The sequence below is a fragment of the Trichoplusia ni genome, chromosome 13, assembly GCF_003590095.1.
Source record: "Trichoplusia ni isolate ovarian cell line Hi5 chromosome 13, tn1, whole genome shotgun sequence".
Taxonomy (NCBI): domain Eukaryota; kingdom Metazoa; phylum Arthropoda; class Insecta; order Lepidoptera; family Noctuidae; genus Trichoplusia; species Trichoplusia ni.
Genome location: NC_039490.1, coordinates 6,208,347 through 6,280,435, shown reverse-complemented (window position 1 = coordinate 6,280,435; position 72,089 = coordinate 6,208,347). Strand labels below are relative to the sequence as shown.

Here is a 72,089-nt window from a genome sequence, read left to right as displayed (position 1 = left end):
ATTTAGTATCTCTTTGGGGACCTGAAACGTTCAGGCAATACTTATGTATAATACGATTAATTTCATACATTGCCTAGGTATTTTATAAAATGACCGAAGCGCATCGCCTGGACGACCCCGGCATTCTACATATACAATATCTAGGAAATGTGTAGAACGCCTGCGTTATACAATATGTTATAGGCAATGTGAGTTCGACTCGCGATCCCGCCGCGTCAGCTCATGATTAAGGATTCCGGTTGGTTCCGAAACTAGTCGGGCACCCCCGATAAGTACGCGTGAGTAAACCGTTACATCATTTAATAATGTGTATAATGCAAACTTATACAAAATATAATTATATCTAATACTAGCTGACCCGTGCCCACTTCGTTGGGCATAATAATAATCCTTTTTTAGTATAGGCTGTTATGTTTTAATTTCTAACTGCCAAAAAGAGAGTTACACGTAGGTATAGTTTTTATTTGCATGTCAATACAAAATTCGAAAGTAACTCTGTCCGAAAGGAAAATAATTTTCTGCGAGATTTGCGATAATCGAATTCCATGAGGACCAAGTCGCTGGAAAAGTTAGTTTGGTTATGGTAATTTTAATTGTTCAAAACTTCTCTGTAAACTATATTGGATGCAAGTGATGCAATGTTATCATTTGGTTGCAAAATATATTGTCTATCAGAGACTAATAAATATGACCTAACGATTTAATTAATATTATATTATTATTATACTCGGATGATGAAGTATATGTACGAAGACATATCCAAAGCCTTGCATAACTCCACTAAGGCTCACTTCAACGTTGTTATGGGGGACTTCAACGGCAAGGTGGGAACCCAGACTGGCAACGAATCTCGAATAGGCCTGCATGGTTATGAAGTAAGGAATCACAGGGAGCAAAAGCTCGTAAATTTTCTCGAAAATGAAGGGCTGTTCTTAATGAATTTCTTCTTTAAGAAGCAGCCCCAAAGGAAGTGGACGTGGCAAAGCCCCGACACTGACTAAAAACGAGATCGACTTCATCATGACGGATAGTAAGCACATATTCAGAGATGGCTCAGTGATCAACAGTTTTAATACCGGATCAGATCACCGATTGCTTCAAGGCTCTCTGAATATCGACCTTAAGCTTGAAAGAAACCGTCTGATGAAGTCCACACTCCGACCTAACTCAGTCAAAACCATGACGGGCACTGAGAAGTTCCAGCAGTTTCTCGGGGATAGATTTGCTGCCGTGGAGCCCACCGAAGACGCTGACGAGGCCCTACACAATCTGGTTGAAACATTAGGGGAGGAGGGCATCAAGCTTCGTCAAAAGCAGTGTACTGGTCTGAAGACTAAACTCTCGGATGAGACATTCAGGCTGATGACAAAAAGACGGGAAACCACTCGAATGACTTCGTCAGAAAGTTCAGACCTGAACGAGCAAATTGCGAAGATGATACGGCGCGACCTTCGGAGTTCCAACACACGCCTCATTGAAGAGGCGATAGAGCGAAACCGAGGGTCCAAAGTGTTCACTCAGCAGCTTGGCAGGAGCCACCTGACGAAGCTTAAAACGCACGACGGGAGGACCGTAACGTGGAAGCCGGAGATCTTATCCATGATAGAGGATTTCTATAGCCCTCTGTACGCTGCTTATGCCCCTCCTCTCCGATGACCACGATTCCAGAGCCACCCTGACACGCCACTACACCGACGAACTGCCTGACATCAGTCAAGACGAGATCGAGCTAGCTCTGAGACAGCTTAAAAATAGAAAAGCCCCCGGTGAGGACGAAATCACATCTGAGGTCCTGAAAGCAGGAGGCGCTCCTATTATAAGAGAGTTACAGAATATATTTAACACTGTCCTCCATAGTGGGAGAACCCCAAAAGCTTGGAGTTAGTGCAATAGTGCAACTAAAATGTAATTTTCCACTAAGTGTACCACCTATGTTTAACAAATAAATAAATTTTAATTTGAATTTGAGTGGGAGTTTGGTGGTGCTCTTTTTTAAGAAGAGAGATAAAACCCTTCTTAAAAACTACAGACCCATCTCACTTCTGAGCCACGTCTATAAGCTGTTCTCACGGGTGATCACGAATCGTCTCGCAAGGAGACTCGACGAGTTTCAGCCACCGGAACAGGCCGGGTTTCGCGGAGGCTACGGCGCCATAGACCACATTCACGCAGTGAGGCAGATTATTCAGAAGTCCGAAGAGTATAATCAGCCCCTGTGTCTCGCTTTTGTGGACTCTGAGAAGGCATTTGACTCCGTCGAGACCTGGACTGTTCTGAAATCCTTACAGCGATGCCAAGTAGACTATCGTTATATGCAGGTGCTGAGATGTCTTTACGAGGTGGCCACCATGAGTGTCCAAGTACAGGGCCACTAGTCTAAACCTATCCAATTGTGCAGAGGAGTGAGACAGGGGGATCCTATATCCCCGAAACTGTTCACTAACGCATTGGAAGATATGATATGGATAGTCATACTGGCGAAATCGCTGGAGGAGCTGAACCGAATGCTGGACGACCTAGCTTCAGCCTCGCGTTGTATCGGTCTTGGCATGAATTTGGATAAAACCAAAGTCATGATCAATTGATCCAGGACCGGTCGTCGCACATGGTCACCTCCTCGAAATTGTTTCCAAGTACACTTACCTTGGGCAGATTCTGCAGTTGGGTAGGAGCAATTTCGAGACGTAGGCCAAGAGAAGGATCCAGCTGGGCTGGGCAGCATTTGGAAAACTGCGTCGAGTCTTCTCGTCATCCATACCGCAATGCTTGAAACCGAAAGGATTCAACGAGAGCGTCCTACCCGTCTTGACCTAAGGAGCTGAAACGTGGACACTCACCGTAAGGCTGGTCCACCAGTTTAAAGTCGCTCAGCGAGCTATGGAAAGAGTTATGCTCGGAGTTTCTCTGAAGGATAGGATTCGCAACGAATACATCCGACAGAGAACTAAAGTTATCGACGTAGCTCTTAATAATAAACAAAGCAAACAAAACCGGTTATCTTATAGATATTGCAGTGCCAAATACTCACAATCTGCAGTCCACCATAGCAGATAAATTGTCCAAATATACCGAACTGAGAGAAGAGGTTTCGAAAATTTGGCACCTGCAGAAAGTTACAATAGTACCAATAGTATTGTCCGCAACAGGAGTTATACCTTGTCAACTACATCAGTCCTTTTTATACTTTAAATTTAACTCCGAATACATATCGCCTACTGCAAAAAGCAGTTATACTAATTACTTGTAGAATAGTTCGAAAATTCCTGCAGTGAGTCCGACACTTACACAACAGCTGTGGTTTAACTATTTTTTTTCTTCTTCAGCTTAATTTAGACTGATGGTTACTTGGCCTAGGCCCGTGCCAGCAATCCGCCGAGAAATGTAAACATTTTTTCAAAATAATAATAATAAATTCACGCAATAGTATAAAAGCGATAAACACATACGCGATACCGGTACTCACCTACTCTTTTGGCTTTATTAAGTGGTCAAAAAGCGACTTAATCAAACTACAACGCATTATCAACACGCGTATGACCACCCATAGAAAACACCACCCTAGGTCGCGTACAACGTCTGACACTACCACGGCAAGAGGGAGGAAGAGGCTAAACCGACATAAAAAATTTGCATAGTAACATTATTGAAAAATTGCGCAAGTATTTCTACGCCAAAAACGAACAATCGCAGCTCCATAGTTACGTAACGAAAATAGATACTAATTTGACACCCTTACACCTAAATAATACCAACCTTCAGGCCAATGTAGTGAGTAAGCAGCAAAAAATAGATACGTGAACACAAAAGTCTCTGCTCGCTGCGGGTAATAATAATATAATAATAAAATCTTTTATTGGTTCTAAAAACATATAACAAAATAATTAAACCCACCAAACTGTGTGACAGTTTGTCGGCGGGAATAGCGCTCGATAGATATTACACGTATTAAAGTTTCAAAATACAAAATAAACATACAAAATAAACATACAAATACAAAATACAAAATACAAAGGAACATGGAACTACTTATAGAATTATTTTTTAAGTAACATATTGCGTAACTTATTCTTTAAGGTTAGCTTACTTATTTTAGGATTTAGTTTTCTAAGCCAGTCGTAATTATTATATATCGAGGGGATCAAATACGGTAGTTCTGAAACGATCCAGCATAGAACTGGAGCGCGTAAGTCCATAGTACAAACAGACTATAAGCACAGACACGACAAAGTCGCAGCAATTATACATCAAAAAAACACTCTGTGTTTGTCTGCTAAATTTTGATGCTTACTTGCAATAGTTCTGCATCTACTTTGGATACTTCATGTCTGTTCTCCCATAGAGCAGAGGTGAATGATCCCTAGTAGAAGCCCCATCACTTTGTAGATTAAAGTTCTCAAGAAGGCTGCACGTTGGACCTGTGTCCCCGTTCACGCCTTTAAAAAGGACCGGGTCTCTTTTCATGAAGTTAACCCGTGAATGAAAAGAGATACATTATAATAATAATAAACATTTATTTGCAAGAACATGAGTTATTACAATGTGGTAAGTTGGTATACACAATAAGTTAGAAATTATATAAAAAATGAAAATAAAAACAGTGGATATTTGGCCTTATTGCCTGGTAACATATTATGACAGTTTATCTAATAAAAAATCTGATATACTATAATAACATTTTTGAATTAAAAGCTTCTTCAAGGCTTTTTTAAATTGAAAAGTATTGACTTCTTTGCATTTATTAGGTATGTGATTATAAATAATAGGCGCCATGCAGAAAACACTTGTGCATCAGAGTGGTTTTGGACTTTCTTACACACAATCTATGATTATCTCGCCTGCTGTGCTCGCACGTCTGTGATTCGTTTCCGACATATTAACGAATAAATGAGGGTTACACTTAACAAAAACTGCAGTTTCGTATATGTATAATGATGGTAATGTAAGAATATTATATTTTATAAAATGAGGCTGACATGAATCGCTAACTTTTAACCCAAACATTGATCGGATGCATCGCTTTTGTTGTTTAAAGATAATATTTTGGTTTGTTGAGTTTCCCCAGAAGATGACCCCATACCTCAGTATAGAGCCTGCAATGCCATGATAAGCAGTGATAATTGCGTCCGTGTCCACGACTGGCGCTAGTTAATATAGGGCATAGGCTGATAGTAAATCAGCCTATGCCCGTTTATTTAGTTCTTTTACATGCGGTTTCCAGTCTAATTTTTATCTATGATGAATCCTAGGAATTTGGACGTGTTAACTTAAGATATATTTTTAGCGTTTGCTGGGTCAGCTAGTTATGTATAAAATGCCAGCTTCACTTCTATTAATTTTTGTTTATTTATATTATATGAAATTGATCTGAATACTCGGGCGTGTCTTCTTCGCCTTGTACTTCCTAAAAAATAATAATTTATTATTATTATATTATGTATAGTGCTGACGGAAAAACTTAGTCTTGCCAGGTAAATCCTACTAACATTATAAACGCGAAAGATTGTATCTATGGATGTTTGTTCCCCTACTCACCTGCTTATGACTACAACCCAAAACTACTCAACGGATTCAGATGAAACTTAGTATATAGACAGTATATAACCAGGTTTAACACATAGAGTAGTTTATATCCCGATTGAATGTTCCCCTGGGATCATTTTCGATTTGTCGTTGGCAGGCCCGCGGGCTTGTTTTTCGTGTTCCCGTTCAACATAATATATATAATCATATTCTCATTAATAAGCAAAGTTCTCGACTATAATCGTGTCGATAATCGTTCGGTCACAAGATTTCAACACTTACGATGATATTTATTGTCACTTCATTCATGAACATTCAAAGCCTCGGAGCAAGCGTTTCAACAAATGAATGTTGTATGCTGGGATCGAACCCGCGCCACGTCGCGCTTACTTGTTTTAGCTTGGCGACAGCGCATTAATTAATAAAATATAGGAATAATAGAAAATATTTACCGTATTTTAATAAGGCCTTTGGTTTCCAACTCTGCGTCAAATTCTCTAGCTTTTTTATACTTTGGTTTTTGTACCCACTGATCTGCTTTCTCATCCAACAGATAGACAATAGTGGTTATTCCCGACTGTGTGATTATCTTGGAGCACTCAACACACGGGTACATGTTCAAATACAGTGTGCAACCTTTTAAATCAGCACCCTTTGCGTTCAGAACAGCATTCATTTCGGCATGACATACTGAAAAAAAAAATGTATTCGTGTTAAATGTATACATGAATAATTGCGATTAGACTAAGTCCGAAGAAGATTTAATAGTTTCGGCAGAATCTTTTGAAGCTAGAGGTGCGAACCCAAGACGCCCACCGACTTTTCGAATGTTATGTGCGTTTAAGAAATATATATCACAGCTTCCGTATTTCAGAAGGCTGGTAGTGTGTTCTGCGTCTGATCTCACTCCGGTCGTGTCAGATTGCCGTCCCATCAGGCTGTGATGGTACTCACTTTTGCACTTGTATATTATGTTCCGCGCAGCTGGCTGGTGTCTTGCGACATTAGCCGCCGTGCCCGATATCGGCCAGGACATAACATTCCATTTATCAATATCGTCAATAATGCAAATTCTTTTAAATTTTTACATTTATTTATGACTAAGAAATGCATCATCCATCAATAGAGCAATTTTGCTGCCATGGTAAGCAACCAAGTTTGGTATGTTGTATGAACAACTTCATTAAACCTTACAGATAATAGATGCATGACATAAAAATGCAATTAGTCTTATCTAATCAACATTGTAACCTTAGTAGTTAATTACTGAATTTGATAAAAAAATTAATAACTCGTAATTTTTTAACAACCGAAAACCATGACTTTTTTCGGTTGTTAAATTTGCAAATAGCTTTTAAAATATCAATAACTTTAAGTACTTCATATTTTATAAAGACGCCGACAAAGTAGCGGCAGAGCAATAACCAAAAGATAAATCGAAAAATAATAAGTAACCTAATATAATTATGAATGATAAAAAAAAATCTCAATTAACATACTATATGATTTCGTGTTGTCGTTCCAAGAGAATAAATCATGACGGTCATGAGGCATTCCATTATACCTGAAAAGTAAAATAAATACGTGGATATTTGTATTCAGACATGATTACCGGTAATTTGGGATGTATTGAAACAGGTTCATAGTTAATTATATTCAAATTTATAATTTGATAACATTGCCAAAACGATTTTAATATTTTACATAATCTATTTGGAAAACTAATAATTAATCTATATATTAGTAGTAAGTTAATTAGTAACAAAGTAGGATTGACACCTAAATTGTATTGTGTTGCCGCTTCTATTAATGTTAAATTCGTAATCCTTAAAGTACAAATTTTGACCTACCCAAGACTAACAATTTTGTCTTCATCATTGACAATGCAAGCGCCAACTTGTAGTCTTCCATCCTTGCTGCGTTGGGCTGTCAGCAGAGCCAGTCCCATAAAATACTCTTCCCGGCTAATTTCATCTTTGCGTCGATAATCATCTCTAAAAATACAAGATAAGAACTATTGTAAAATTAAATATGGCCAATACAACGTAGAGAATATCTATATTATTATCTACCACACACTGCTAAATATTTAGATTTATACCATTTACTGTGCTCCAAGTTTAAAAAGAAAATTATTTAAGTCTGATATCAAAGTTGTATCTTTAGTCATTTTAATTAACTAATTCACTCACAAGTTAGGTACAATGTCACTTGATGTATCGATTGAGGCGATATGTCCATAGAAGTTGTCTTTTTTTATTCCTGCACATTTTTATACCGTTTGATAGCCAGGTACCTATGCTTTTTATCAAATTTGATCGTAAGCACTCGAAATGGAAAACAGAGGTTATAGAATAATTTAAATTGCTCTATAAATAAGTTATAAGCTACGTTAGCATCTGTTGTCTCGTATATCTCAGCAAAAGTAAGGCTTTTTATACAATCTCTGAATTGTATAATGTTTTCATGGGAATAATCGCGCTTTTTTTTAAACCAATGTGGTATAATACCCTTTAGGTTAATTGGATATTCTATTAATTGCGCAGTATGATCCGAGAGGGCCAATTCTATAACATTAATATTACATTTTTTAGAGAAGTTATGCGCTATATTATCGATACAGGTTTGACTTCTGATTGGAGTGGGCTGTCGATAGCTAATTTTAAATTAAATTGCAATAGGATGCATTTAAAATCTAAAGTTACATGACTAGGCTGCAATATATTAACTTTGAAGTCACCGGCCAATATTACGTGTTTATATTTTTTGCGATTGTTCATTTTTAACAAAAATTGTTCAGATTGTCAGTTTTTGGCGTTCGGTATACACATATGACAGCTATCTTATAATCAACGAGCTCAATTCCACAGCACTCGAAGATACCGTTTGAGAAAGTTGGGCAATCTCTGGTAGTTCCTTAAACGAAAGACCTATCCTCACCAGTATACACGCTCCGCCTCTCTTAATATTTGCTCTACTGTAACAGGCAGCTAATTGATAGTTATAGAGATTAAGTTGAGATTCGTAACCCGACATCATAAAATGCTCAGTACCATATAATATCTACCCATTTCCCTTTTTCTGCAAGTTCATTAAGAGAGACAGTGAGTGCGTCAGATTTGGAGGGGAGGCCTGCAATATTCTGATGTAGTAGGTACATATAAATGTTTATACACGAAAAAAGTTGTTATTCTTATCAATTGGAGAACAATCACTATTTTCGATGTTTTTAGGATTAATACAGGTATCATCAGTTGCAACATTTGTGTAAAAGAAATCATCATTGTATAATTTTAAATTTTCAAATATGTTACGCATGCCATAGTTATTAAGTATTCCTTTAGACTTCGTAAACATAGAGTAATCGTATTTCAAGTTTAAATTTGAGTCAAATAAATAAGCATAATTGTGTGTACAAACATCTAAACACAAAATATTGCAGAAACTTTCTATTCGCCAGTTAAACATTATGTTATTATCGGCTATTTTATTCGAGGGAGCAGACAATAATTTTCGTACGTTGTATCGGCAATAACTTCTCACGTAGATTGATAATCGCTTCAACATAATTATAAGTTTTACGGAAGTCCTCTGGGCCAATCATGATGATTCAAAAATCTTCCAAGGAATAATCTACTAGTTTAGTATGCAGGTTATTAGTCAGTTGTTGTATCCCGCCGTTTCTGCAATATAAAATGACATAGTTAAAAATTTGGAATTTTTTCTCCAGCGAATGACAATATTATCTTATTGGTTTTATTGCTGCTTATAACGCAGATTTTCGGTTGTTTATTGTGTTGTATAGGAAAATTCTTAGCGGTTGGAACTTCTATCACATCGTCAAGCACACCACCACGCGGAGATGTCATTGGGTTGTCGGCGATCAACGGGTCAACAGTACTAGTTTCATCTTTTGAATATTCTCTTTCGTTTCTTTCTTTTAGGTTTTTTGATAGAACGGATCGTTTATTTTGTTTTTTCTGTCAATGGCGCAGGTTATTCTTTGATGTAGAGGATTTATTATGCTGCGATATATCCGGGTTCTTAATCTGTTCATCAACATTTTCATGTAAGTCATGATCGGCGCTCTGTTTTTCTAAAGATTTTTTCAGTTACTTTCAATTTGTTATTGTTTTTTTCAAATTGGCTCACTATTTTTGATGATCATTGTAAAAGATATTTTTTCACACATAAGTATCATTGTTCACTCTCACTGTAACACTTGTTTTTACAGCCAGATAGTAACTTTAATCAATTAATATGATTTTTTAAATACGGAGCCGATGTTTACTCTGGCACCAGCGCCATCTATCATTATATTATTATTTAATTTGCACAGCATGGGAAAGGAAGATTTTTTATTTTTATAACCCATTGGTGGTGTTATTTAACTTATATTTTTTTATTATTCAAAAAGTACAGTTAAAACTTTTATTTTATTATTATTATTAAATTTTGCCCTCTGTGCCATCTAATCCTGATTTTGCAAGGAGGGCTCCCCGGTTCAAAGTTTTATCAACTGCTGCCGAAATAGTGTAGATCAAGTCATAAGATCAAGCAATCTTCAGATCCATACTAGTGAATTTCTACTTCTTCCCTTTTTCTGTAATCTCCATTTATACTAATTTTCAATACAACAAGATAAATTTGTAATTATTGTATTTAGTTTATGTTTGTAAATAATCTTTCTCTGAGTAAAGCTTGTGGCTCAGCTGCAACTGCACAAGTTGATTGATCAGAGGTAAGCATGATGCGGTTGGCATCTATGTCATCCTCGAACTTAGGTGGTAGATGCATAAGGATATACATTAATTTGGAGCATTGTGAGCCTTGTGCGGCATAGCAAAAAAAAAAAATCGGAAGGCATGAATTAAGGGATTTTGTTTTTTTTCCATTAGTTTAGTTTTATAGGTTTTCAGCAGTTAAGTCTGCTGATTACCCATATGAAGGTAATATGCGACACTGGCTGGATGTAAAGAAATGCAAATTGCCATCATGTTACAAAAAAGTCAATTCACAGCACACCATAGTTCGAAACCAGTTATTTGATGCTTCTCTACTTTACTTGACTATTTTGCTAAACACCCTTGCTCTAATTTCTAATATTTTCGTAATTGATTTGATTAAAAGAATAAAAAAAGACCCACGTAGATACTCTTGAAACATCTTTTCAGGGTACAAATTGCATTATTATATACCGTCATCTGTCATCAACGTTTTTATCATAATCTGTTAACTTTTAATAGTAATTAATCAAAGTTAATTTATTTGTTATTAGGTATATTTGTTAAAAACAAAGAAAACACTTACCCAGCATTGCTTTGAGACATGTTGGCGGTCTTTTGTGTTATGTCCATTTCAATGAATGCAACGATATATATAGATTAAATTCAGTTTTAGATAAGGTTATATTCATGATAAGGATGCAATGTGCACTCAATATTGTATTAGTCACAAGAGTAATGTTGAGTACACATGGTAAACCCCACCCCACACCTGGTAGAAAATAAATATTCAATTATTTCAGATCTTAAATCAGATCGATGTAAGATATTATTGATATTGAAATTTGACCTTTGACTTTGAGTGTGAACTTGCCTAAATTAAAATGAAGTGGGATGGGATATTAAATTAAGCAGTGAAAATGTGTGAACTTTTAAGATTCCAAGGCTTATCTTTACCTTGACCTTGCATAATAGATAATAAGTATTGAAATGAACTACTTTTACGGATTTTATCGCGGTTTAATTTTAGATTTTAGTTCCCGACGTTTCGAAACCTTTGCAGGTATCATGGTCACGGGCAGACAGTTTGTAATGAAAGCGTAAAAAAATAGTAAATACATTTGAAATCTCTAAAATTGTCTGTGTTCCTGTACGAAATTATGCATAGATTATACTTAAAAACCTTACTGAATTATCTATTAAAGAAACCGCATCAAAATCCGTCGAGTAGTTTCAAAGATTTAAGTAGCCTTGACTACTGGGAATGGAAATGGGACAGAAAAAGTGCTTCTGTTTTATAATATGTAGTGACAAGAAATATGGCGAGCCTTCTTTAACTCCGCAACTGCAACAGTATTAAAGAGGTGGTCAGTGGTCCAAAAATCAAACCATCATACTTTATGCGACCACTATTTACCGAATTTATTTTTAACTAACATGTATTTATTGCGATTATTACACATTTTTTACTACGGACATTGATATACACCGTGATTTTTTAGTCGTCTTACAAAAGCAGCCCAGTTCATGTATCCGACGTAAAATACCCCTAGGCGTGAATATTATTTTTTTATCATGAACTAAAATAATAATTACGAAGAAAAATTAAACAAGAGAAATCTGAAATATACTCTTAAAAATAATAAAATCGCCGCCGCCCGCACCCCTCACCATTGTTACAAGGCTCGGACCGCGCTCGCAACAGAGCTGTGTTTCTAAAAAACTACGAATTGCATCATAATATTGATTAAATATTGCATTTTAAATTTATTCAAATCTCATAAATACCTATTTTTTGTATCATGAACGTGTTCTAGTCATTGGATACATGAATTGGGCTGCTTTTGTAAGACGACTAAAAAATCACGGTGTATTTAATATTTTAGAATTATTCTACATTATTTAATATTGACCATGGATTGTATTGTTTTAGTGAATTCTCTTATTTGTTTTTGATGGTGTGTTGTTGCTCAATTCATTGTATTTTCTGTGATGTCATGCATTGTAATGAATATTTTATAACTATGTATCCAAACACAATGTAAAAATTGTTCATGAATAAAGATTTGAATTTGAATTTGAACCATCCAGGTGTGAGAATCCTGATAAAAAATAAAATGACTCACGACAATTAAAAACTTAGCAGGCGAAATCCCAATAGCGGTTACGCTCTTGTTTTTTATTCGGTCCTGAAATGGTGGGAACTATATAGACCCAAACTTAGACTCTTAGATTGAGTAGTGATCGAATGCTATCAGCCTCTTTAGCTGTCGATCGAGCATAGTTCGCATCATTGACGGATTGGTTATCATGTCTTATCATGTGCATCCCAATGATCTCTGGCCATAAAAAGTAAAAATGTATGTATATTTTATGTGGCTTATTGTCGGGAGGTGTTATTTTTTTAATAATGTCCTGTGTGACAAGTTGTATTTTACATATGGGCTTCACCTAAATACATTGTAAACACTCCCTTTCTCTATTTACTCGTAACTATGTTCCCAACGGGTCGATTACCTAAGAAGGCACAGTTAACAAGCAGAATATTAAACACAATTATTGCACTGCAAAATTATTTTAGCGGGCTCAATAGATTTATAAGAATAAAAGACTTTTGGAACTAAAATAGTTCGTTAAGTTTGGAGAATAGGTTTTGAATTCATCATGTCCTGTCTCTGTGTAAGGTTGTCAAAGTTAATAGCTTACGGATGATAAACATCATGATACTTATCACTAAAATAGATTATTGTGAAGTTAATGTTTTTCGTATAGCAGACATTGTATCAAGAATTCACATGGTATGATGATAAGTTTGCTGCGATGTGGCTCAGCACCTTGAACTGGAATCGATTGTAGAAGTACCACACGAATAGGTTTACGCGGATAATTTTAAATTGTAGTTTTAGTATACAGTATAGTTTTATTAACATATAAGTAAACGTTTTTAAAGTTTCGTACCCACACTGTAAGCACAGGGCCCTTTTGCCAAGGGTTCGCTGTCTATCCGTCTCTTCATCCGTACGTCATCGGTCATCAGCTTGTATTTTACGAGCCTTGATAGGCAACAGTTGAAATTTTCACTGGTGATGAATTTCTATTGCACTTTAACAAAAATAACTCTGCTCTGTTTCTAAATTCAGACAATCGCGTTCTAGTGTTGGACAATGGCCTCTTCTAAGTAGGATTTTTTAGAATTTGTCCTAGGCACCAAGACGATTAAAAATATCCGTCGTTCTAAATGAACTATGGTCACCGCATGGTATAAATTAGTAATAAAGCCTATTTACTGTGCATAAAATGTGGCAGTCGGCCGTATTATCTATTTAAGTAAGTCATGTGTTCGCTAATAGTTCATTAACTATGTAAGTGTGCCAAAAACTATTGTGCCACGCTTTGCAATTATGTAGATACATATTCTCTTGTAGTGCAATTTTTTATGTAGTGTTTTATTTTGGCCAAACATAATTAAAAGGCAGCTATCAACAAGTGACTTGTGTTGAAGTTTAAAAAAACACCGTGCGCAGATAAGGGAATTGATTAACTTTTTGAAGTAACGGTTTTCAAAATGTCGCCGCTGAATGTAGTGGTGAACGATTTATTTAAAATCCTCCAACACTGGTCGTCTTGTTCGCTAGTGCAGTGGTTTCTAAGAGCTTTGACCCTCTCGCAGACAATTCTGTCGACTGGATGGCCGGAAAACTACCAGCTCAAAGGTAAACACTAAATTATTTATGGTACCTAACATTCCCAAAAATTAGCATAATCTTAGTCTGTATTATGAATTGATTATTATGACTTTAATGAGACTTTAGACTTTATCCAATCCCGATAAATGAGCGTGAGTAAATCTTAATCATATTTCTTTATTAGGTGTTCGTGCATTCCACCAATGCTTATTCCGAGTCTTGGTGTTTTGTGCAGGTGTATTGAATGTTCTTAAAACTCCTGTAAAACAAAATAATATTAATTGTAGAAGAAAAATAAATTGTTTATGTGGGTTATTGGCAAGGAATGGAGGATGTCTTTGATAAAGTTGAGCAACCATGACCAAGTGCGATCACAAGAACGAAAACTATACGGATCGGCACCCCAAGGCAAGAATCATTCGGATCGGTTTAGCCGTTCCAGCATTTGTACCTTTATCAATCTTCTTTCGGTTTCAGATGGGCAAAGTTTCGACTTCATCGTGGTGGGCAGTGGGTCAGCGGGCGCCGTGGTGGCTGCGCGACTCTCCGAGGTGCCGAGCTTCAACGTGCTGCTCATTGAGGCTGGGGGCGACCCACCTCCCACCAGCGTGGTCAGTTACATCACATTCCATTAAACAAAATGAAAATTCTCTCGAATCGTCTGTTTGTTTTTTGAACATTTACATCAATAACTTTTAGTCAAATAAACTAAATAATTTACATTCTTCAGATTCCAGGTCTGTTTGTGACACTACCGGGAACAGAATATGACTGGAATGTGGAAGCTCAGTTTGATAAAGGCGTTGGCCTCGCGCATCCTGGCGGCATCTTGAATTATCCTCGAGGTAAAATGCTTGGAGGTTGTTCTTCCACCAACTTCCTCATATATTCACGAGGAGTGCCTGAAGATTATGAGGAATGGAACCGAATAGCACCTGGTTGGGATTGGGAGTCTGTACTTCCATACTTCAAAAAGCTAGAAGGTATGACAGACATGTCAGTTTTCAAAACTCCCCAAAATGCTTACCTGCATTCCACAGACGGTCCAGTTAAGGTATCAAGGCTTGTTACCTTAAAGTCAACTGCTATAATAGATAACATAAGGTTGGATTCGTACGAAGAGATGGGTATTCAGAAAGTTTTGGAAAATAACGGTCCTGAAATCGAGGGTGCTTCCAGACCGCACTTCACCTTCTACAATGGCAGAAGATCGAGTACAGCAGAGGCTTATCTTAGGCCAGCTAAGGATAGACCTAATCTAAAAGTAGCCAAGTTTGCTACCGTCACTAAGATATTAGTGGATCCACTTACATTACGAGCTTACGGCGTGGAAATCTTCACATCTAACAAATTGATTAAAATTTACTCTAAAAAGGAGGTCATTCTTTCAGCTGGTACAATTAATAGTCCGAAAATTCTAATGCATTCAGGAATAGGACCAAGAGAAGAATTATCAAAGTTTGGAATCAAGACGCTGATAAATCTTCCTGTTGGTCAAAATTTTCATGATCACCAAACTATACCGCTAGTATTTAAAGGTAAACTTGGAATATTAACGGCTGTTCAAAATATGGCAGCTGCTCCGCAGCTTGACACATTACCAGTGCCAGTACAGGCTGGATTCTTTAGATTAAACACCAGTTCCAGTAGCTATCCTAACAAATACCAGCCACATTTCCAATTTTTTAATACTTATGTTGGGGCAGCAGCGTCTGTCTTATTAGCAATAGGATGTAAAACTCTTGGCAATTTTGATCAGGCCTTTTGCTGGTCACTAGGAAAAACGAATGCTGTCAATGAAATAGACAATGTGCTGCTTGTCCTAATGCATCCATTGTCAAGAGGAGAGATTAGATTGAAAAGTAAAAATCCTATGGAAGATCCCACCATCAATCTGGGTTATTATAGAAATGAATATGATCTATTAGTAGCCGCAGAAGGTGTGAAGTTCATGAACACGTTCATAAATACAACATATTTTAGGAAGGTTGGAGGAAGTCTGGCAAGATTGAGTGTGAGAGGATGTGAGCATATCCCTTGGGGTACAGATGAATATTGGCGGTGTTACGCAAAAAATACGGTTTCATCGTTACTACACGGAGTAGGAACTTGCAGTATGGGGCGTCAGGGTGTTGTAGACGAGAGGTTACGAGTGCATAACGTGGATGGGCTAAGAGTGGTCGACGCATCAGTTATACCAATGATACCGAGTGGTAACACTAACGCTCCCGTGATGATGGTTGGTGAGAAAGCCGCTGATATGATAAAAGCTGATCACAATGACCACAGTGGGAACCTTAAACAAGTTCTTTATGATGACGAGGACTCTTTACGGACTTGGTACTACATCTGATAGAGTAATATTTGAAGATATTTTTTTTTGTACAAACTATTTGGAAAATATGAGAATTGTTTCGCCTGCACTCATGCGCTTAATCAATAATTATTGTTGCTAGATGATCAATCATTGAATTATTTAATGTATTTCTGGCGTTTTTAAATGAGGTATTGTAAGATTCTGATCTAAGTCATTAGATAATAAGGTCATGATAAATTTCTTTATTTGAAATTGAAAATTATAAGAAAGCAATATAAAACTAAACGTTATTGTCTATTAGATACACCTTAAAAATTTTGCGCCTACAGTTTGATAGTCTAAAATATCATAAATATGTCCACCTCCGGGCAAAGGCTCATCAAACTATATTCAACACCATATTGAAAAAACTTTCAGGCTGCATTAACAAAAGTGAGAACGGGTGAGGTGACCTTGAGGTTCTTTGCATGGATATACATATATGCACGAGGTGCAGGTTCAATCCCAACGCAATCAAAATAGATATAAATTTGAATTTTTCAAAGTGAAATTGGTTAGTATCTTATTATCCTAAGACACCACTGACAAACGGTGACGGAATACTTAATGAGGAATCCTGGATTCCGAACGTGGAATCAGAAATAGCTAACACGCAGTAAGCTAGCATGGTGATCAATGCTCAATATTGCTCAAACCTTTCATGTATGGTAAGTAAACGTGTTTGTGTCCAGCAGTGGGCAAGTGGAGATACTAGTGTTATGTACATATAACGAAATGTTTACGGTATAGTGGATCCATATTGACTTGTAAATCAACGATTGATTTCACAGTAATTAATGTGTTGTATTTATGTTTGATTGACCTAAAAATTAAGTACGATTTAATTTCGCAACAAGGATTGCGTGCTCAAATAGCGTTTCAATACTTAAGTCAAGAATTTAATTTACAATGTTCAATCAAAAAGGGTTAATAAAGAAGTTGGCGACTGATCGTTATCGGTATCTTCTTCTAATATATAAAATTCCCGTGTCACGATGTTAGTTACCGTACTCCTTCGAAACGGTTCAACCGATTTTTATGAAATTTTCTATACATATTGGGTAGGTCTGAGAATAGAACAACATCTACTTTTCATACCCCTAAGTGATAATGGTTGCTCACACTAAAAAAAATATTTTATTTTTTGAGCGAAATTGTTTGTTTTTATTTTCAGCTAGTAATTAATAAAACAATGTTTAATTCTATGTATATACTTTCGTTTTTGTAGAATATACAAATCGAAATATACCCAAAGCATTAAAAAACAGTCAAATGCAGTTCACAAATAACTTATATATGTATGTATGTAAAGTAGCGACCGGCCCTGACTTCGCACGGATGCAATTCTAAAATATATTTTGATGAGAATTAAATACTCTCGAACAAAATAAGCGATGTATTAGGCCATTTTTTTACCAGAAAAAATGCTAAGTAATTGTGAGTCAATCTTAAAATATAGACGTATTCTGTCAATGGCTTTTTTTTAGCTTTTTATGGTGAGCAATACTGCAGAACACTATTTTGATCTATCTCGTAGATTTAAGCAGGGGTTTGCAATAACACGTAAAAATAGTCACTTTTAAAATTGTTTTTCTCTAATAAATTAAGCATGTGTTATACTTTAAAACGATTCTTTTGAATCACTGAAAAAAACCGCATCAGAATTTGTTGCTTAGTTTTATAGATATAAGCAGAACGACCATCCCATGTCTGTTCTCCGATGGAGTGGGGGAGGATGGCCCCTTACAGATCACACTTTAGACTAAAATTATTAACAAGGCCTCTATACGTTTAGCCTTCCTTTACTATCCTTGTTTCTTCCCTAGAAGTTAAGCAGATCTCTGACGTGGTTCAAAACCCATGAAAAATCTTGTTGTTCATGCGAATCCTTCACAGTTTTTAACAAGGACCTTACCGTACAGTCATTGTACTACTAGCTAAGGCATTATCCTCATTCGTCCATTTTCGTTGGTTCTTCTAGCCGACTTCGTTAAGAAATTCTGTCGTTCTACTTTGATACTACGAGTATAATAATAAACCTTGAGTTAATTAAAAAACAGTGATAATAGTGTGGCCTCAAGGCACTCGCAACTTACCCATACTTATAATAGACCAGTTCTGTTGCGAATGAGGCCTTGATTATATATTATGGAACCTGACAAATATGTAATCTTTACATCATTCTGATCAAGAACTTAGATTTCGATTTTTGTCATTCATTATTACTTGTTACTCGCCATTTGTATGGAATACACATATAATAAAATGGGCACTTAAGTTATTTATAGATCTCTAAGTTACCGAGAATCACAGTTGGGTTTTGTCTTGTATTAAATATAACATACATTTACTTGTCAATTTAAAAATATTTCGAGTACGCATATTTTTGTAAGTGCCTCTATAAGCTAACCACTCTGAAAGGTTTCTCTGATCCGAGTTCGAACTTGGGAATTCGTAAAAATACTCGTTTGCATGACAAAGTCACTGAGTGCTGTGACCGCGATTATCATGGCCCCGCTGCCTTACTACAGTTTTTAAACGATCTCTTTTCGCTTTTTCTTAAATGCATTCCTTTACTAAAAATAAATAAATGAAAAATAATATTTAAAAAACTATACAGAAATAGAATAATTAAATTACAATATCTTTATTTCTTGTCGCGGAGGCTTTCAGAAACATCCGAGACATGAGCACAAAGACACCCTTAACCATACCATCATCATGATCCATTCATAGGATTATGGTGATGATGGTGAAACACACATTCCTACATGTTATTAAACATTCTGGTACTTTAACCGTATTAATAGAAATCAGTTTCTGATTGTAACTGTCACACTAACTTCAAGGTTTTCGAATCGACACTCCACACATTCTAGTATATTGGTGACGTCGATCTTCAACTCAAAAACCTTTCACGTTAAGAGCCCTTCTTATGTCTAATGGCTTTTATGTCAAAAACGTAACTTACATGAATAATACTTAATATGAACCTGTATATCAGGCTTACATCATATTTATTTAAACTCTATACATTCGTCTACTATGCAGTATAAGATTTGTTTACGGTCACTACTCGTTCCAGATCGACTTTTCGATGCGGCGGAAAGGCGTGTCGGACTTTTACTGAACCCACCCATGTTCCTTCATTTCCACTTCGTGTACGGGGGCCATGGTAATCCTCTCCAACGATCACGCTGCCCCGGCAGGTAGTTCCGTAGTTTATGGACATCGACACAAAAACGTGGATGACGTAGCACGACGGTTCAGGTTTAGTCAGTAAGAGTCTGACACTACCCACTTCCTCCCCGAGGGAGTGGGTGTTCATGAGGATTCCCTCGCCTTAGCAAAAAAAGACAGTTCCGTAGGCCGTAACTTTTTTTTTAAATTTAACATGGGCGCGCCTGCTTTGTTGTCTTCTATCCTAGCCGTGTATAAATTAAATGCGCGACTTTTCAAGTCAGTAAAAATAAATCAGTCGAGAATGAGATGAGAAATCGTAGTAACATTTAAACCAGGGGTAATGACGCGACTTGAGTTTGTGTTGAACTGGGTTTAATGTGGTGTAACACAGTTAGCGTTTGATGCCCGCCGCCGTTGTTTACAACTGTTTTTCTTACGGGACGGTAAAATAACATCAACAACTCTGATTTCTGTCTGACATTCAGGGTTGCCATCTCATAAATTTGGAATGCATTAAACCTTAAAAACCAAAGATTTAATAATTCAGAACTTGGAGATATTGAATCAACAAGTTTTTATAAATGTAGTCAGTTCGTCGATTTATCATGGTGTGTCACCACTTTATACTTTTCAACCTTTTTAACCCTAATTAGGAATATTATATACCTCCCGGAGGCTCAAGACAAACAGTATTATTAGCTCCACACCAAATTAAAAAAAAACTTGGAATTTAAGCATAAAGAATTATCACACACCAACAATCGCCTTTAAAATATCAGTTTTAATGAAGTAAAACTTATCGCTAATCCCTGCAGTTTAGAATGATTTACAACCCATAATGAAAATCAAAATGTTATCTGCTGTTTCTCGTAAGCCCGATACAGGTGCAGTGCGCGGTACCGAATACAATTCCTATCAAGAAGAACCTAATACTAAATTAAATAGCCTGGTAGATACCCCATCACATTTTAGATTAAAGTTCTCAACAATGCCTCTGCATGTTAACATTTGTCCCCGTGCACGCCTTTAATAAGGACCGGCTCTCTTCACAAGTTATTCGTTTGAATTAGAAATTTAAACCAAAAAGAGACAGGCAAAAAAAAAATCATGATTAAATACTGTAGGAATCTCAGCTGTTGAAGCATCAAACAGAAAACTAAACTAACCTCAGTAAACTATAATCTCAGTCCGTAATAACCTATATGAAATAATCCTTGATTAGATGAACCTTTTAGATAATTAGGCGTTTATGTATTCAATGGATTGAATGTAGGTAATCAGGCGGCGGCAATGGCTGCGGTGACCCACCGACACTTACTGTGCGCACATTTGGTTTACCCTAATTGATTAGATGTTTACAATTATTTACGTATAACAATGTCAATTGTTTAGTACGATATCAATATAGCTCCTTTTTAGAATTGTTTACCGTAAGGGTAAAAATGTAACCTTGCGGTCTGTCCGACCGTCCATCCGTCCGTCTGTCATAAACCGTGATAGATAGGAAGTTTAAGTTTTGACAGAAGATGTATTGTCTGTTGCCGCTGTAATAACAAATGTTAAAATAATATTAGACTTTAAGAAGAAAAGTTATTTAATCTAGCAAATAAATTTCGGAATTGGCGATTGAACTTGGCACTTATTTAGTCGTTGAAGTCGACAACCAAAGCGTTACTACAGTGTTGATCTTGGCTCTTATTTAACGTTTTCTGACGGGATCAATCTCACTCGTTGGTATGCATCTTCGTGGTTTAATCAGTAACTTCTCGTAGTGTGTGAACGGTCCAATTATAATCCATTAATTTCTCCTTGATTCCGGTGCTGCGGATTCCACATCCAGTGCCAAGTTGGTTGAGCTATCTATTAGTACATCAGGCTAGGAGCGTCCTACACTGCGTTTGCCGATTCGTGGTCTCCTCTCAAGTTCTCGTCTGCTCAAATGGCCATCGGTCCTTCAACAGACGTAGCATGCCCAAAACCATTTCAGCTTACTACCTCTACAAATTTAACATTAATACAAACAACAACAAAAACATGCTTCGTTTAAAACATCTTTATGAATCACCGAAATCCACGACTATAAGCTTTAGAATCCATTATTATTAAAAAGGTATAATAATGTTTCACCGCGTCTCTTAATTCTGGTAATAATGAGCGAAAAATGTAGGATTTAAGCATTAAATTGAATAATTTTCGTCTGACGGGCTCAAGTAAATGAGATCAGGGTAAGCTCTATCCCATTTAGGAAAAATAACGGGATTTGTCTGCACGTAGTAATGTGGAGAATTAAATTAATGTACATTGTTTATCATTGGCACCTTGGCTTAGTTATGAAGAGTACTTGTGTAGAATAGGAAGGATATTCCCGCATGTTAAGTGTCTTGTAATTTTGTGACCTTACTGGAGTTAATATGCTCACTTCTAAATAGGTTTCAGCCTGACGATCTGACACATCACTAACCACCAGTGCTACTATAAGAAATGCCATTTACTCAAATCGCCAAATTGATTCGACACATAGACTAAACTGTATCTACAAATGTAGATATAATAACGAAGAGCAAGATATTTAATATGTTTGTGGTGACGGCAGTGCCGATTTAACCACTTACTGCTCAGCAAGGGTAGCCAACACTAACGGCCCGGGAATACTAGGGAGCCGGTGTATAAGGTCTGCCAAACCGCACATTTTAAAATTGAGTACTAAGGGTGCAAGTTATTAGTCTACCTAACTAATAACTTGTACCATTAGTGCTCAATTTTGTGCACTGGGAAACTAACAGGAATTTGAGAATCCAAAACGACACTTAGGTCCACGTTTGCCGAATTTGCTACAAGCCCCGCGCGGGCTTAATCCGGGACTGGTAATGACTAACAAGTGTATAGGTATATATATACAATAAGTGCGAATGTGTCGCGAAGTTCCTTTAGGTGTGGAGCGGTCACCGGTGCCTTTTATAGTGAGCACCATCGATAAACTGGACCCCGCTTATTGGAAACACGTGTTACAGTCATAGCACACCATGTTTTATTGGAGACGGTAAACGTTTCGTTTTGTTCTGAGTATTGTGGAGTTATACATATAAGGCTGTATGCGAACCAAACGTGTGTATGCGACAAAATTCATTTTGAGCCAAAAAGTCATAGGTCACGAACGCATTGAGCGATTTTAATTAAGTTTGTTTTGTATTAAAAGTGAATTATAAGTGAGTAGTATGACTGAGACTGTTGATAAAGATTCTTTGTGAAAGCCTTCACTGTTTGTTTTTCATATTTTGTATAAAATATTCGTTAAAGGATATTGGTATGACTTTAACTGCCAAGTCAAAGTCGCAAGTTTAAATTTCTGCAAAGTCATTAAAGTAATTATCACCGTGTATTAAAGTTAAGTTGCCAGAACATCAGAAAAATTTTCAAGGGTGTTTTAAAAACGACGTCCGAGGCTTTCGGGTGGTTTTCAAACTTTGAGACCACTTTCGACGTGTGAGATATATTTCATAGTCCATCGAGACTCAGAGTGAATTTTAATTTCATTCGTATCTATTTTTATTCCCGGGTTAACTTCATACGAAGAGAGCCGGTCCTTTTTAAAGACGTGCACGAGGACACAGGTCCAACATGTAAAGGCGTTGTTGAGAACTTTAATCTAAAATGTGTTGGGGTATCTACCAGGGACCATCTACCCTTGCTCTATCAATGCACAAACATGGACGGCGCAAGGTAGCTACAAAATTATTGCAAATTTAATTTTATTATTATTTTACTTCTTTTATTTTTCAGAATATATCAGTCATCGTGGATTGGATGCATCTTTTAGTAAAATTTTAATAAATAAATAAATGCGGACAACAGCACATACATTGTTCTGAACCCAAAGTAAGTTGCTAAAGCACTTGTGTTATGGAATCTAGATACAACGAAGGTATCACAAACACGCAGACCCGAGATAATTTAGAAATGTGAATTTTTACATTGAACCAACCGGGGATCGAACCCGGGACCTCAGAGCTAGCGACATCGACACCTTGAAACCGGTGCGTACGCCACTCGACCACGGAGAACTTGTATAAAATTAAAATTCATCATGGGAGATAAGCAATGATCGCTACAGATATAAGATTGATAGGTGCATCAAAATGAATAAAAATGTTTGCCTAGCTTTCAGTTAAAGGTGATTTTATATTACATACTATCTAATACAAAATAAATCATTAAAAAATCCTATACGTAAACGACTGCTTTTGAAACGTAATTTAATTCATGCATGCTTCGTACTAAAATCAATATATGGTCGTTATTCTAATGTTAATCGGTTGGGATTAACCGTCGATTGCTGTTCGGTAGTTAATCCTTGGTACAAGCAGCTCCTCACGATCCTGACTTTACAGCTTATCAGGCTTATTGCTTGAGCTTTATATTAACAAACATAAGGCTAACATAATGTAGATCATTTTAATACTCCATACTTAAAAAAGTATAGTTTACAATAAACTATCTAAACCTTGGTGTTTTTTCAATAATAATATATTTATTTGTCCATAGTTATCTATACTTCTATACTAATATATACAGCTGAAGAGTTTGTTTGTTTGTTTGAACGCGCTAATCTCAGAAACTACTGGTCCAAATTGAAAAATCTTTTTGTGTTTAATATACCATTCATCAAGGAAGGCTTTAGGCTATAAACCATCACGCTGCGACCAATAGGAGCGAAGATACAATGGAAAATGTGGAAAAAACGGAGAAAATTCTAACCACGTGGACGAAGTCGCGGGCAACAGCTAGTGTATTTATAAAATCTAAAAAGAAAGCTACTTTAAAATTATTATAATATTATTTAATATTCCTAAATGCTGGTCGATGTTTGGTCATGCAGCGCCACATTATGAGGCTATCTACATGACCAGCTGCAACAGCAACCCGACTGTTAGAACTGTCGCGAACTCTCTGCATCAGTGATGCTAAACGTTGTCTCACAAGTGAACCGAAGTCAGGAACTCCTGCAACATCGAACATTCCAGATACGCTACAAAATCGCGGCAGTCCCAAAAGTACTCTGAAGGCATTATTATATTGGACCCGCAGAGCATTGAAAGACCGTTTAGTGTAATTGACCCATAGGGCACACGTGTACAAAGATTGGCAATGTGCGCTAAACAGAGTAACTTTAACATCCTTTGTACATCGTGCAAACCTACGAGCTAGCATGTTACACCTTACAGCCAACCCTCTGCGCTCGCTATTCAAATCTGTATCATCAGTAAGATCATCGATGACCCAGTGCCCTAGAGATGAGAGGGAGATTAGCGCGTTCAAACAAACAAACTCTTCAGCTTTATATATTAGTTTAGATTAAATCCCCCTACACTAAAAGCTTTCATTGTACAACTTTTCAGGAGCTATGATGCCACAGGCAGATAGACAGACACGTAAAACTTATAATCCTCTCTTTTAGCGTTATAGGTGTAAGTTAGAATTTGATTCTGGTCTGTTTTCAATAGCCTCTTCTCTAAACAATAAAATCCTAATTAACAACCTTCGAAAACTCGGTACGTGCTTTGGAATCTTGCAATAGCTTTTTTTTTCAGAATTCTTTAAAAAATCCAACGAATAAGTACAGAGAACGGGTATTTCTTCTTTGATATCGTCTAGCGCATTTTTATTCAGTGTTGCCACGCACTAGGAAGATTGGCAGCGGCCAGACTGATGTTTATTCAAACACTTGCCGATTTATTGAAATAAAATCATTTATTCGGGAAGTGGGATATATCATCACTTTTACATGTCTTTTTTTGAGAAATCGTCTCCTTTTAAAGTATTGTTTTGTTGTAATTAGGAAAACCATCTACGCCATCCAACTTTCACAACTGCAATTTCTTGATATTTTCGAACGTTTTGATACGCTTACTTTCTTGTTTGTAACTAACTATTTCTCAGGCTCGTCTGTCTAAAATTTTTACACATTTTTTATATATTTTTACGTGATATATTTTTAGAGTTATGATACGTCAGTCTTAATTTGATGGTCAACACTGTTTGTATAGCCTATTTCTATGGAATCTACGGATATTTCTATAATATACTGCCGCAGTTAGTTTGCCCAGTGCGTGCAGGTTCGTATCCGTACTACGCGCGATCGATCACAGCCCGAGTGTTTTGTTTCATGCCATCATTTGTCTAGCCTAACATCCAATTGTGGCTGTAATGTGACCTGATCTCTTTGATTTACCTGATCCTTTTTATCTTCTGTAGTAAAACGTACTTACAATGCATCTTACCCAAAGGGAAAAACGGAATTCTATTCTCTATTCTATTCTAGGGCCGACTATCGATAAGTTTCTTAATAGACTGTATGCAGTTGATTTTTTACACATGTTCGTGTTGCTAGTGTACCTGCTCCAAATATTAATAAGAAAGATTCAGGTTAAACAAAGATATTTTTTTATTGTTTCTCCAAATATTTTATTTTTTAGCCTTTTTGTACTGAATGTGGGTACAAATAGGCTAGTGACGCGAGTTTGACTCCCAATTGACGGGTTATTTATCATTATTATCAGTTTTTTTTTAAATATTTAATCCACGTTAAGAATGTTGTAATATTGTCACTTATATCTACTTTAAAATCGGATTCGCAATGTATCTTTAGCATCGATAAAAAAATAAAACAACGGATATTAAGCATTAGATATTTAAAAAAAATACATTCTGACGAATTGAGGTATCAGAAGCCTGCGCTTTGTGTTATTAGCCATTAGCGTTAATAAAGCTTACTACCTCAGATATCCTTTCGTATCTATGGAAACTACATTTTCATTATTTTTCACTCAATTCGAAGTCACTTAGTACGCATCGAACAGTAAGCCGGCCGGGAGGGGAGACATAAACAATTCCCTGCTTCCATCATGATCCCGTATTATCAATCAATCCAGCCATCGCAATCTCGTTAAAGCACCCTTCTCGGAGTTGCCAGCCTGAAGATTCCATAAGTCCCAACGTTTTTGGGAAAATCTTGAATTAAAAAAATATAAATAGTTTTAAATAACTTGTGAACTTCTGTGTCATATTTAATTTCTTAACAATGGCAAACTACCCTCTTATATGTAGACAACTGTAATGTTACGTTGGGGTCGTGGATTTGTAGATGGTTCGTAGATTTTACGAAAAGAAAATATCACAGAGCTAAAATTAATAAATAATAATGAACACTAAAAAAACACGCCTCAAAAAGTTTTTTGTATTGGCAACCCAGTTTAGGCCAAGTCTATACTAGCAACGTGGGCAATAACTCGTAGAGTAGAATAAGGGCGGACGCGAGTCGCGGTCGTGTTATTTATGCACGCGCCCTTACTCCAGAAGATCACCTAGCCAGTGGTACTGATTGAATTTACCGGGAGAGCACACGGTGACCGGAGGCAGAGGTTTCAAATTCAGGGTAAAATTTATTAATTAGTCTGTGGCAGGATGAACGTTACGCCTTTTCTATCTTTTATTTACGGGGTTTTTTCTCTACAGAAAATATCACCCGGATGATTTAAACGAATATTTTTAAAATTAACACTTACATACAATTACTGGCCTACCCGCAATCTTATGGCCAATATCATAATACTATAAAGCATTCTAGCCTCGCTAAAGGTAAGGTAAGAATGCTATTATAGAAGCCCACATTGGCACTGTTGGCAAAAGTGTTACGCCCTAATTTGGTTAACTTTCTAGTTAACCAATATAATCCGGTGTCGTTTATTATAAGGAACTTGTTGCCACCAGAATAAATTACGAATACAATACTAATATGAAGCATGAACTTTTTTTTTTATATAAAACTGTGTATTTTAAGAAAATAGTTCATTATTAAATGTTTTTTCGGAAGTGCTCGAATAGTCTCGGAGCCAACCGGAGCCCTTAATCATTAGTTCATTACTTAGATTAAAAGTTACTCCGTTAAACAGGAGAAAACTATGCACGGTAATCTTGTATTTCTTTTCAATAGGCTTTAAAAAGAGGGAGTTTCTCAATTTAGTGTTTTTATGCAAGGCACAGAATGAACTCGCCCTAAGACGCCAAATAATTAACGAAATAACACACATGGTGATAAATCCATCGTTAAATATTGGCTTGGTGACGACTTCAGCCTGCTAATACATATTATCAGAAGCTGGTGGTCTAGTGGTAAAAACGCAGGGCTGCCAAGTCTTGAGTTCGATCCCAAACTGCGCACCGACTTTTTGTTTGTTGTGTGCGTTGAGAACCTGATTTCTCTCCCGTCATGTTATATTGCCGACCCACTGGGATAAGAAAGTAAGATATCCTTGCAATCAATCATTATTAGTGCATACTTATTGTTTTATCAAAAGTCACCGCAAACCACTTGAGTGTCACTTATCCTTCGCTCCGCTCTTACGCTCCGCTTATCACTGAGTGCTTCTTAACAATAGTGATATCACTTCCTTGCATTATTCACTTCGGTCCTACCCTTACTTCAAGTTGTCCCTGTACTTACTGCCTCACCTCAGAAAAATCGGGGCGACTGCCTATCTGAACTCAACCCAGTTACCTAGGCAACACGATACTACTTATTATAGTTGGTCTGGTTGTCAGACTTTCTTGCTTCTGACTGCCTGTAACGACTGTCAAAGATGTATGAATGAATAACAGCCGGGACCCACATTTTTTTTTTAAAGCTGGTCTCTCATCTTTGTAACAAGCGCGACAAGCGTCGCCTAACCTGTGATCGATGCGCTTATGCAGTTATAGCTTAGCCACGAGCTCCTCCTTACGATAATAATTTGTATGATATTATATAACAGTAGTGTTCAACTCACACTGCTCACGAGTTACACACAGACCCATTTGTAGTGACAATTTATCAAAGCTTTGCTCTCAGCCTTTATGCGGGCGATCTGAAATAGGTCTGTATTTGTGTGGTTTCGGCTTAAGCGTCACTAGAAGCCTCGGGAACGTTAGAATGGTCGGAAAAGTGGGAATTTGCCGAAGTCTGTTAGTACAGAAACGAATATAGCCAGCCTAGTAGCTGGCTACTCGTTTTGTAGAGTTGTATCCTGATATAGACTTATAGAGATATAATAAGTATGTGAGAGATTTATTGCTATAACTTTTTATGCAGGCGTTTAAGCATAATAATGCTTTTAGGACCAAATTACATTTTAAATATAGTCTATATACTGCTACATGTTATACATTAGTTGTTCATTTAATCAGTAAAATGAATCTGTCATAATACCTAATTACTCGGTGCCTGGATTATCAATACTGAACGCGCACGATACCCCACACATTGCTGTTTTTATAGGTACACTAGCTGTTGTCTGCGACTTCGTCCGCGTGGTTAGAAGATATAAGTTATGATTTATAGCCGTCCTGTTTTTTCCACATTTTCCATCGTATCTTCGCTCCTATTAGTCGCAGCGTGATGGTATATAGCCTAAAACCTTCCTCGATCAATGGTCAATATAATTTGAACCAGTAGTTCAAACAAACAAACAAACTTTTCAGCTTTATATATTAGTATAGATAAGTACAACTATTTAGGGTAAATGTATAGTTTTTTATTAAATAAAATGTCTACTAATTGTACAATACGGGTCGAAATCCCGTAAGCTATGTAGCTTCAGTTAGAGTCAAAATTCATAACGTATTTGAACACACTTCGTCGTAAAAGACACGGCGAACATTTTCGATATGTAGGGTCTAGCCTGTCGTATGTTATGTTATAAATTATTGAAAAGTCTTGCAATAAAAGGGGATGGCGTGGTGTCTGCGACATGTTGCGAAAATGTACGAAGTTGTGAATATACTGCCTGTAACAGTTTGTTGCCCAAGGTGCTATTTCGAGAGATTTGTTATTTTAACGAATAAAACTGTTTTTCGTACGTAACCGGTTTTTAACGTTATTTCGGATGTTTTTTTATCCTTGTGTGTGTGTGTGTGAGGGGTTTTCATAATCATTCAAGTCTTTGAGGACAGCTACAACGCTCGGACAGACGTAGGAGGCTCGTTTTTGGGGTACCTACCTGCGCGCGTGCATGTTATTATGTTGTATTACCTCCTATCTCGTGAACCGCTGAACGGAATAATATAATTGAGAAATAATTAATTAAGAGTCGTTTTTTTTTCAAGAAAAAAAAAAACATGGCGGCCATGACGACTTTAATAGTACTTTTGTGTATTTTGAAATATATTTTTACAGCAATTGTAACAGAACCCGTCGTACATGAGAATAGATACTAAAACTGCGTTTTACTTTTGCTATTGAGAGTGAATCGACATCACAAAGTGTTATGAATATACAGACAGCTAGAAACCACTTCAAACGGCTACTGGTTTAACATAAACAGTTGAAAGCCGCAACACGTGGGCCTAACATTGTTTTAAACAACATTTTATAAAACAACCATCGACACCAGACCGCTGTTATTACTTATATTTTTCATAGGGATGGCGGCGTGTCGATAAAACGAGATTATATTTATCGATAATTCTAAATAAAGCAAAAGGTTATAGGAAAACAAAAGAAAATGTTCAGTGTTGAGTTTATAATAAACATTTTGACAAATCAAAGGCGCTTTGCATACCGTGTCTTGCGCTTTCACTCAATGACACTCATGACAAAGCTATTATAGTTGCTAAAGAGAGACGCCACTCTACGCCTTGTAATCCACTGTCTTGCTTCTATGACAATTCGTAACAAGATTATCGAAATTAATGCTATTATTAAATCGATAAAAGATCTTGCATGTCACATCCTTATGCTACGGAAGTTCAGTCGAATTTCCCAGCATCTGTCTGTGTACACGCCATTGTGACGGACAATAAAATAAAAGAAATAATAATAAAAAATAATGCCTCCTTTGTGTACGGCAGGACAGGGGCGGAAAGTAGAAAATTTAAATACGATTGTGAATCACAATGGGCTCACGAAAATTGTCTTTTACAAACCATACCGCTTTGTGTATTTTTTCTTTTTAGGTATTTTAATAGAAAATTATAAGTGTAGGTACTTCTGTTTGCAGATAGCTAGCTTTACTATTGGCGTATCTTTTTTATTAAGAACGCTCAGAATCGGAAATTAAATTAGTCTGAAGTTATGGAAATATATAACCAGTATAAAAGATTTGCAATGACGAATATAAAAGGTTAACGTCAATCAATAGGCAGAGTTAATATCGGGAGGCGGATGTGACGAATGGCGACAGTTATGGCCGGCGGATGTGGCCGCCGCTGCGTGTCCACTTCCGGCGTGGCCTGTCACTACACCGGAACTAACGAAATGCATATATCGACGGCATTTTGGAAATCCTGAAAAAGTTATTTATCTTCTCTATGGTATTTTGTTATTATGACGATATGATATTGCTTCTCTGTTTATGGATACAGGGTAGCGAATATGTCATTACATTAAAATGAATATTACCTATTAAGAGTTTTTATAGGTGTCTTAAAATATTTTATTCTAATGACTTTTCTTCAAACAATATAAATAGCGCTAAGAAAGCTAAACAAATAATAATAATCGTTTAACAGGGTAAGGTTAGGCCATTAGTTGCAGCAAAAAAAAAAAAAAAGAATTATTTACAGAGTTCTCTTCTTCAGTAGTTTTATGTCGGAAAATGTCAAAATCTTTTAAACAGCCCCACGCATCTTAATTTTATAATGTTTTTATGGCCTATGATAAAATACCTAATACATTGTGATTGAACTCGCAAAGCTAGGTCGCCAACATAAAATGACGGCCTGTTGGTCTAGTGGTCAGTGACCCTGACTGCTATACCGGAGGTCGTGGGTTCGATTCTCACCCAGGACAAATGTTTATGTGATGAGCACGATCATTTGTTCTGTGTCTGGGTGTAATTTATCTATATTATGTATGTGTGTATTTAGAAATATATAAGTATGTTTATCAGTTGTCTGGTACTCATAATACAAGCTCTGCTTAATTTGAGATTAGATGGCGTTGTGTGAAAGTTGTGGAATATTAAAAAAAATACAAACTAGTCTAAAAAAATTGTTTACGCAGACACACAACACTTCACCGCTTTTTAAATAATCTTGCTGCAAGAGAAAAAACGGCGCTACACACTGGTGACCAGCGCTGTCTTCCTTTAACAATACAAACAAAAACCATTTAGAAAAAGCAAAAAAAGGTATTCCAATCACTAAACAACTCTTCCACAGCTCTTCGATTCTTCAAAATCGATTTTACGAGATTTTTAAAGAGGAAAATAGAGGTTGGAACTCCTCAAACATAGTGAAATATAGTCACAAAGGTAGGCTTACTATAAGTAGTCAAAGAACCGCAGTGGACATCATATCGAATACTCGCACGGAGTTCCAAGTCAGCCCGATTGAGGATTATCCCTATAAAGATTTATTGTGTTGCCCGTACGTAGAGTCAGCATTTCTGACCACTTTTATGAAGATTATGGCGTTGTAGTTATAGTTTGTAATCTCTTGGATTATGATCGACTGGCTGTTGCCCGCGACTCCGTCAGCGTGGTTAGAAGATATAAGTTATGATTTATACCTGCCCTGTTTTTGCCATATTTTCCATTGTATCCTCGCTCGTATTAGTTGCAGCGTGATGTTATTATAGCCTAAAACCTTCCTCGATCAATAGTCTATGTAATACTAAAAGAATTCAATTTAAACTAGTAGTTCCTGAGATTAGCGCGTTCAAACAAACAAACCAACAAACAAACTCTTCAGCTTTATATATTAGTATAGGAGTATAGATATAGATAAGTTTTCGTTGTGGCTTTTGTCTACGCGTAGGTACCTCTGCATTTTTAGTAAAAAGAATTTTGTTGATAACTATAATTTTAATTCAAGAAAGGGAAGGGTAAAGGACACTATGAATCGATCAAGTCCAAGATTTGCGAAACTGAGGGTTATGTAGAGAGATAAAAAGAAACAAATGATCGCTTATCAAATGTTGAACGTACCAAACTTTGAAGTAAGTTAAATTTGATTATTCGTTGTGCGGTGACAAAAAATACACAATATGTGGATATTCAACTGTCTCCATTAAAGTTTCGTGATATACTACCTGCTCACAGACGTACGGACATTTCCGAATAATTTGTAATAAGTCATCTTCCGTTTTATTCATTAGTTACACCCCCTAAAATAATATTAAAACAAAATACAGTCGTTTTTGTATTGTATACTAGCTGACCCAGCAAACGTTTTGCCTAATAAATTATTTCTAGTTGTATGACTTTTTTAATGCCACATTATGTAAAAATAAAAAATTTCGTCCAAAATCGTGACACGGGAATTATTAGAGAGATACATAAGTTTATGGAAGAATGCGTAACTTACGAATAATGAAAATTTATTTCGAAGCCTTTAATATAGATTCTTATTCCGTGTTATAGAGCGGTGGTTCGCCCTGTGAATAATATTAAGGTCGCAGGTGAAGGTCTGTTATCATATTAACAGCTGTCCACAACTCATCAAGGAAACCTTTTAAAAAAAATCGTAATTCATTAACAGATAACAATCGTTAGTGGAATGTAAACTGATTACGTATTGATTGACAATTAGTTTAAGTGTTTACCATTACATAAAGTTAACATTACGATCTGATTAAGAAAATACTAGTTAGAAAACTGACTGCTGCACTACGTAACTTAATCTTTGTGTCGCGGAGGGTGTCATAAACATAAAGTTACGGTCACCATTTTTGTGAATACAGAAATATTTGTCAAGCGGGCATCGAACCTGCGACGGGTCGCGCGCAGTGGGTAGCGTGGTGACCACTCGTGGTGTAGGTACTTGGCGTACAAGTGGTGCCCCCATAAGATTTTCAGGGGTAAGTACCCATAACAAAATAAAATGCTTTAATAAGATGTTGAGGTATAACAGCTTACACAGCCTTTTCTTTCGTTTATAATCAATACAGATATAATTAAAAATGGGTAAAATGCGAGTCCGACTTACGGTCCTAAAGTTTACCTCAGTTTACAGATACTGAATCTTAACAAACGGGCAGACAAACAGCGGCTTGGTTAAAGGTATCCGTTTTTACCCTTTGATTGCGGAATCCTAAAAAGAATGCTAGTATCTTAAAGTTTTCTAATTACAAACTTGTCTGCTACTCGCAAATCTAGAATCGTCAGAACTCCATATGAACATCTACCGATAAAGCACAAACCACATTCATAGCATTAAACATAACAACCTTTTGGAAAAACAAGTTAAACCACATTACTATTAAGCGTCTCATAAACGATTTAACGATAGTTAAAGACAAACATTTAGTCTTTAAGAGACAAACCATTTGCAATATTTATATATACTTAGGTAATAAGGAGCTCGTGGCTAAGCTACAACTACATAAGTGAATCGACCCACTATAGGAGAATTGCCTCTCCTCCCTCTTTCCATTTATCCCGGTCTATGGCCGCGCCTTATCATTCTGGGTTTAGTGATTAAGGTGAAAAACAAAAAAACCCCAGTCGCTAGAATATGTCGTTAGAAAAATATTGGAACACATACCTACGTACATCCGACTTCAAATAAAACGATGAAGCAAAAGTGAACAACTTTTTAAGGACTATATTACATCTCTTCCACAAAAGAAAACAAACAAATAGGTTTATCCAGTCCGAAGTTCTGAGCCAAAAAGATCAAAAAAATAATTACTAGATTTCAAAAATCGAAATACCTTCATTTTTGAATGATCCATTTAAATGTTATCAAAATCGGTTAAGCCGTTTTTATAGTTGCAAATTGCATTGTCATCGGGTTTGACCTACCCTGAAAATTACAGCCTGCTAAAAAATCGTCAAGTGCCTCAAAATTGAGTTACAAAAATCTAACCGGAACGATAAACAAACAAACAAGAAAGTGAGTGTATAAGACCGTGGGAAAATACAACCTCCTCCCCCCTACCTGAAGCCGGTGGAAAAGTCGCAAATATGAAAAACGTTCGAGAATTGCACGAAAGTTTTGTAACACACGTGAGAAATCGGAAAATGGTAGTCAGTAGAACTAGTAGAACCACCATTACAGGCTTTCTCTTTATGCTTGTAAATCGCGTGACCAAATCAACTGTTTCATGTGAACTGTTCGTATACAGGCTGTTTCTTGTACCTTACATTTTTATTAGGTGACCACTTATAGGAAGCAATAAAAAAACTTATTTTTTATTCTCTTTTTTTTTAAATCATCATTTTTTATTTGTTACTTCAGCATCATGATTGTGATTTATTTTTAGTCAAAAGGTTGTTCATTAAACGGACAGACTATTCATTACGCTTTATTTCATGAAACACAATCTAAAGCTTTAGAAAAAACAAAAGATGTCAAAGGTTAAGGCTACAACAAAAATACATTTTTAGTCAAATAAGTACATGTTTATCCCAAATTAAATTAGGTTTACCAAAGAAAGTTGATTATACACCCTAAATTTTATCTCTTGCATATCTTACTCTATATACTAATATATAAAGCTGAAGAGTTTGTTTGTTTGAACGCGCTAATCTCAAGAACTACTGGTCTAAATTGAAAAAATATTTTGTATGTTGTGTTGAATAGACCATTCATCGATGAAGGCTTTATTCTATAAACCATCGCGCTGCGACTAATAGGAGCGAAGATACAATGGAAAATGTGAACAAGACCGGGCAGGTATACCTAAATCATAACTTATATCTTCTACCCACGGGGACGAAGTCGCGGGCAACAGCTAGTGTCTAATATAGGAAATAAATTAATCTTCAAGAGAAGAAGTAGGTATGCGTACGTTTTTATTTTCTTTCCTCAGCATCCAAACTTAAAATAGTAAAACGAAAGGTTTTTTTGCTGGTGAAGTTGGTGTCCAAGGGCGGTAGGTATTGACAAGAAAAAGAAAGGCAAAAAAAAGATTTTAATGTCACCCTGTAGAAGACATTGGTTCACAATTCAAGGCTAGACCTAAGTTAAAGCTATTTACGTAATTATACGGTCAATGCAGATTGTAGTTAGGTTAAAGTGTATGTTTACTGTTTTATTGGCATTGTGGACTTAGTAATATAATATATCTTCTTTTTAATTCGATGTAAATTAGAAAGAAGGTATAAAGAAAAAAAAATGTAGGGTAAGTGCTACTTTTGCATGTCTTAGTTCTTGTTATTTACTTAGCTTCATGCTAACGACTATTTTTCGCACGTTTTTATACACTCACTTCCTTGTTAAACGGTTTTATTTAGCTCACTCCGTTTGTTTTTTTTGTTACTTTATATCTTTGTTTGTTTGTCGTTCCGGTTGGATTTTTGTAACTCAATTTTGAGGCACTTCTCGATAGACTAGCAGGCTGAAATTTTCAGGGTAGCTTCAAACCCGATGACAATGCAATTTACAACTATATAAACAGCTGGACCGATTTTGATAAAATTTAACGATGATATGTTGTGTTGCTTTATAAAGTCACGTCATGACACAAAGAATCGTCCTCCTTAATTCGCTAATTGCTTTATCTAAGACTAGCTGTTGCCCGCGACTTCGTCTGCGTGGTTAGAATATATCAGTTATGACTTTATCTTCGCTCCTATTAGTCGCAACGTGGTGGTATTTAGGCTAAAACCTTCCTCGATGAATGGGCTATTCTACACAAAAATAATTTTTCAATTTGAACCAGTAGTTCCTGAGATTAGCGCGTTCAAACAAACAAACAAACTCTTCAGCTTTATATATTAGTATATATAGATATAGATTTTAAGTTGAACAAAAAGAGAAAATACGTATTTATAATATTTGCTTGTATTATCTTATCTGGCTAAATAGCAGTATTTGATGTCACCACGCCAAACCCAAAACTTGACGCTACGTGCCGCTTTCGATCCCCGCGTAGGAGTAGCGTTTGTGTGATCCATGAATGCTTGGTCTGAGTTACGCAAGGATTTAATTCCTAAGTGCGGAATAGTTATTTTTTTTGAAGAAAAAATGACAACTTCTTCTATACACGGTAATTTTTTAGTCGTCTTACAAAAGGAGCCCCGTTCATGTATCTGACGTAAAATACCCCTAGGCGCGATTATTATTTTTTTAACATCAACAAAGATAATAAGTACAAAGAAAAATTAAACAAGAGAAATCTGAAATATACTCTTAAAAATGATAAAAACGCCGCCGCCCGCGCCCCTCACCATTGTTACAAGGCTCGGATGCGCTCGCAACAGAGCTGTTTCTAAAAAACTACGAATTGTATCATAATATTGAATAAAAATTGCATTTTAAATTTATTCAAATCTCATAAATACCTATTTTTTTATCATGAACGTGTTCTAGTCATTGGATACATGAACTGGACTGCTTATGTAAGACGACTAAAAAATCAAGGTGTATAAAAAAAACTGGTTTAAATTAACATTAGATCTACTGAAATTACATTTATGATTGGAGGTCGCGTGATTTACGATCATCACTTCTATGCATGAGCGATACCATCATTGTTCACAATAGCAGAAATAAAACTTGTCTATGTTTAGTTTAATTAATTTTTTTCCACGTTTTTTATACCCTCACTTTCTTGTTTGTATGTTTGTCGTTCCGGTTGGATTTTTGCAACTCAATTTGAGGAGCTTCCCGATAGTGCTAGCTTATCGGGAAGCGCCTCAGATTGAGTTGCAGGATAAAATTTTCAGGATAGCTCCAACCCGATGACAATTCAATTTACAACTATGTAAACGGCTTGACCGATTTTGATAAAATTTGATAGGGGTGACAATTAAAAACTTGGGTGTTTAGATTTTATTTGTAGACACTGTTTCATTGGAACTGATGGTATCCCACTACAGGGCAGATGTCTTTTCCCTCCAAAAATATCCCTGGAGATAACAGATAACAGTTTTATGAGAGAGAATCGGTCTCGTTCTGTTCTTTTGGGCTTGAGCGATATTAATTTAGTTTGTTTTTGTATGTAGGTGAATTATGGAGGAATTTTATTTGACATATATGTACTTGATGAAAATCAGTGGAGACTAAGTTTTGGTGGCGAAAGATTTTTCTCTCTGGGGTTTACATATTTTTTTCTTGCAATGAAAGCGTCCTACTTTAATTAGTATTTAGTACCCTGTAGGTTAATATTTAACGACATCAGACAACACTACTGTTAATACAATGTTCTAGTTTGACTGTCTTTTGTAAATAACAATTACAAATATGCTGTACTGTTTGGTATCTAAACAACCCCAAAATTACAAGCACGCTATACGCATACAAGATCGTTATGTCTACAAAATAACATGTATAGTGTACCTTCAACGACTGACCTTGTACCCAGACACGAAACTATGAAAAACAATTCCAACTACCATTATCATATAGCAATAAAGAAAAATCTATGAATATTGAATGAATACCATTTTGTGGTCCAATCGCCGTGATTGGTGGTCAGATACCATCGCATTTCTACACGGTGGGGTTGTCTACGTAATGAGTTACTGCCTTGATATGTTGGAGTGGAACGTTGTTATTGTGGAACCGTTGTTTCAAGATCATGAGCGTTTTGTATTTGGTAAGTGTTTTTAGTATTAAACAAGTTTGTGGCATATTTGATGTCATATATAAAGGATAAAAGGTTGAGCGCTGATTTCTGGGAACGGACTTTTTAAACTTTTCAAACCACTGGCTGAAGATCGTTTACCTTTGTTAGTCAACCTGACCTAATTTAGTCACGACCCACAGCTAGAGGAGTAGGTTTAATCCCGAAACAATTGTCTAGTCTTTAACAGAGACAGCAACCCCTGAGTTTTATTCGAAATTTCTTCTCAGGGTTGCTATATTATATATCTACTGCTCACAAAATAAATGGTTTAATTTAATTTCATGGTTTGGTTCTCTTTTTTTAACCCCCATCGTAAAAATATGAGTATTTATAAGTCTGCCTGCCAGCCTGTCTATGGCATCGTGGTTTCCACAGCAATTGAGCGATTTCAAGCGTATTAAAGGTGAAGTGTGTGCCAGTGTTCTAAGACATGTTTGATATTCATTATTCAATCAAGCCATTTGAAAGTTGTGGGGACTGGAAGTTTTTAATATCTGGAGTTCTTCTTTTATCTTGTATTTTGATTCGGTAATCGATTGCGCCTTGAAATGACATCGACGTTAACCAAGATCGAGTGATCAGAGTCATTGGCTGTCGATTATGCTTAGTACTACACTGTATACATAATAGGGTTGGTATCAGGATCCAGAATAAGAACTCAACGTTAGTAGTAGTAGGCATATTTCACAAAAAAATAACTGTGTAGTCCGTCAGATGATTTCCAAGGAAATATTTGACACATATTACTTCTTTATCGTAAACAAAAAATTAAGGGGATAAAGTGGTTTAAAATCTCCTGTGACGTCACTTACCAGTATGCTTTTTACATCAAGTGATGTTACTAGCCCCTACTACCATACATTCTAAATGCTTTGAATCTTCCTTACCTACCTTTGATGTGATAAATTGAATTATTCAACATCTGTGTTTATATTTTTTGGTAAAATATCTTATTTTATTGAAACAGATCTCGGTTATATTGCTTCTACAAAGTATTATTCATGAAAATGGTTAATAATGAAATTAGTGACGTAAGTTGAAAATTTAATTAGGTTGGAAACTGTTTATCCTTAATTAAACACAAGTTAATGACCGTGAAGCGACTTAATCTTAAATGGTTTTGTTGACTTTGTGATAACACGAACAGTATTATTTTTCTCCGTCCATATGCTATTGTACGTGTAAAATTATTTATTTTAAGACTATCAAGACTATGTCTAGCCGAGTGGTTGAGTTCAGTTCACTAAACCGTCTGTATGCGACGTGTCGCGGGTTCTTTCCCCACGTTGGACAAGCGTTTGTCTGATGAAATGCTTGTCCAGATTCACTGGGTGTCCTTAAAATTCCTTAGTTGGGGAGACATCTATACTAATATATAAAGCTGAAGAGTTTGTTTGTTTGTTTGAACGCGCTAATCTCAGAAACTACTGGTCCACATTGAAAAATTCTTTTTGGGTTGAATAGAGCATTAATAGAGGAAGGCTTTAGACTATAAACCATCACGCTGCGACTAAAAGGAGCTAAGATACAATGGAAAATGAGAAAAAAAAACCGGGCAGGTATACCTAAATCATAACTTATATCTTCTACCCACGGGGACGAATTCGCGGGCAACGGCTAGTTTAGGATAAAATGTAATATAGTTTTAACGAAAAAACTAACAACAACCGATATCAGATAAAAAATCACTGAGCCAAACTGGAGAACTGAATGGCAGCTATTTCACTTCAAAGAATCCATAAAATTGGTTCATTCAGTCCGAAGATCTAATGTAGCAAACATAAAAACAAAATACCCATGAATTTTATTGAGAACCTTTTTTAAATATGTTTTTAGTTCATGTACCTCTTCTCAAATTGGTTGCAGTTGTGGATCCCTTATTTTAATCTGAATAATTGTCTTTTAATTTTCTAAATGTTTTAACTCAATAGCTGGTAGTTTTACTAAGGAATAAATTTTGCGGTTTCGGGAAGGTATAATAAATGGATAAAGTCAGTAAAGGGACCATGTCCATGAGGTTTTCGTAGTCACGCAGTCAAAAGTATTATACTAAAGAAGATTTCTCTAAAAAGTTCACGAATTCTCTAGCCAATGAGAATTATTACGTAAAAAACGGCCATTAAGTCCAGAATTTTATAAAAATAAAATTCTTGTCAGTGGTTAAGACTTGTCAATCGGCTTGTTTATAATTTCCTCGCTAAAATATCTGTCTGATCGATCAGCTTTGGTAGTATCTGAAACCAGTGAATTTGCATGTATTCTGATTGGGACATCAGCCGGTTTTCTCTGGTTGAAGAAGGCTCTCAAGGCTTCAAAGGTAACATGTATCTGTGTTCATTCTCATAAAAACGGGTCCAAAAGGCACACAACACATTCATTCCAGTTTTGACAACACACTAAGTGGCCAAGAGAGGCCTCACTTACACATCTGGGGTAACATATAAGGGGTGATAGTAGATTCCTAGATATCGGTTTTCCTGATTCAGCTTATTACCAAATCCTTTCATGCAGGTTTTGGTAATAAGAGCAAAGAAGTTGCAAAGAATGCCTTTGAAAAATGACCAAGTTCAGCCAGTTTTCACCTAGCTAGGCCTATACCAAGCTGGTTGATGATGGGATGAACCTTGGGCTGGTGAAAGGAACTCAAGGTAAACGTTACTTTTATTATATTCATGCACAAAAATCAGAACGAAGGATAGGTTGACTTTCTAGATCTTCTCTTATTGTGGTTTTGTCCTCTAATACTACCTCTACCTCTAGTACTATTGAATGCTGATCACGCTTACTCAGATTCAGAACAAAACAGAACTCAAATTAATCGGGAGTTAGCATAACGACTTATATTTTTTTTTTAAACGACTCCCGCACGATTTCACAAACATTTAAGTCACATGCATAAAGACACTCAGGACAAGCATTCGTGGATTACAGAAACGCTCATCCTACGCCGAATCGAATGCGCCTCAATCGCTCGGCTATCTGTGAAAACAAAGAACGGATCTCCGTATCCCTATTAATCCCTATTAATATTATAAATCCGAAAGTAAATCTGTCTGTCTATCTGTTACGCTTTCACGCCTAAACCACGGAACTGATTTTAATGAAATTTGGTACAGAGATAGAGTTGACCTTGAGCAAGAACATAGGATTGTTTTTATCCCGGACTTTTGAAGAGTTCTCTTGGAAACGCGATATAACCGACCTCGACGCGGGCGAAGCCGCTTGCGAAAAGCTAGTAATAAATACTTTACGTTACTTTATGTACGTTGCGTTACGTATACGTCTTCATTCATGTCGTGTTCGTAGTTCGTTAGTTTATAATATTTACTAATAGGACAGTTATTCCTGAAATGCGGCTCGTGGTGAGATCACGTTATTTATAATACTCGTTAAGATGTTGGTTAAATATAGTGTGGATGAGTAAGCTTCGCTGGTAATATGATTTTATTTAAGTTTCGGCATTCGTCTATTACTTAGAGGAAGATCTCTGGTTTACCTATACATTCAATTACGGTTCAAAGGTACCAGATGGTACTAAATATTCGTCTCTGACCTTGACTAGTCCAGGCACAGTGTCATCCAAAAGTGGCAAAATATTTGAGAATAGTTTCGAATTCGACGTTTTTCCAGAAAGACGTGAAAAGTATTTCTATTCTTAACCGATTCGGCCGGTATTTCTTAAATACCATTCAATAGTTAAGCTTCTAAAATCTATCTATATTTTAACCCATGTTTATAATCTCTAAATAGGTAAGTTGCCTTATTGGAAACAAGATTGTTGTGTGACAAGATTGATGTTACTTACACATATTTTTAGTTATTAAAATTCATTTTTATTTTTACGCTCATTTAATATGTTCATCAAAATTGGCTACTTTTGCGATTTTCTCCAGAAGTAAGATCACTTAATTTTCAGATAAAGAATTTAAATACTTTTGTGATTGAGTGTACAATATGTCGGAGATGAATAGCCTAGCAAAAAGATGCGAGTCACTTATTATGATACAATGGCAGGTCAAATGATTCATACGAAAATCAGCCTTATTGCTACGAGATAAGGGTGCTGTGTTACCCCTCATGCCAGTCAGTCCTGCGCGATTTCTTCCAATACAATTTAAAGCTAATCTGTGATAACATTAAGTCATTAATTGCTTAAACTGCGTTTGAGAAACAGATTGCCAGTTTTTATCCGCATAACGTGTTTAAAGCTGAAGATTTATGGAGTAGGAAGTACAGTAATACTGCTACTTGCATTCTTGTTCCTCAGTTGAGTGCATTGAGCCACACGCGACGGACTGTTTACCATATCCATCGTAAAATCAAAATCTCGCCCAAAAACGGAGTTCCGAATACTTTTTGTAGGTGAGTCACCCCGTAACGTCCATATTCCAATGACCTTGTTGTCTCAGTCGCGGAGTGCGCGCTCAGCCCGCTACCCGCCCGGCCCCCGCGCTCCCAGCCCCACCAAGGAATAAACTCGAACCCGCGAGCGAAAACACAACAAAACCAGTGCCATAACTAAAATAATAAACAGACAAACAAATACGCGTTCAATACACGAGCTTTTGATTTTACACGGCCGTGCTGCTCGATCGTCGGGTTATCATAATGGCTTGTGGTCGCACTGCGCATGTGCGTGCTACGCGTCCGAAGTAAGATGGCAGAGGAATTGGTAGTGAAAGTGATGTAACATGGCCTCCTGCAACTGGTCGGGTTATAATGACGTCTTGCGACGTAACAACAGGTGTGTACTATAGGTATTACGGTACTTGTAAGACACGGATTATGAATTTTGATTTTGGAACACATTATTTACTTACTTTTTTTATGCCTACTTCTAGTGTTGTGGATGATAGACAAATTATTAGATATGTATTTATAAGTGATATTTTTTTTATTTACCTGTTACTGATATTAGTTTATGTTATTGTTTTGAAGTTTATTTGATCAATGATGATGTGTAGCTGTGCTGAGCTGACACAGCAAAACTAATTAGTATATTAAATTACCGGTGCTTTAGTAGTATTCTTCTATGATCTCTTTATTTAATTAACAACAAAGTGAAGTGGTCTTGGAATAATTTTATAAAGTTTACCTGTTTTGCGATAATTTATCAATATCTGTCAGTTAGAAATTTGAAACTTAACTTAAATTACATAAGGCCGATTTTTCAATCGCCAGATAACTTTTGTATAGAAAATATGTCAAATGGCCATATTTATTACAGATCTTTCAATTTTATATTATAGTTTCACATATACTACCGTATCAGGTGTAGAAATATTATAATTTTACAATAAACACTACTTTAGAATTTCTATATTAACATACTTATTCCGAAAGTTATATTTAGAAATAATTAACAATAACTATTTTTTATCAAACTTATAATCTATGAATTCTTTAACAGAATAGAAGCACATATTTAAAAGCCAAGTAAATATTGCACGTCTAAATTTATTTATAGGCAGCTGTCTGATCTGTGTTGGCAGCTTATTAAAAATTGTTATTGCCATACAAGGGGCGTTACGGCTATATAATTGAAGTCTCTGAGTTGGCACCTCTAATTCGTTTGGGCGTCTTTCTCGGACTCTTCTGGAAATACGCTCATTTATAGGAAAGAGGTGTGAATGCTTCTTAACAAATAAACAAATTTCAAAAACATAAAGACATGGAAGTGGAAGTATCTTTACCCTTTGAAATAATGGCTTACAATGATCTAAATAATCAGCACCACATATAGCTCGGATACATTTTTTTTGTGCTTAAAATGCCCTGTCCACATCTACTGAATTGCCCCATATAACTAGGCCGTAGCGCAGCACTGACGAGATGTATCCATGATATGCGTTTAGGACTGCTGCTTTACTAGCTGTGAGTCTTAGTTTACGAAGTGCAAATACAAATTTGTCTAATTTATTACATACTTTATCTACATGATTTATTCCTCAGATAAAAGTTATCTGACGATTGAAAAATCGGGCCTTAAAGATGTAATGCATAGTGTTACTTATTTAAAAGCGGTTTACATACTCGCATTTTTTCGGATATTCCGCCTAGTTTCGGGCCTAACCGGAGAACTAACATCTTGAGGGTCCGCTAATGATACAGGACTTCTGCTGTTCCGAAACTTGCGGGGCTATCCCCATCAATTCGATTGAGTAAATATTATTAAATAAATAATTATGAATCTGCCTTACGTTATTACAAAATCATAGCAAAAGCTAGTTCCACGATAAGACTGATGATGATAAGATGTTTTTTGAAAACTAAACAAAAGATAAACGTTATCGTAATACCTATTCAAGATCTTACAACATTTTTCTTTTTTTTTTTGTACCGGTATAGTATTATCAGTTAAGTAACAGTTCCAGACTAGTATTATTCTTATTACTACTATTAAACTCACGGGCGTATCGGTTACTTTTATGCAAATATTATGAAAACGATCACGAACGTGGAATAAACCGTGTCCAAATCGTGTTTTCTTATTCATGGCAAAGTGGAAATAAGGAATTGCTATTGTTGTTATACAGGCATAAACTTTGATCCGTATGTCATTGTCAAAATGAACTCTTAAGACATTATCCGAAGGTAGGTTTTTCTTTGTAATTCATAGTTATTAGTACACGTTGTTTTTCTCTTTAATCAACTGTTTAGATTTTAGTATTGGCAGTGCAAAGGCTTGACTAACGAGGAAATATTATTACGAGTATTATGGTTTATGTTAGGTATATCGAGCGAGCAAGGTGACTCACCTATTTCTTCTAATCAGACGCAAGATGACAGTATACTTTTAAATAAATCTTTGCTAATATAACATTTCACAGATACATTTAACAGAATTATCAAGGAATAATGATAGAAATCACTCAAACTCAAAAGACAACATTTTTTTACGTGACGTTAATGAGCCTGTCATTTCCATACATTTATATTCTGTTGTAGTTCTTTTCAATAAATGCTAACAGTAATGTCACTTTTTAAAGATTGTTTAAAATACGTGTATTTATGAATCAGGGGAAAAATATCATCATCGGCCTAGCCTTTTCCCAACTCTGTTAGGGTCGGCTACCAGTCTAACCGGTTTCAGCTAAGTACCAGTGTTTTACAAAGAGCGACTGCCTATCTGACCTCCTCAACCCAGTTACCTGGGCAACACGATACCCCTTGGTTAGACTGGTTGTCAGACTTTTCAAGCTTCTGACTACCTGCAACGACTGTCAAAGGTGTATGAATAACAGCCGGGACCTACAATTTAACGTGCCTTCCGAAACACGGATTAACTCATTATAACAAAGATGGTGACCCATCTACGGACCAACGGCGTCAAGAATAGCTTAACCTGTGATCGATGATCGACTTATGCGGTTATAGCTTAGCCACATACACAAAATAATGGCCTTGATGTGTAGTACCAATGCGACTTACAAAGTTATCTGTGCATTCTTAATTATTCCAAGACACTATTGGCAAAGGATATGAGGAAACCCGCATTCCAAATGTTGGAAATTGATATCACCGCAGTGAGCTAGCGTGGTGATCAATGCTCAGACATTCCCTATACGTGAAGAGGCCTGTGCCCAGCAGTAGAGCATGCGCGAGAGACCCCTTCACTCTGACTTAGGCAGAATGGTAGTCAGTGGAAGAAGGACATATCTCCATGCTCTGGTTTAAAGTAGCGTTTCATCCCGGGGAACAAAAAAAGAGGTGTCAGAAAAATAATAAATCATAAAAACTAGGGAACTACTTAAAATGTAGTTTCTTTGGTTTACAGAAATTTCTCAATAATTACAAAAAATCAGCTTACACCAGTCAATAAAGTAAATTGTTTTTTCCACCGGAATAAAAAAAAGGAAAACACAGGAACTATTCGAAACAATATTTTGTAAGTAATACCGAAGCTTATATTATTTTATTTTATCTATCTATTTAAAAACAAATATGTTAAAGGGTGGGGAAACCGAAATACAGCCAAGTTGTCACTATTCTGTATTTCCCAAGCAAGACTACATAATTACTTAAAAAAAGTGTACGGAAAAGAAACGATATTTATTATTTAAACGAAACAAAATTATTTATAATCATGCCAGCAAGAGTACAAATATTTTGATAACTGCATACAAAACATTATAATGAAAAAATAACATCAATTAAATTTTCGCGTAACATGATATCGCAATAGTTAGTCAAACTCTGGGCAGTCAACACAGCACTAGTCGGCGCACGACACGCACCGACACTGGTTGAATGCGCTCATTAAAAAAAAAACATTTAAAAATCCTGTGCGTTTCGTCTGTGATACTTGACAGTGTGGCTGAATAAACTATTGTCAGTGCCTAATTGTGTAAAGTTTGTTGTAGTATTAATGTCTTCAACAACGGTATCAGTTTTGTTTACTATTCTGTTTAAAAAAACAAATCGAGATAGTTATGGACGTTTTGTTTAAAAAAACAAATGAAAATATTTATGAAATATGGTTGGTAAATAATAACATGTATAATACGGTATATTTTGTCTTGTAATAGATTTCACAGATAATTAACAAGTTCTCTTCGTTTCAAGTTCTAGAGAATGGGACTCCCATTAGAATAGTTTGGTTTTATTTAAAACGATTTACGATACCCGTTGGTACGATACGACGACCTCAGTGGTCGAGTGGCGTACGCACCGGTTTCAAGGTGTCGCTAGCTCTGAGGTCCCGGGTTCGATCCCCGGTCGGGTCAATGTAAATATCACATTTCTACATTGTCTCGGGTCTGGGTGTTCGTGGTACCTTCGTTGTATCTGAATTCCATAACACAAATGCTTTGGCAACTTACTTTGGGTTCAGAACAATGTATGTGATGTTGTCCGCATTTATTAAAAAATGAAATCTGTTCCTTAATGAGTAATAATAATTTTACAACTCCATTAAAGTACTGTAATTATGGATCCATATTTAGTTAATTTCAATTGCAATTAGTAATTAATGGTTTGGTAATGTTCATATGCTTATTACTCAAAGATGAAGGTGACTAAGGCCTTTAGTACGTCATGTTATGAGGGAAGGTTCTTCTTTCCCGATGGTACGGGCTACTGAGTATGTCTATTTGTTGTCGTTTGGAGACCAAAAATTAATACTTATAAGACAGCGCTTAGACCTGCAGTATATTTGTACAATGTATTTCATTTTGCCTTAAAATTAACACATAATTAACTTTTAACAAACGAATTGTTTTTAACGACTCCCAAGGGACTTAATCCATGTGTCTCGTGGGGTTTTACTAACATTCAAGTCTCATGAACACCCAAAATCAGGACAAGTATCGTGGAACAAACAAATTCTTGTGGTACGCGGGAATCGAACCCGTGACACGTTGCGCTCAGTGTGTTTGGCTTGGTGACCTCAACCACTCGGCTATCCGTGCAGTATTTATTTTTGTACGATAGACATTATAGGTACCTCTCTGTGTGGACAGGAGTCTGTGCTCAGCTGAGGGACATTTATAATAGGTAGTACACGAACTGCTAATATAATTTACTTGTTTGAGATAAAACATACTAAGAATATTTTCGCAATAAAATTAACCGCCGAAGTGACCTGCGGATTTTTTAGTTACAACAAAAACATTTTGCGTAGTCATGTCATGGTTGGATTTTGCTTCACAATATAATTCCCCACTTTTAGTCATTGAAAACGCAATACAAATGTTTTGATCGTATGTTCTCTACTGTAATAACAACATATGCGTTGCATTGTTTTGCAAAGGTCGCTCGCACTATACAGGGCGTCCCAGAAATAAACTTCGAGTCGAAAAAGTTCAGTTTTCAAGTTCAGTTCAGGTCGTGAACGTTGTTATAAAAAATGAGGAAACAAAATAGATCAATTACTTTCCACATTATAAGCATCTTTTTTTTTTGATAATACTGATGTGAAATGATCTTTTAGGTCAACAAATAAGTTTTTTTCTTCACTTTTAGTATGTGTGGGTATACGATATCATGCTTCCTGTTTTATATTTTGTGATTGCTATTATAACCTGGCCTACCAACTGTTTTAGCGCGACGTTAATTTCTTTGACACCCTGTAGAGAACGATTGAACATTGATAATTCTTCGAAAGGCCAGTCCAGGAAAGACTGCATTTGTTAACTCACTAGCTGCGTACCGCGAGCCCGCCCGCTATAAATCGAAAATGTTCCCACGGGAACACAAAATCAGGATAAAAACTAACCTTTGCGTCTCCGGTTATGAAAAAACCTATCTGTAAATACACCAAGTTTCGTCTAAATCCTCGTTCAGTGGTTTTTGTGTGAAAGACTAACAAACAGCCATACATTCAGAATACATTCATGTTCGTTTTTACAATACTATGGGGATTATGAAATTACTACATTGTCTGGAATTAAAAAGATTTTGAAAAGAGTTCGTTTTGAAGTCTCCTAACAGCAGTAAGATAATATCGAGATGAAAATAATCGTGGGCAAACGTACATACATATAAACAGGTCAAGTACAGAACCTCGTTTTCTGAGTAAAGCACTAAAACGAATTTTCCTGTATGTAACAAATACTTTCCTAAACACCGCATCCAAATTGATTCCAACCAAAAGCAAGATAATCATACATATAACAAACAATATAACTGCGATCCTCATTTTTTTAAGTCGCTTAATTATTTCCAATCGCCTGCAAAAAGTCGGAGGATTTCGTCGGTCTTTAGTTTTTTTTTTGTTGCTTTTGTCAGTTGTTTTTTTTTATTGAAGTCGGTAGTATGTTTGCTTGGGGCAATATTGTGTATTTCACAGAAGAGTGACGTCACTCGTCAGTCCTATTCACTGTAATTGGATCCACTTATGTTTGTGGGACAAAAGTAAATAGGTATACTCATACACTATTCCTTTAATTTCATGCCTATCTTGTGCTGTACAATAAAAATATAACCTTTAACATATGTACCTATATTTTTTCCGACATTAAGAGCATCATTAACATGTCATTTTATATTTGTTTTATCACAATATTTTTTACCCATACTATCAGAAGGGGACATTTCTATAATCCGTACGACTCATTCCTTTTGTAACTTCTGACAGTTAAGTGTAATCATCAGTTCTATTTGATTCAACGACTTTCAATATCTTTAGAAGTGAACTATTTTCTTATTTACTTACCTATGCGTTTTGAGGCACTTGCTCCAGATATTTAGCTGAATCCGTTAAGAAGCATCATAGCATAGTACTACGCAAATACTTACGTCATTCCAGATATGAAATATTCTAAACGCGTGAGACGACGATGCTCCGTAGGTTTCGTTAAAATAGAAATATAATTTTAAACTCTTCTGAATTACTAACATCTGGCGTAACACATGGCTTGTGGCTATTTATGTTATCAACTTTTGTGAAGCATATCAGTATCACTCCCTGTGTCGATAAACTAACAACGTTCACGATTATAGTCATTTTTGCATCAAATAACCATGCATTTAAATAGGTCTGAGTAAGCATTATATAAGCACAAGTTATTAGCTAAAACAAACGAGTTTAATTTGTCCTATTTCAAACATAACAATTTAATTACACAAATTTATTTTTTCGTTGCAGGTATACGACACCTTGAAACTAGTCTATGGAAATATCACAAATGCACTCAGTGACCGCCTATGTTATAAGGAATCCGAATATGAGGCGAAAGAGATGCCGTCGCGTACCCGGGCCAGGTGCCTCATGCTTCTCTTGAGGCAAATGAGATCTGTCAAGTTCTTCTTCTTAGTCAGTTGCACAAGCTTTGCCGTTTCACTGTTTTGGGTACAGCTTGCTGTTCGGCAAGAGCAACCCGATTTAACTGCGACTCTTGTTCAAGAAGCCCTAGAAAATGTTGGGAGGGACAGCAGGTATAAGGATGTATATCGGAAAACGAACAAGCTCCCTAAAGACTTCAAATACATATTATTATGGAATTCTCAAAAAATGGCACCTATGTACTACCTCGGCAACGGACAAAAAGCGTTCCTTGACAACAATTGCTCAGTAGTCGACTGCTATGTTACCGAGGACAGAAACTTTTTCGGTAATGATATAACTAAATTCGATGCCATAGGTTTCAATGGACGAAATCTCGATCCCTTCGATTTACCAACCGAACGTTCTCAACATCAAAAGTATATATTTTTTAACATGGAATCGGCAGATAATTATCCAATTTGTGACGAGCAGTTCGACGGATTCTTCAATTGGACGGCTACCTATAGACTAGATTCAGATGTTCCAATCCCGTACTTACTAATAAGGGATAGGGCGGGTAAAGTGGTGGGGCCTAAGTTGAATATGAAATGGAAGGAGGACATGCCAGAAGTAGGGGATGAGTTTGCATACAGGATTGAAAATAAAACTAAAGCAGCAGCTTGGTTCGTGTCTCATTGTAAGACGAGAAACGGTCGACTAGGGTTTGCGGGGGCATTGAAATCTGCTCTACTTCCTTATGGCTACACAGTCGACGTGTATGGGTTGTGTGGTTCGCTGCAATGTCCCAGAAACAAACAGTCCGATTGTGACTTCTTGTTGAAGAGGGACTACTTCTTTTATTTGGCGCTAGAGAACTCTTTCGATCGAGACTACGTGACGGAAAAGTTACTGACGGCCTTGCAGCATGACGTTGTCCCCATACTTTATGGTGGAGCTGATTATTCAAGGTATATTATAATGCAAATCATTTATTTTTCTTCGTGTTTTCATCGTAGCCAGTAAAATATATTGTTAGTATAGAATTGAATGGTGACTTTTGATCAAGTGAGCTACATATAATCCAAACCTAGAGTCAAACTATACGTAGTTTTAGAAAAATCTGAAGTTCGTCTGATCTAGAAAAAAATAAATCTGGATTGAAATGTAAAGAAATTAACTTTTCATTTACAGGTTTCTACCACCAGGATCCTATATCGACGGGCGGAAGCAGAGCGTGACTAGACTAGCTGCCATCATGGACAGGCTGATGCATTCTCCAAAAAGGTACAGCCAATACTTCAGGTGGAAACCTTACTACACGTACCACGACCCATCTAAAGTCGAAAATGTCTGCTCAGTCTGCGAAGCTTTGCACAACAAGAAAAAGGTTCAGGAGACCACCATCTACGAGAGCTTTAGGGATTGGTGGTACTCAGACTACGAGGCGAGGTGCGATGATTGATGGATTGATCACACCTGCTGTTGATTACATGCATCCGAACATATCGTTTAACATCTTAACACATCATGTGAACTTATTATATTTATTTATTCCTAAAATTCAAGTTGTAGCCGTTAGTATTGTCGAAACCGTGCTATTATTATAAAACTGAATTACTCTGCTTGACTGAAATGATCTCGCTTTACTGCTTCGCGGGAAAAGTTTTTGATATATATCTATGCTGCATTTTTCACTGATCTTCCTTAGCGTCAATTCTCTTAACATCCTATTTTTATTAGCGCGCAACTTTTATACTAATGCATTTCTTACCATTACCAGTGATTGATAAAAAAATACCGTTTATTATGAAATTTGTGGGGTATACGTACGAAACTGCAGACTTTGTTTGCGAATATTCTCATGAGAACATTGACATCATCAAAATTCAAAACCAGATTTCGGAAATCAGTAATAAAGACTTCATTGATCAGCGTTAGGTTGTGTACTGGAATGCACTGCGAATAAAGGGTGGTGGCGGCGTTCTGGTGGCAATCTTAAAATCACGAGCTAAATATAACAAAATAGACTTTCTTCTTATATTTTGACCTGCTCTCAAAGAGTAGTAATCAATGGATACAGTTCAAGGGTCATCGAGGTTACATCAGGCGTCCCACAAGGCTCTATTCTTGGGCCATTATTATTTAACATTTTTGTAAACAATATCTGTCACTGTTTTCATCATACAAAGTTTCTAATATACGCCGACGATATAAAGGTCTACAAATCCTTTAGTAATCTTTTTTGCTTTTCAAAGAATCTTTATCTCAACTGAAACCAGTACCGACCTCGGTGTTATATTCAACACCAAATTATACCTAGATATACACATTAACAAAATATTCAGAAGAGTTTTTTAACTTTTCGGATTTGTCATGCGGTCCACTCTTGACTTCAAAAAAAACACATTCAGGTTTATGTTTATACAAAGCCCTCGTTCGTTCACAACTGGAGTATGCAGTTTCAGTATGGACTCCATTCTACATAAAATATGCTGAGATGGTAAAGCATGATACGTACAGATTTTTGCGTGCTATGCATTATGGATGTCATAAAGCATACCTACCGTATGCCGTTTTTATCAGTAGGTCAATATAACTTGAAGCAACTGTTCTGTATAATATGATCTGCTATGCCGTACCTTCGTTCCGTTATTTAAAGGCGAAATGTACGCGCATGCACTCTTTTTGCACTGAACACCTGTCGAACTAACTCAGGCCTAAGTTTTCGTTTTACGTCTACTTTAACTCCGCATGGTTAACACTCATAACGTCACCTTTGTAAACATAGATATTTTTAATTGTAGCAAAATTCAAAAGCCTCCTTCACCGTTGCCTACTAACTTGATACGCAAACGACTTTATGACAGTAATTTTAATATTGGCATTGTGTTTTTATAGATATATATTATGCTTAAAGTCATATTTATAAATATGGCAATAAATTTTAATACTCTCGTTATCTGTTATAGTATTTGTACTGCTGTTAATTAATGATCCTAGCGATTAGCATTCTTCTTTTCTAAATTTCTATGTTTACTTGCGGACAGGGTTGTGGGTTGCATTATGACTACAGCCAGTCATTGTTATATTAGTTATAAGTTTTATGTAGTAACTATTTGCTGTTCCTTAAGAATAAAATGACATTGAACGACTGTCTATCTGAACGCCGCAGACAAAGTCAGGGGTGGTGTAGTCCGTCGTGGTACTTAAGATATTTTTAAACTTTCATTTAAAGCAATAGAAAGTACAAATCAAATTCGCCTTTAATTTTGAAGCTTGAAATTGATCTAATAAATATGCTTTAACTAACGCATATCGAATAAATCACAGGCCAATTTTAGTCTTCATAAGTAAGTCAGTATTAAAATTGTGATTTTTAGTAACAGTTATAAGGAAAATCATAGATATAGACTGGCTTTTAAATAAAGTGGGTCATTTTACTGATTGAATTTATCTTGTGTTTTCCAGAATGTTTACGATATATTTAATAGTTGTAACAGTTTTAGGCTAGGGTTAGTTTGTTTAGTAGTTAGGTTAGTTTTAGGTCTTCGAGCAAAAATCATAATTTGGTTTTATTCCTTGCAACGAAATTTGAATGTTAAAAAAGCTATGGGTTCCGTACAAATAGGCTAGGGATAAATCGGTCGGATGACTAAAATTTTTATTAGTATTGGTTGTTACAGTGTATATGCATATGTGAATGTGAATTTCAACTGCATAGCTATCAAGGTTCATGAGATACAGCCTGATGGCGGACGAACGGACAGACAACGGACCCAAAATAATAGGGTTCCGTTTTTACCCTGTATGTACGGAATCCTAAATATGATTAAGTGAACTCATGATATCTGTTTGCGTTTAATTGAAACGCTATTTGTAAGAAAAATGGATTTTTGAATGAATTATTGTTAGACCGTTTTGTTTTGTAAATAGTGTTGTGTTTGAAGTAGTATTTATTTAGCATATGTACATATATAGATAGTAAGACATCAAAATATGAGTACAGTCCATGAAATCTAAAAAATAGAAATAAACAACATGTTATTTCAAATTCTTGGATACAAGTCGGATAAAATTAAATTTCTTCGTAATTTAATCGTTTTACCAAAGAAACCTCTTTGGTTTTCTTAATTGCGTGTTATCTTAAAAAGTATAAAACGTAGACATTAGGCATTTAATGGGTCTTTAAAATTACGACATTTGTTTAAAATTGCTCAATAACAAGTTTCGATTCTTAATGAACTCTGTTCGAATATTAAGGATAATTTTAAATTATTTTTTCCATTTCAGTCTCTTTCAATTTAACGTCTTGTTCGTCAATTGATACATATCTGCTACTTTTAGACATTATAGAAATACAAAAAATAGTTTTAGAAAATGACTCAATAGCGGATTAAGTGTTTACACTGTGAACAATAGTATCATTAATTATAGCTCCATGTATCATATCAGATTTTAGGGAAAAAACATTAAAAAAAAAAGAGTTTGTGTATAATAAAACTTCGGTATACTTCAGCAAGATTTTTTATTGCTGATCAAGATATTCAATTTAAGATAAAAAATATTGTTGTTCTTTGTTGTATAACATGTACTTAAATGTGTTCTTAGACGGTCTCCGTTTGATTTGAAATTTATCGGATATTTGACTCCGAAACTAGTCGGATATTTGACTCCGAAACTAGTCGGATATTTGATTCTGAAACTAGTCGGACGCTTGATTCCGAATCTAGTAGGGAAGAGTTAAATTTTGCTCATAAAAACAAGTTATTTGAATAAAAGCAAGATTGATTTTAAGAAAATAGCCAATCCTTCCATAATTCTATTGGTTAACGATATTTCTTCATATTAGTTTTGAACCATTCTTCCAATTAATTATTAAGACGAAATGGCTTCCGTAATTTAAGGAGTTTCGAAGAGTAGCATTTTAAAATGAAATGTTCATGTAAGATAATAATTACTAGTATTATTTAACAATAAATACTTAGGTATAAGAATGGTCTGTTGATGAGATGTAGTTTGGTACTTTGTATTGTATTTTTTAATCTGTATAGTTCTCTGTACTTAAGTCAAAAACAAATGTAAATTATTATTCAAGAATGCAAACCAAAGTATATGTTATTTTTACTCCCAGAAATAAATATGAATTAAGCAGTTATCAAATGTGTGTCGGAGGAAGCTATGAGCCGGGTTGATTGTTGTTTGATAAAATTATTTGTTAACAATTTAATTGTTTCAAAATGGCTATTAAATTTAATATTTGTTACAAATGTTAAAATCTAAGTTTTATTCTTTCACTCACTCACTTTTATTGTTTGTCGTTCCGGTTGGATTTTTGTAACAATTTTTTGAGGCACTTGCTTATCCGGATAAGCAAGCAAGATGAAATCTTCAGGGTAGCTTCAAATCCGGTGATAATGAATTTTGCAACTAAAAAACTGCCGAATCGATTTAGATAAAATTGGAACGGAATGACATTTAAAAAAGTGGGATTTTAGATTTTTAAAACTTATTGGTTATTAAATAGCTTTTAATACTTTATGACGCTCATGTCCGCCATAAGGTGTGTTGCGATGCAATGGAAAAAAAAAACAAACTATCAGTCAATGACCTCATTAGTTAAGTTGATAAAGCAGCTGTCGCGTATAGCCGGGCGTCACAGGTTCGAATCTGTGGTTTGAATTTTTCATTGTATTTAATTGCAAATCTTAAGACTATTTGAAAATGTTGTAAATTAGTTATTAATTATTATATTTTAGTGTTAAATTTAGTATATATCTCTTTTGTTATAGCTTGTAAGCTATTGTTGTTTTTAATATTTTAAGAATGTTGATAAAGTCTTTATTGAATTATCTAAGTTCATGTTGATTACAGATGCTTAAAGTTCTCAAAATAGACATTTGCCTCTAACACTGGAATGTTACTTAAATAAAATAAATACTATTTTTAGATACGTCACAACTTTAAATATAGAAGATTTTTTATAAAATATCCAAATTGCTTAAATGAATCTTCAAGTAACTTCACCTTAAAGTATCATACCGTCTTTGTCACTGTAAAGTAGCATGTAGAGACAAATAGATCACAGTAGACTTAAGCTGAGTATAATTTTCGGTACCCGGGGGCAAATGATTCTATATCACAAAACTAAAATGAATATATTAAATCTACAATGTCAGTTATAAAATAAATGTCTATTTTTTTTGTTAGAGGTCTTTTACGTTGATGTAGCCTCATGTATTATATTGTTAATATAAATTATTTAGTAATCACGATGTGAATTGAAAAATCTATTGATTTTAGAGAAGTAAAATATAATAATATGTATGATAAACAAATTTGTTACTTCCATTTACTAGCTACTACTTTCTAGCCGTAGAAGTGACATGTTCACAATCATTCTGAAAGTCCATCGCTCTTAGTGATAAGAACACCCATTGTGATACCATGTAACTCCTTATCCTTGTATATCCTGTACTTCCGTGTGTTGCAATAAATGATACATATCATTTTCTATTAAGTCCAATATGTGTGACGTTTTTAAAACGCCGTCAACACAAATGTGTAGTTTAGTTATACGACACCTTTAAGGGTCATGCTGTCTTTGTCACTGTACAAGTGAAAAGTAAGGTAAATACACGCTTAAAATATAGTAGTAATGCGCCTACTGGACTAGAACTATCAAGAAAGTTTCTTACTTAAGAAATTTCGATGTTACCTACTGTTGAACTCTCAACCGATGACATGTAGAAAGAAATGAGGCCCAGTGCTAAAGGGCGACTGGCGAGCGAGCTGTATAAAGCTCTTCTCGAGACGTTCTTAAACACGAGCCTGGACTTCAATATCGATCAATAGCACCCATATACCCAACTTATGCATATGCACATATAAGCCAACAAGATAATCATAGAAATGTGGTCCTTTTCGGTTAGCCAGCTACAGCCACTTGTAGCTGTCACTCGTTCGCGCCGAGCCACATTAATGCACTATCAGGTCGGACTTCTGAGGGCCCCAATTCTGCTGTTTACAATGGCCGATTAAGGTGAACGAAAATTGGGGAAAAATTTTGTTCAAAAAATCTTGACTCGCAGTTTTACGAAATATTTTTGTAAACGTTGCAAATCATTGAAACCCCACTGTAGAAAGAATTAGGTTGAATATTTTTCATTAAAACCTCTTTCAACTTTCAGCTTTTTTAAATACTATCTGATTCAGGAACTTGGTTCCATCGTTGAGGCAGCATGTACTACTGCTAACTGTGCCCCTAGTACCTTAGTTAAAAAAACCCTAAGGTATGGAAGACGAAGACATGATGATGAACATTAACGGATACGTAAAACCATGGCTCATATATTTTTTTGCATTTATTGGAAAATTATCAGATATATAATATATGAATTTATTAGCCTTTATTTTTAAATATACACTTCAAGTAACACCTATCATACGTATCTGTTTTAGTATAGCCCTTTTTTGTGTAACTAATTTTAACGCAAAGATATACAGTAACATACAAAAATATGGTTTCTTCATAAATGTAAAAGTTGATTATTTAAATAAATGGCCTACAGTATTCTTAGATATCATAAGTGACTTCATTTTGTATAAAAGCCTTATGTACTTAACTGTTGGTGAATTAAGTAGATATAACATCAGTATTAAAAATGTAATTAATAAAGTTGTTTTAATAATTGTTCTTTGTTTCATCTTTATTGAGCCAATTATGTTTACTGTAGTCGATGGATCGAAAGAAATAAAAGTTGTTTAAATATTTACTTAATAAAATAAAACAAACTCAAGTCGTTTAGGTTAACTGAAGGTAAACAATCTTGGTGTGTCTTATTGTCTAAAAACTCAGTTTAAAAATAAAACTTGACTAAAAACAAAAATAATGATTACCAAATGAATAATATCAGTTGTTTATTTATTTAATATGTGTTTGTATAAAAAGGAGCATTAAGATTATTTACCTTTATTTAACTATTTAAACATATTGCTTTTTCCCGCGTGGCGCGTAGTATATTAAAGTTTTTCTCCGTGCGAAACCTCCTCATATAATATGTGAAAAAGAACAATAAAGACTTCGTGAGCCATTTATAGAACTACGTGAAAAGTTTGACGGAAAAATAGGTAGATTAATTAACATGGAAATGAGTTTTTTTCCGATTTTTTCTATATTTTCTGACCGTTAACACTTTCCCTGGATTGCTACAAATATTTCAAGGATAAAATTAGCCAAATTGATTTAGCCATTCTCGAGTCTTAGCGAAATTAACGAAAAGCAAATCATTCAAATCATTATCTTCTATATTTATAAAAATGAATTGCTGCTGGTAAGTCTGAACCTATTTGGCTAATTGAAGTCTTGTAATATCCGTAGCAGTTCGGGGAAGGTTTAACAAAAACTGTAAAATAACTACCAGATCGGGTACGACGCGGGTGAAACCGCGGGAAACAGCTAGTTATATATACAAATTAACCCTACGAATAACGATCCTGCTTCGAAATTGGAATGTAGACTAATAATTACTCTTACATACTCGAAATAATAACCGAATCTTGCGACATCGATTGATGTCATAAATGCATCAGCGCTTTAACTATTGGTTTATAAATATGCATCATTAGCGTTCTTTATAAAATAGGACGATCCAATTATACCTCTTAATTACTACTTCTGCTATGCCTCTTCCCAAGCTATACTGGAGGTTTACCACTCAGTATTATGAAATAGAATAGAATACTATTTGTTGTACACCATAAGGACTAAACAAACAAATATGATGAGTACAAAAGGCGGTCTTATCGCTAAAAAGAAACCTCTTCCAGACAACCTTTGGATGGAATTGAATTGTAGAAGAATTCGGAACGGTGCAGTTAATGGCGGACCGTTGCCATCAGATATATTGTAGCAGACAAGGTGATCAAATACCTCTTAACCATTTCAAATGTCAATACAATTTCAAGTGTATCTACATGGGTAGTCTAAGAAATGTGAGCAGTTGAGGAAAAGTTGCAGTAGAGTTTCCAATTTTACTTGACGTTGTAAGTGTTCAAATATTTTTGGTTTGTAGTTTGAATAGATATTATTGACAAGCATCTGATATTAATGATAACTTGTAGCGAACGGAACTTATTGATATTTGAAATTGTTCAGACGTATTTGGTCACCTTGTTTGCTACAATATATCTGATGACGACTGTACATGAGATAAATAAATATACATAAAGATAAAATGAGAATATTATTGCAGTTGTGGAAGCGTGGCAACTAAACCTGTGGACTGTCGTCTCTCCTGCACAATAATAACAGTTTTGTTTTAAAATACGGTTACCGACAAGCCTGAATATAGAGACATCCAAAAGGACTTCGTAACAGAAGTTAAGAAAACCTGACAACAACACGTGTAACAACCTATTTAGCTGAAAACAAGAGAAGATAGTTAGTTTGTTTTTCCGAAATAAAAAGTTTATTTCGGAAAAACAAACTAAACTATAATAACGTAAGATAACAGTCAAGATGAAAATCTTTACAAAAAAGAAAAAAAGAACAGATATTTTCTCGTCAGTTATCCCTGGTCTATTGTAATTTGTACGAAAACGAGGAAGTATAAGATTATAACTAAATAGTCGGCTACCCAAAGATCACATTAGAAGTATAACAAAAGTGGGATCCAAGAACTACGGAGCTAACGAAAAAACTTGCCATGGAACTTAATTAGGAAAGTTTGGAGTCTTCTCCACACATTTGTATTGGACACAGAGTAGTGAGTGGATGGAGTGATGGGACAAACAAGCGAGTCAAGTGACATGGGAAATGTAGATTATTATGGAATAAAGTATAATATTACTTTGTAAGAATATGTTTACACAGTGTTTTTTATTAATTAAAGTATTTTTTAAATAATAGTAATTTCATATCATGATAATTACTTTCTTTCTTTTGCTAATGTTTTGCTTTAACCTAAAACAGTAGTAACTAAACGAATGCCTAATAGGTTAATAAAGAAATCAAGAGAGGTTGCATTTAAGGATCGCTAATTTAAAATTCTCTCGAAGGAGGTTTAGCTCTCCAACTGTTTACTACTCTGTGTTGTTTTGTGTGTACGTGGCTAGTCGAGGAGTTAGGGGGTGGATCTTCAGCAACTTGCTTTTGACGGCACAGCTTGATGTGTATTCTTTTCCAGGGGTCTTTTAATTGAAACGTGCACGAATGGGTATGCCTTCCGCTTTATATTATACTAGCTGTTGCCCGCGACTTCTTCCGCGTGGTTAAGAGATATAAGTTAGGAATTTTTGAACGGAAGACGCCCTCGAAGATAAATTATTTGTTTTTGCCCCTGTTTTTTCCACATTTTCCATTGTATCTTCGCTCCTTTTAGTCGCAGCGTCATGGTATATAGCCTAAAACCTTCCTCGATGAATGGTCTATTCAACACAAAAAATATTTTTCAATTTGAACCAGTAGTTCCTGAGATTAGCGCGTTCAAATAAACAAACAAAATCTTCAGCTTTATAAATTAGTATAGACAGATGTGCCAAGATTTTTGCCATCGCGTGAGATAAAACAGGGTAATGGCAAATATATGTAGTGTGATGTATTAAATGTGTTGTTATTACACAAAAAAGCAAGCTATACAATATGTTGTATAGGTACTGCTGTACTGCATAAAAACTAAATCAGACTATCTATTAGAATAAACTGTCATTTTATTGTAGGCTGCCATAATTTGCTTTCCTACACCACTTTTTAATCTTCTTGTTGTCGACAAGAAAAGACACAAAATCGTGATAACACCTCGTTATCTTTAAGGTAATTTCGTGACTTTGCCAAACAGACTATTGTTTGAGATTACCAGTATAACTATAAAAAAACCAAGGTTAGAATGTCAGTCATCGCAAATTGTACGAGTATTTGTACAATTTTTTTTTGCAGCCACTGTATGGAATTTAATCCTTGTGTCGCGGGGGGTTTTACAAACATACAAATCACATGCACAAAGACACCCAGACTCAGAAAAAGAATTCGTAGATCACACGAATGCTTGTCCTTCGCGGGGATCGATCCCGCGACGTCGCGCACACTGGGTTTGGTGTGGAGATCTCAACCATTCGGCTATCCGTGCAGTCAAAGAATATGACGTAAAACTAACAGTATTGTAAGATAAACCATCCCTAGTTTTAATATCGATAGCAGTTTAGGTTTAGATGCTTCTAGTTCTATAGGTAGTGAGAATATGTCTGTTTGGTACATCGGTAGCGTTTTAGATAAAAATCTCCAGGAATAAGCGAGAGAGTGCCTATCGTTCGGTGATGTCATTATGGGAGCCCCCGGGCACGATGCGGTATTCATGGATGTTCGAAAATTGGAGAAGGCATATTCCCACGTCTTTATAAACTCACTTTCTTTTGTTTGTTGATCCGGTTGGATTTGCCGCAAGCCAAAGGCACTTCCACTTTGAGGCACTTCCCGATAAGCTCGCAGGCTGAAATTTTCAGGGTAGTTTCAAACACGATGACACTGCTGTTTAAAACTATAAAAACGGCAGGGCCGATTTTGATAAAATTTTAATAAAATATGAAAACGTGGGTAAATATTTTTATTATTTCTTAACTTAATTCACATTATTATTTCCATTCGTGCCAGTCATGCGAATTCTTATTTTAAAAGTGTGTATAAATTGATGAGTTTATAGTGAAAGTTTTGTAACAATTGTGTATACTAATATACATAAGATCGACATTTTTGGCACCTTTAGTACCGTTTATCTGCCTAAGCCACCATAATCGACCTTTGTTCTTACCTATGTTGGGAGCATCCGCTGACAAACTTTTAGCTTTTATAAAATAACGTAGGTCTGGCGTCCACGGGCTCTTACTCTATACGGCTTAATCATCACGAGGGCCTTTGCAAATAACAGACAGAATCGTCCAAAATTTTAATTAAGCTGTAGTTAATATGCATTAAACAGCAACTCTAGGTTTGGCTAGTGAGCCCTCACCTGATTCGAAGTTTTCATCGGGAATATTGGAAGTTTCCAATGTCAATATCACTATCTTCTTGCAATTTAAATCTTAGTAGGCTTTAGTAGTGTTAAGTAGGCCATGGGAATGCACCTGACCGAGTTTCACAAAATTTTCAGCTATTTCAATTGCAATGGAATTGAATAATTTATTAAACGATTCCGAAAAAGGACTTTATTCGACTAATACTTCTTACCGCTTGAACCGATTTTGGCGACCTTAGAATCTTGACGTCATTGTAAATTGCATAATATTAATTGAAAAAAATATAGTTGAAGTCGTCCGTTAAGGTGATGAAACATATTAACATCACTTGTTAGTAAAAAGCGAACTGGTAAGTGACGTCACAACAAATTTTCAACGTATCCAATATTCTTTGCAATCCTATCTGACAGATTAATTAATCAGTTTCTTTTTCAATTACCTATCCTATAGATCGGACAGGTTTTTTAATACTAAATGTATATAAGTTTCAGGTCCTGTTCGAATCTTCGTGGCTCTGCGTACTCGCGGCAGTCAATACGAGTAAGTAAGTAGATTCATTCTATTACTGCATCTTATACGCATGGACATACGAGTAGTATGCGTATATATTTTGAAAGAACCAGCGACTTAATATTTTTGTCTTAGGCATTACCTCCATATTTGTTGGCAAAAACCAGTTTAAAAGTCCTTCAAACAACACTTTGGTTGGAAAGACGTTTCTTTTCTTCAAAAAATATCAGCATTTTAATGGAACAGGGATTTTTGGGACATATTTTTGACCAGGTAAATGATCTGCAATTCATATTATCCAATGGATTTTGTTAACCTCGGAATACAGTAGCGACTGTTGCTTTCTGTCTCAACGTACTACTTAATCGTTTTACAAACTAAGCTACTGGGGTCAGTGACCAAGTGTTCAAATTCGTCCATTGTGTCACGTCAAGCCTCATTCTTGGCTTGAGTTTGAATTGAACATTTTGATTGTCTCAAAGCTCTCTAACATCGAACTTCCACTTAATTTATCGAAAATATTGATTCATCGATTTGATCATCCAAAACGAAAAAGATAAGTAATTTACTTGACACAAAAAATTTAAAGGTATAGATGAAAAAGAAACGTACCAACTTATTACCAAGAAACAAAAAAGAGTTCACATTTATCTGGACGTAAGTTCTGCCGTTTCCAATCAGCCGTGAAGATTTTTATGGTGGTTGCTAATTGAGCGAACTGCCAGTACAGAGGGCGATAAAAGTTATTAATTGGTTCCCGGCAACCCCACAGGAAGTTGTAAATACAAGGCTACTATTTCCGGTCAATCGACACGCATCGCGCACACGCCTTTTAACGGAAACTAAGAGATGTATGTTCGATTTTATTTATTGTTGTTCTTTTTTGGAGGCTCCGAAGATTTATTCGTTGAAAAAATACTTTTCATGATTTTGGTAAATTTTATGTGAGCTTCAATGGTAAATGTTTAAGAAAATTATTTAATTAGAGTGCTTACCCTACTTCATGACGTCTGAAGTCGGTTAACAAAAACAAAGAGTTATGTAATACATTCGGCGACACCCGGTACAGTTAAATGTATACGTATGTATATTAGTGTTAAATAATTAAGTACTACTTACTTAAGTACTTAGAAGTTATGTTTTTTATAAAGTCCCCTTTTTTAATTGCCGTGGGTCGTCAACATTTTTTCTTCTTATCTTGTGTAAGATACTAGCAACAAATTTTCAAAATCATCGAAAAACAGCGAACTTATTTGAAACCTCCAATATTCACACAGCAAAATAAAATAAGCATTTAAATTATTTGTGAATAATCCGAAAATCGAATTAAATCTAATATAATTACAGTAAATCAGCTTGGATTACGCGTATTTGCATCCAAAGTAGATTAGCCTAAAAGCCTTTCATTGTTTTCCAAATTTGCTGCTTATTTAGAACATAGGTTATAGAAGGTTTGCCGAGAAGATACTTAAATTATATTGATAATTATTTGTGGTTTAGCGGTAAAGTATAGGCAGAAGAATAATACATTTGCATGAAAATTGGTCACACATCAAATTGATGACCATTCAAACCATCTTGTTATAGTAGCAAACGCAATGACTAGTTATCATACTTCATGAGATAAAGTCTGGAAATTGACAGACCTACAGGCAAAAAAATAAAAAAAAAACAGCCTGCGGGTAATCATATTAAGGAAGTATGTATTTATAAGAAATATAACTAAAATAAGTTAGAAATTTTATAAGGGCTGTAATAAACATTTTTTTTTAGTTCAATCAAAATAGCGCCTTTTAACTAAAACTGCTTGTAAAAATACCTGCGTGCCTGCTTAAGTAGATAATAGTTAAATATACGATATCCGACTATTAAAACCCATTTTTTTCTAAACATTATTTTATTGAAATACTCAATTTTTTTGAACCCGTTTTCAATTGAACGACTTGACAAGGTTATCCAAACACATACATTTACCTGGCTTTTAGCGTCCTGGAGTCAAGAGCAAGAGTTTCTTTGATCTGGCCGTAAGAGGCAGTGCTGCGTCAGCCTTGAGTGTCGGAAATCACTGTAATGGATGGAGGGCCGCTAGGGCTGTCACACGTCAATTACACTTGTTCCAAATCACATTCTGTTAAATCTTCCTTCAAGAAGTTAAAAATCTCAATAAAAATACTGTCTCCGTCTCTGTGAAATGGACTGGAATATAGTATCCGAATTTTAATTTGTGTGTACTGTATCGCGACAGGGTAACGCCAATTTCTATTTATAGTTTCACTAGCGGTTGACAACTTCTCCGCCCGCTACAAAGCGAAAATGATCTTAAGAGAATATAAAATCGGGATGAAACTATCGTAATATGAGCTAATCTGTTTAAAGGTTTTTGCGTGAAAGAATTACTAACATCCATAAAACCTTTCGCGTTAAACTTTAGTAGGATTTATTATTTTCAATCTCATATTTTTATACTCGAAACTTGTAATGCTGAGTAAAAATCAAATATATTTTTTGTTTCTTTTTTTGTCAGTTTTGGCAGCCCTACGTTACGTCCGCGCCTGCGGCTAATAGATAACCATTACTGGGCACTTGTCCCACTGAAGCACGCAACGCCAGATATACGATATCTTACACATTTTGCCAAACGCGCACTCCACATATATGGTCCTTTCGTACACATCCTTTGTCGCGAATAGTAGAACTTGAATTGAAAAAGAAAATTACAGGGATTGGAAAAATTTCGGAATGAATTTTGAAATGATTTTCAGGTGTAAAGTTGTAAAGGTGTGAAGTTACTGAATCAATAAATAAAAAACGGGGAAAAGTTAAAAAAATGAAATAAAAATGCAAAGGGATTCGGAATCGTTGGAACACGGATAAGCGCCACGATCCTTACAACTTATATTTGCCATTATTTCTTCTTTCATGATTGTCCTACGCGGGTATCGAATCCGCGACTAGTCGCACACAGTGAGTTTGGCGTGGTTACCACAACTACTCGGCTATCCATGCAGTCAAGGTGATTAAGCATTAGCTAATACTAATTACGACCAGGCTGTCGTAAATACATGTGCAGCTTTTACAATAACTAATTTGCATAAAAACTTTTAATTTATCAAAATCCCATAATGAAGTGTAAAGGTACCAAGGACTACCGGGAGGCTAAATACCCGGGTATTACATGTTAAACAGTGCAGGCTTATCTGTCTTCACTCTAACTCAGGAAATGAGATTTTTGTCTACCCTCCGCGGTACCTATTTAGCGTACGAAGCAAAATGGATGTTTCGAATTTATTTTGCTTTAGTAGGGTTAATTTTTTATACAACAATAAATAAAATTTGGAGATAGCAGGGATCTTTGCCCAGGTGTGAGATACAAAAACAGATAGGTACAATGGGTTGTAAAGGCCAGACAGACAGTCGCTTCATTTAAAATATAAAATAGGTAGCCATATTCGGTACCTAAAAGTCGCCCCAAAATTATTATTAGAGGAAAATAAGACTGATTTGTATTCACATTATTCATGATAAAGATTTGATAGAGGGGTTTTCTCACGCGTATTTATTGCGACTACCCGACTGGTTTCGGATTAAATCGGAGTAGTTTATCGTGAGCTTGACGCGGCGGTTTCAAGATTATTTTGGAGTTTCTTCTCGGTTCTTTCGTTTTTTGGAAACGCGCAACTAGAGTCATGATTGTATCATTTTGAAAGTGCCTGCAAAACGTCAATCTTGAAATAAAACCTTTTGAGTTTGTTTTTAATTCAAACTCCACTTGTTAGCTATACCAAACCATTGGTACCAAAAGATCGCTATGTATTTTTTTGCTAACTCCATTCAGGGCGTAACCTAAACGTTTTTTTACCAAAACCATTTTTCATATCAGTCAACCTTTTGTACAGTTTTAAAGTTGAACTTTTTAATTTATTTTATCTATGTATAATAACGAAAGTTAAAGTATAAATACACATATTTAACCAACTACCCTATTTAAATGTTCAGCCCCACAATGTTCTGAAACGCGTAATTAAAAGCCACACTATAGACAACATTTGCTATAAGTCCACAATAATATTGGCACAGGGGGTGGCAAGGGGGTTTCGACGCTCATTTCTCAGGTTCGAATCCGTATTGATATTGCTCGGTATTACGGGCCAAAAGCTGTTCACAGACCCAATAACGGATAGAGCGTTAAACTTTTTATTTCTCTTTGAATTTTCTGAGAATTCTAAGTTGAGTAATACGTGAACTGTTTTATATCTTTATTTTATTTGAATAGAGTATGAATGCTTGAATGCAAAATTTTGAATTTTATATTTATTTCAACACAGAAAGTATACAATATAGCCCATTAAATCAGTATTTAACGTATTGATTAAGTATAGGTACTCCTTTAATTATAGAAAACCACAGCATTCATAATATGAATTCATTCTGTAAATAGTGGTTTCTTAGGTTTACGCGAATGTTAGACATTGAAATGAAACTACTTTTACGGATTTTATCGCGGTTTAATTTTAGATTTTAGTTCCCGACGTTTTGAAACCTTTGCAGGTATCATGGTCACGGTTCAAATTAAACCGCGATAAAATCCGTAAAAGTAGTTTCATTCTGTAAAGTTAATTGCTTATTCGTTTATTAAAATGTCTTTTAAATACCTAGAAGTTATATCGAACGGTTTGACCGGTTTTCATCAAATTATATTTGAATCTTTAGTAATTCTCAGGATCGACGACATTTGAAAATATACATATTTAGATAGTAACCTAAGTGATAAGGGTTGTGAAACCTTTTTTTGTATTTTACATAAATAATGTCTTGGATTGTGTATAATCTTCATAGGCTGTGTTGATCGGCGGGTAATATTTGTTTAATCTGCAGGCGGCGACATCCAGGCACAGACTTCATAATCTAAGCGCTATATTTAACATCTAGACCCGGCAATGGTTACATCGTGGATATTAAAGCGAACATTGCGGATTTATGCTATATTACGGAAGTGTTGATATTTGTATTCTGATTGTTTTTGGTATCGAATTTTGTTACGTGTTACTATATACTCTTGAAGACTTTTTGAAATGGGATGGTTGAATGTTATAAAAATTGAGCTAAAAAAATGTATTTAGATACTCTCGACGACGGCTAGCAATAAATTAAGGAATTATATAAAATTAACATGTAGGCATTACACATAAACTTTACATAAACGTATCATTAAAAAAATTTAGGGAAAAACGGCCAAAAAAACTTCTTTTCCGCAAAAATAAAATTGCACACGTAAAAGTATTAGACGCGAGTGCAACGTTCCTTTGGGAAATAAGAGAAACCAGTTAGTTAGGTCACAGGCAAGATCTACCGTTACCGACCATCTAGGTATTTACTAAAATACACCTCAATTTTAGCTTACATTTCGCAAATTACAACTCAGAAAAAAACATTAAAAATGTACGTTAAAATCACGTTCGGTGTTCATAACAGATGAATGGAAATTAAGTTGTAAGGTTGTGATGGTACACAGAAATTGAATGTATTGTAATTAAACACGCAGGTATTTATTTGCGTGAATAATGTACTACATACCTAACCGAGAAGACAAACAATAATTCATTATTTATTGCCAATTTAAAGTTTATTTTTTGTTACTTTTCTACCCCGGGTAACATTATTCTTTCCAAAAATCACGTTGAAATTCCATTTAGTATCTCAAAAGTCATATGTTTTCTGTTTATAGTTCACACCTCTCAATAACAAAACTTAAAGTCAAACTAATGACTGACATAGAAACACGAAAAATGTTTTTAAAACAAATTATTCAGAAAATGACAACAATAGCACAAACTCAATACCTTAACAGAAACCGAATCAGCAAATTGCGTCGCTTTTCTAAGGAGTAAGGCAAACATTTCTCCGCTCGCTCGCGTACATAAGGACCAACAATATAATATTATTAGAGAAAAATCTGCACACGGCCGGGGCATGTAAAACGGCTTACAAGATGGCATTATTAAATTGGCAGAGCGCAGACATTCCCGCTTCCATTCACATTGTGAAGAATAATATCTTGGAATTACAGGCTAAGATTGTGTTACGTTCTTATAATATGGAATTTCTTATTAGTGTATATTATGGAGTTCGTTTGTCAGTCTATTCAACTGTACCTGAAGCTTTAGACGTAGTATATCCCTGTGATCGGTAAAGCTTTAGATCACACAAATGTATAATAATAATATATCCGGGGACAGCTCACACACGGTTATCTGATCCCAAGCTAAGCAGAGCTTGTGTTATGGTAACCAGATAACTGATAAACTTACTTATATATTTCTAAATACATACATATTATAGATAAATTACACCCAGACACAGAACAAATGATCGTGCTCATCACACAAACATTTGTTCTGGGTGGGAATCGAACCCACGACCTCCGGTACAGCAGATTTTTTTTATAAAGATTCCTCTCGAACTTGGCACTTGAATCAGTGTGTATCGTGGTGTTTTACAAACATTCAAGTTACATGCTCAAAGATACTTAGCATCAAGCATTCATGGATCATACACGGTACCCTACGCGGATATCAAACCCGCGCAGTGGTTTTCGCGCGGTATCGTCGAATACTCGAAAAATAACGCTTGGTTACAGGGGCTGAACTTACACGTCAAAGTCACATGTCGAGTCAGATTACCTAATGTGCATATACTAAGTGCAATTTGCCCTTTATTAAGTGATAGGTTGACAAGCTTTTTAGTAATTACATACATTACTTTAAAATACAGATTGGTATACACTTGGCTATGAAAAATAAGCAATAAAACCTTTATGAATTAGTTAACCCAAAGAGATATTGAAACATTTAATCTATTCATGTATTATTTTTTTAAATATTATTGCAAAAAACTGTAACTTAAGATAAATTAATTCTATAAACCGAAACTACACGAAAACTGAATCATAAACTGCAAATTACTTTATGATCCAGTTTTGGTATAGTTAAAACAATACACGATATATAAGTCTGTGTAACAATTCGTAACAATTTCTTCGGTAACCCGGTCCCGCGTCGTCCATCTTTTGCCCATTAAATAAATGTATGTATTACCGCGTTCACTTCCGTTTTATTTCGCAGTTTAGTCATTCTGCTCCCCAGTTACACATTTGTTTATCACTTTATCCGTCTGTTTGTTGATGTCGTAAAAATTCAATCTGAAAATTGCGCGGGTAAGGCCTCGTTTACATTGAGACCAGTACAAAGTGTGGGGAATTTTTTGTTTAAAAAATGAATGTATGGAGTGTTTGAGGGTTATTTAAAGGACGATAATGTCTATTTCTCTTTTTGTTACCGTAAGTCATATTTAAATGGTACTTTATTAATTTTGTGTAATTATTCTTATAGAATCAGTGCAACATACCTATTCTGATTTTTGAAATAATAAATAAATATATAATTGGGTATGAAATGATGATTCTTAGAAGGAAGTATTTAAACCGAAGGGTCTCTACATGGATGGAAAAACCAACAACGACAAATACCCAGCACTTTTTTCATGATAATGAGGATTTCTTGTAAATAATAAGATTAGATTCTTAAATTTTATTTTTTAATGACAAGCAAGACCTAGGTTTACTAACCAAAATAACAATATGTGTATAATAAATATAATTACAATTTTTTTTTGTATAAAAAACTAAAATCACGATTTCAGGATAAATCCTTTATAGGACAACCAACTCTCCAAATAAGGCCGTCTTAAAATGTCACAAAAATACAAATATTTTTCTTTAATAAAATTAAAAAAGAAACATGCGTCAATGTGAACGCTGCCTTACACAGTAAAACCATTGGAACGACCTACGCGCAGTCAATGTAAGTTGTAAATGAAAAATATATCAACGGAAATATTGTTTTATTAATTTTGGACTCTATTGTTATAACAATTTTAGGTCACTTTTATACGATTGCAATATTTCATATTTCTTGATTATTTTTTTATCGCTTTTGCTATGTTTATTCTAGCTGATTGCTTATTTTGTTGATGTACTAAGAATATTCTTATTCTCTTGCTCTATTTTTGTAATTATTTAAACTTAATAATAAAATCTCTTTCATTCATAATGTTTATTTCATAACGTGTAATTACAGTTAAAAAAAAACTTGGTTACTAAAATTTTCTGTGCAACAAGCAACATCTAAATTTAAATCAATCTGTCAAAAAAAGTCCGAGTCAAAACTAATAAAAATACACTCCCGCTTTACGGCAAAAATCACACAAGTATTAAACCTTTGAATCCCAATCACAAGAAAAAGGCGAGGAGCTGTAAAAAAAAACAAAAAACTCTGCTCGTATATAGTGTTGTTTTCAATCAAACCCATTTTGCTATCGGTGTTGGGTTCCTTACGGTTTCGGATCACTGCGGGACCCTAATAAACAGTGACAAAGGGTTACGAGGCACGTAACCGAACTCGATAGGGGAACGTATTTCGTTTCAGGCGACTACGTATTTATGTTGTGAAAATCCCGCCGTATTTCAACTGGCAATACTTAGATTTTTTTTTTCTTGGAAATGTTGTTTGCAATTATTGGGGTAAGATTTCATCATGAAATTTTCTTAGATTGATGATGTTTTCTTGTATTCTTACATTAATATTTGTTTGCTATTGTTTTCATTCAGTTAGTTGGTGATATTAATTTGTTTTAGATAGTCTTCAGGTTTACAGAAGTTTCTATGATAGGCATTGTATAGCCGACTTGTATAATTGTTTTGCAGTTATAAGGACAAAATGTGAAGATACAATTGTTACGTTACGTAAATTCAAGCCAAACTGATCTTAACATTTGAATTATAAGACAAATGAATCGCAATCGACAAATCAAAACTATCAAAAGAACACCAACAACAAACAGCTCTAAAATTAAACGTCAGTCTTAACCCTCAAAAGCTCAGCTGTGTACGAAAATTGAGACAAACAATAAAGTGTTAAAACAACGAAACACTTGGCACGGTTAGCTTCGAGACAGTTACCCCGCTCCCGATGGGCCACTGTTTTGCTGATAACTGTTCCATTTGCTCCGGTCTTATCGACCGGGTATCGGAGATCGCGGGTTCGAATAAAACCGAACGGTCCAACCCTCAGTATGATTATTTTTATCTTTTAGTGTTTGCGTGGACATCTTTTACGGATGGGAAGATGTTTGTGGTAAGATGTTGTATGAGGGTGCAGGGAAAAATAAGATCAGCAGATTGTACAATGTGAGTAGATCGAAATTTTTTAACCATGTTTATTTTACACGTAAATTTTAATTCGCATTATGGACGTTTTTTTTTTTATCTCACTTCTATAGATTTTTGTAAATAAAATTACCTCCCAGTAAAAAGACGAAAATATGCGGAATCTTCTTTTATTCGAGCTCTTGTAAGTTTTGTAGTGCATTCAAATGAATCTAATAAAAATCTTTTAAGAGGTTAAAAATAATAACTTATTGTATTCCTCATATTTTTAAAGGCTGCCCACACCTTAGAACCACCTCTTAAACACGTCTTCCTAGATTTTTCCCATCTACCTTGATGGGAAAGTTTAAAGCCTACTCGCATACAGCTGACTGCCAGTGCTTTACTTGAAACAACTGCCTATCTGACTATCAACAAGGCACCCCTTGGTATGACTGGTCATCAGACTCTTCAGCTTCTGAATACCCGTAACGCTATTTTTTTAATCTCCAACAAAGAATACACAAAAACACATTTACAAACAAGAAATAGTGTACATTTGAGTTCTACTCCCTCAATTACAGGAGATCACAGCATTCATATTTTAGACACCTAGGTGAACAAACTTGACTTAAAATAATAAAAATA

General features: G+C 35.5%; 3 protein-coding genes across 7 annotated transcripts; 2 read left to right on the top strand and 1 right to left on the bottom strand.

Annotated features, from left to right (window-relative positions):
* Window positions 1-4,728: 4,728 nt before the first annotated feature.
* Window positions 4,729-7,534, bottom strand: LOC113500112 (deoxycytidylate deaminase). Of its 2 annotated transcripts, XM_026880784.1 has the most exons (4): window positions 7,371-7,534; window positions 7,020-7,084; window positions 5,973-6,210; window positions 4,729-5,401 (listed from the first exon to the last, which is right to left on the bottom strand). In XM_026880784.1, the coding sequence occupies exons 1-4, from the start codon at window positions 7,466-7,468 to the stop codon at window positions 5,350-5,352; spliced, it is 453 nt and encodes a 150-aa protein (XP_026736585.1). In that variant the 5' UTR covers window positions 7,469-7,534; the 3' UTR covers window positions 4,729-5,349. The 2 variants fall into 2 exon arrangements, with proteins under 2 accessions (XP_026736585.1, XP_026736586.1); XM_026880785.1 differs by lacking the exons at window positions 7,020-7,084; window positions 7,371-7,534 and adding an exon at window positions 6,475-6,903.
* A 6,035-nt stretch (window positions 7,535-13,569) lies between these two features.
* Window positions 13,570-16,532, top strand: LOC113500081 (glucose dehydrogenase [FAD, quinone]-like). The gene is made up of 2 exons (XM_026880753.1): window positions 13,570-14,541; window positions 14,661-16,532. Exons 1-2 carry the CDS (start codon window positions 14,236-14,238, stop codon window positions 16,281-16,283), a joined length of 1,929 nt encoding a protein of 642 aa, XP_026736554.1. The 5' UTR covers window positions 13,570-14,235; the 3' UTR covers window positions 16,284-16,532.
* A 25,268-nt stretch (window positions 16,533-41,800) lies between these two features.
* On the top strand, window positions 41,801-55,192 carry LOC113499970 (alpha-(1,3)-fucosyltransferase C-like). 4 transcript variants are annotated; one of them, XM_026880600.1, is made up of 3 exons: window positions 41,801-42,378; window positions 49,604-50,691; window positions 50,915-55,192. In XM_026880600.1, exons 2-3 carry the CDS (start codon window positions 49,697-49,699, stop codon window positions 51,183-51,185), a joined length of 1,266 nt encoding a protein of 421 aa, XP_026736401.1. In that variant the 5' UTR covers window positions 41,801-42,378; window positions 49,604-49,696; the 3' UTR covers window positions 51,186-55,192. The 4 variants fall into 4 exon arrangements, with proteins under 4 accessions (XP_026736401.1, XP_026736400.1, XP_026736398.1 ...); XM_026880599.1 differs by lacking the exon at window positions 41,801-42,378 and adding an exon at window positions 42,385-42,760; XM_026880597.1 differs by lacking the exon at window positions 41,801-42,378 and adding an exon at window positions 46,125-46,399.
* Window positions 55,193-72,089: the final 16,897 nt, after the last annotated feature.

Excerpts from the sequence above, each read along its gene's own strand:
- LOC113500112 (XM_026880784.1), bottom strand. The coding sequence starts at position 7,468 with ATGGGACTGGCTCTGCTGACAGCCCAACGCAGCAAGGATGGAAGACTA. Across the intron at positions 6,211-7,019 it reads CGACAACACGAAATCATATA|TATGTCATGCCGAAATGAAT; the intron begins GTATGTTAATTG and ends TTTTTTTTTCAG. Across the intron at positions 5,402-5,972 it reads AAAGGCCTTATTAAAATACG|GAAGTACAAGGCGAAGAAGA; the intron begins GTAAATATTTTC and ends ATTATTTTTTAG.
- LOC113500081 (XM_026880753.1), top strand. The coding sequence starts at position 14,236 with ATGTGGGTTATTGGCAAGGAATGGAGGATGTCTTTGATAAAGTTGAGC. Across the intron at positions 14,542-14,660 it reads ACCCACCTCCCACCAGCGTG|ATTCCAGGTCTGTTTGTGAC; the intron begins GTCAGTTACATC and ends TACATTCTTCAG.
- LOC113499970 (XM_026880597.1), top strand. Across the intron at positions 50,692-50,914 it reads GGTGGAGCTGATTATTCAAG|GTTTCTACCACCAGGATCCT; the intron begins GTATATTATAAT and ends TTTCATTTACAG.